The following is a 52,106-nucleotide window of genomic DNA, read 5'->3' on the forward strand; positions in this document are numbered from 1 at the left end:
TTATTAGTAACACTTTAATAACACTTTCAAGAGAACACTTTTCTTTGTGATTTAATTAAAAGATAATTGGAAGACATATCACATATTATCTGTTGTTCTACATTATACTGGTTTATAAACAATAGTAACTTACCATTTCTTATAGTGTTCCTTCAATTAAGATACTTTTTAAAATTATAATGCTCTTTTCTGCATTTTTTATGAGCAGTGCCAATCCCCTCTGGGTCCTACTTTCCCCGTAAGAAACATTAATTGGAATTTTCCCACAAACTACACTAACACAACACATTAATATAATTATACTACAAGAATACAACGTTTGTATACTATTACGTGTGACACACACTTCGTGACTTCGGCGTTCTGGATGATAAGTTATATTTACTAACCAATCAAATCTTACCTGTCACTAATTCTTCTAAATACGACATCTAGCGGATGGTAAGCCATTAACTGCGAGTGTGTTTCATCAAGGACAGGAATTTTTATTACGAAAATTAACTTACGCAGTTAAACAAAAACATGGTTGCTAGTGTTATTTGTGGCTTGATGGGTAAGATTTTGTTTATATTGTTTCCCCTGTTGCATTAAAACACAATATACAATAGGTAAAATGTTATGTCATATTTCTCAATATTAGCCACATAATGACACGGTAAAACTAGACTAGTCTGAATGACACGTCTTTGAAACTCGAAAGGTCATTTTATCAATGAATTCAAATTTGTAGTGCAAGCAGAACAGAAGTTTATACTCTCTCTTTTTTCTTTTTTTTTTTTAATGCTTTATGAAGGCTAAAATAAGCAATTGGCACTTGGGCTTAATAATTACGTTAAAATTTAAATATCTGTGCCTTTTGTTATCACAGGAATTAATTTTGGAACCTGAAATAAAGACGTGTGTGTATAATATATATATACTCACACACGAAAAGAGGGCATAACGTCATAAGTAACAAATAATTAACCAAAAATTAAAATTTGTTTTCACACAAGCGGTCAAATAATTCTTATAATTTAGCATTTTTAGGATAGGTAAAGGTTTTACTGATTAGATGATTAACATATTTTGTATTGTAACTGTAAAGTGTAAGAAACACAAAAATAATAAAGTGGTGCATTAAGTTATTTAATGACATCAAAGTGCATTTTTAAAATACCATGTCTTTTCTGTTCCATCAATAAAGTACAAACAGATAGGATAATTTAATGTAAAAATTAAGAATGCTTAACCCAGAGTTTCAAGCTTTAGATAGTTTTTCTTCAAGATAATTTACCAGAGATGAAACAAACTGTTAAAGCAGTGACAGAAAGTTTGTTCTATCCAACAGCAAACATAAAACCTGACTAAAACATATTTATTACAAGTAATATACAAGTTCAATTTCTTAAGTTTTGTATCATACTGTATAATTTTTAAATTAAATTTTAATTTGAGTCTTGAAATATTTCCCTATACCAACATTTTCTCTTGCAAATGTTTCTTTTAATTTGTATAGTTAACGAACTTGGGAGACTTCTGATATGCGTAATAGATTTACTCTGGTAGATCTTCTACTATTTGATGTTATATATATATATTATACATTTTTGGTTAGTTATAGAGAAATGTTTCTTTTTCTTTCTACCCAAAGAAATATATATATATTTGTTTTCCATAATTGGATAAATGATGTACTATAATACAGTTCCATGTTCTAGGTTAAATATTGATATCTTAAATTTTGAAAGTAGTGACCTGTGGTTATAATAGTGTGGTAATATTACTAATATACTCAAAATTATTAGGAACATTGTAGCTTTGTAAAATGTACCTGTCAAAAAGTTAGTGAATAAATTTAGGTAAAATATTCATCAGTGAAGTAGAGCTTATGGAATACTTTTTACAGATGCAAAAAAAAAATCCATAGATTTTAAATATTTCAAATTTAGGTGTAAGAAAATTATTTTTACTATAATGAATTCCATTTTCTTGTATATTCAGATTGTGAATAAGCCTTTGTGAACAAGTGGTGTAATATCAAATTTAATACTTTTCTAAACTTACTATAAAACTACCATAAATTATCCACTGACAGAATTATGCATATTACAAGTACCAATTTAAAAAGCATCATTATGTTTTGGAATGCACCTGTTTACCTGATTGTACTTTGCATGAACATGCTTGTTCTTTGTACTATATAGGTGTTACATAGTGACATTCAATCCCACTACTTGATTAAATTTGTATAAGAGTTGGCTGTGAGTGGTGTTTACTAGCTGCCTTCCTTCTTGTCAGTCATTTTCAGATCAGGAACAGTTATGGCAGGTAGCCTACAAATAGATTTTTGCAAGATGAAATAAACTATTACTATATTTGAAATGTTCTTCTGTGATCTTCTTGTACTTATTTCTAGAAAACATGTTTCAGTTTATCATGTTCCACCATTTAGTATAATTTTGTGTAATATTTATTTTGTTTCTTTGAAATTTTGCTGTTAAGTATTCTTAGGTTTTATTGTGTTATGTTTAGAAGAATACTAGTAAAGGAAACTTTTGTTATATAGAACCATAAGTATTATGTTAATTTTGAAGACATATTGAAAATTCTAACAGTGTGAATATGTGGATTACTTTCTGACTTTATTATTCAAAAAGTAAACAGCATGTTAAAACAATACATCTAAATGTATAAGGACAAAAACAAATTCGACCAAATACAATTAGAACCAAAATTTATCAAAAATGAATCATTTGTGGAAGATGTAGAGCAAAGCAATTGCATTTGGAAGGAGAAAAAATTGCACCTAACTTAGCAAGGAACTTGTGTATTATTTATATCTAAACTGGTATTATTCCAAGTGACTGACATCTTTCACTAAGTTAAATGTTATTGCACTCTTATGCTATAGTAATATTTACCATACCTTTGCACCATTACCATAAGCTTGCATTATCAGAATAACATAATGAAGGTTGTCAAGTTCACATGCAGTTTTTTCTCTATTTTGATCCACTAGCAGCACAGAAAAGTAAGTCATCAGACTGCATCAGTTACTTCTAGTTATTCATTGTGTGCAGATCATGCTCAAAACATCATCAAAACTTGTTTATTTGTATTAGAAATAAATGGCTTTTCAGACTGGTTATTAGTTGCCATATGGTACAGCTGGAGATAAATAAGTCTTGGTCATTGTTGAAGGAAAGAGGTAGTTGTGACTGTCTGTTTTCTATTATATTTAGTAACCTATCTTATAATACTTTCCTCTGGTCTGCCATGGATCTTTGCATATCACTACTAAAGTGGTGAGTATCTTGATCATACTCGCATGTTCAAAGCAACATTGTTCCAGCTGTAAAAGCTTACCCTCATGTTATTGTATGAGTAGAAGTATAGAAAGAAGGTACAGTGTCTTCTTTTCTTCTGTGAAATTCATACCCATCCACTTTCATATAACAATAGAAGGTTTTGTCTTTTACATCTCCATTGACAATACAATAGCAATTTCTCTTTATCTTTTACTTGTGGAAAGCTATTAAGGCAGAGCTTAATGATATAACAAATCAGATGCCATTTCCATTTATCGTTGTTAGAAATTTAAGCTGCTTTGGGGATATCTTAATACAAATGGGAGGGATAGGTCCATGGATCTTGTACCTTTGGATCATAATTTCTGTCTTGAATTCTTATGCCCTGGTTTTACTAAAACTTATATATCCATCTTTTACCTAATATTTTTTTATAATTTTGAGCCTTTAACTTGGGATACCATATTGGAAACTGGAGAAGGTTGATTCATCATCATTCTTTCAAAATATAATCTTCTCCATTGTTGGAGGATGTTTTGTTGATGAGTTGTGATTTTGAAGCTATGCATAACCAGAGTGTCTTTGCAGCACTTCTTGCTGCATCTAAAACTTCAACACCTCTCCATTTTGATCTTTTAGCTATAGTGTACTCCTGCTGCCACCAAGCTTGTTAAGTTAAAAATACAGCTTGGAGCATCTTCTATAGATACTTTACTCAATTTAACCTCTTTGTATAAATATAAAACCCAATACATAAGGTAGTAAAGTCAAAGGAATGTGTGGACTAGAAGAAAAAGATGAATGGAAAGTATGCAAAGTCTTGCACCCTGATGGATAGATAACTGCTGACTTGCCTGGGATTGCCAACATTACTGTGGTATATTTTTTGGTACTCTGGTTCCTCTGACTCTTTCCAGAGTTATTGACTATTAAGAAAAAATCCAAAGGCATTTTTCTTCAATTTTGTCTGATGGCCAGTAGGAATGCAATAGGCCCTTGTACTGGTGGAATTACCTTTGGAGCCACACATGTCTGGCAGTCCTTCATTTATTTCAAGTTGGTTTGCTTTCTTTCTCTCTCCTACTTCTCTTTTTCTTCAACATTTCTTTTTTTAAAACTTATCTAGTAGGAGAGGACTTCTTGATTTAAGGTATTGGGTTACTGTCATCTTTTTTCCAAAGCCTAGGTAGGATCCCAAGAGACCCTATGTTCCTAGGTCTATTTCTTTGGCTAACTGCCTTTTTGTAGTGTTAAGGGTTAGTGATTAAGAGACCTTCATTCCTATTGGGTCTAGAAAAAAAAAAGCCTTTGTTTCAGTTACTCAACCAACTTCATGTAAATATGCCCAACCCCAAAGTTGTTTCAGTGCTCCCTTCTCCAATTCATCTCCAGACCATCCATAATGAAAAATGTCCATCAATTAATTTTTTTTCTCTTTAACTAGCACATTTTGCATGGTAAAGGTCATAAGAAATCACATCTATAATTCATTAGTTGGTGAGGCATGTCAGTGCTCTCAGCCATTTATAGCTAAGTTTCCATTCAAGCACAATGTCAGTGGTGGCCAAAATATTGACTGTTGTCTTTAACAAATGCCTACATGTTTGAGTCATACCATCCTAAATTAGGTTTAAATTATTATGAACAGACGTCAACATGGGTTGATCTGGCAAAGTTTCAATGACCATTAGGCAAGACCAGTTAGTAGACTTGTTCAATGTCAAATAAGTTGAATTTCAATGTAGACCTAAACCACAATGCCCTATGGAAGTTGAATGTACCAGTGGAACAAAGGATACTGTGAAAAGTCCAATTAGATCAATACACTGCTTACCTACCCTATTTTTGAGGATGTAAAAAAATGCCTACCTACCTACCCTAATTATTTCTGCATTTAATAGGAAACAAAGCTTTTTTTTTTCTATGCCTTGCTTATTTAGTCATTCACTAATTTCTGTTAGTAATGTTTTATTGAATAAAGTCATTTGAGGTTCATGCTGATTTGATATTTTCAATAAATTCACACTCTAGAACCTGGGTGTTTCACCAAGGTTAATGCTATTATGAACAGTTTCTCTGTCTGTTGTAAACAGCCTCTGTGTTGATGACTTACACATTTCCTGTCAGTTGTCAGGTATGGGGCTTATTAAAAGGCAGCTGTAAACTGCTCTTTCTTAAATGTGTGAGTGGCCTACCTTTTTATTACCAAAAATGGGTTTTGGTTTTCCACATTCAGACCTTTTGTTTCCTTCTTGGAAATTCTTCTATTCTTATGTTGGCAAAAACAAAGTTTTCAGGACTGCATCTTAGCAATAGTTTTGTTTTACTCATTACATAAATTAGTTGAAAGTTAAATTCCAAATGATATTAAATATTCTGTTAGTTTTCTTTGTGATATTTGCTTTGGACTTGTTTTACATCAATTCACCAATTACCCTACAACGAACCTTTGATCATGTGAATCATCAGTCTTAGTCTGTCTGTGTACAGGAATCTTATATATTTTTCCAACCCAGAGCTTGTTTACTCTGTCCTTTGCACCCTCATTGCTTATTGATGTTCATAGCTATCCTTTATTGCAAAGCTACAATCCTTCCTCTTACATTGTAATTGACATCCTTAGTTCTATGGTTATCATATCCACCATAGTAAATATGATTAAATGTTATACTGAAGACTTAAGGATATTTTCACTGAGAACCTGTAGTTATTCCTTGTCATTATCCAAGAAATTTAGATGTTTGTTATATGGTGACAGTAATAATTATAAAAGTGTAATGATAACAAATGCCAACTTTATTCCAAAGAAATATATAAACCAAGAAACTTAACAATGGTTTTATATTTCAAGCAAATAAAAACTTTAATTGTAGATCTACAAATTATATTTATTTGTTATCTTGTACTGCTTGGAGTGTGTCCTATATAGGTAACTAAACAAAATTATATTTTTTTGTGAAGCAGTATAAAAGTTTCTTAATAAATACATAAAACAATGTTTTGTTAGTTTTAGGCATATCAATAAATGAACCTATGTTTTATAGTCATTATATTATATGTTTCTGCTTACACTTTTGTAAATATTTTTTAGAAAGGATTGAAATATGAAAAACTTTACAAGGAAATTAAAATGTAAATTTGTTTTAATTTTATATTAAATTATGACTTAGTAGTTTTTAATTCTTTTTTTTATAGATTTTAAATTGAAGATTTATTTTGTTGTTAATTAGCCATCCTAAAACTTGTTTCTTAATTTTATGATTTTGACAATATTTATTTTATTTGATTGGTTTTGTTAAAGTTAAAGAACAGTTTGAACAATAAACTAAGAAGATTTTTATCTGTAGGACGTTTAGCAGTCAGAAAAACTCCAGTACTTCGGATTGAATCATTAGCTGGAGCAGTGTCTAATAGGATGTTTTCTGAGAAAGCAACATATACTATGTCATATGAAACTCTGGATATCACTTCTCCACACAAACATATTCTCCATGTTCAACTTAATCGACCTGAGAAGTTGAATGCTATGAACAAAGTGTTTTGGAGGTATGAGATTATTAGAGGAATATGAGAATATGTGAAACATTAGAAATAAAGTTTTCTGAACAAAGCCATTTCCATAAACAAATAACTAAATGAGCATAAACTGCTCCTTGAAAGTACATTCAAATATTTTTAAAACTTTCAAATGTGTAGTTTTTAATTTCTGATTCAAACGTTTAAATGTTAAACATAATTGAATGGATCACTCACTGTAATATCACTGATTGTAGAATAGTAACTTTCTTAACTTCGGTTCTTTTGCAATGTGATTTCAAGGTGGACATTTTTACAAATGTTATTATTTAGCTTTTATTAAATCCTTATGTTCTCAACATAGTTTTGTTTGGGAAGACAGGTTGAGTTTATACATCAGCAATTGATTGTTAGCTCTTGTATGGGTAAATATGTTCATACTATATTAAAGTTAGATGTGGGTGTAATTATTCAGGACACCTTTAACCCTTTTCATGCAAGTAGGCTAAATTATGTTGCACCTTTATACTGAGTTACATTCAAAATTTAAAGTACTTTAATACCAATGTTAGCCATTAAACTTGTCATCAAAATGTAGTTAATAAATCAAATTTTGATACAGTGTAAGTTTTTAATTTCTTAATTTCAAAAGGAAATATTTAAATAAATTATCAATCTCCTTTGTCTGTATAACATGACAGTTATTTGCTCTGACTTGCTTGTTGCCTGTTTTTTTTTCCATTACTCTTCTGTGGCATCTTGGGTTTAACATAAAGGACTCATTATAGTATGCATATATATATATATATATATAAAATATTACTTATGCATAGTCTAATTTTTTGCCTTCAATTTTAATTGTTTATGGAGTTACAAACCAGAAAGTAATATCTACTTGCCATGACCTGTTTTGGGGATTATGCTTTAACACCTAAATCATTTTCACAATTTTTTGAGGGTCCATCTTAACACTTACTAATATTTTGTGTTACCTCTCCTCTGTAAACCTTTTGTCTAAGGCCTTTCATCATTCTCCAGATGATTTTTTGAAGGACTTCAGATTCCTTCTTTGATCCTTTATAGGCCCTTTTCTTGCTTTCCTGGCTGTCTTGTTTTTGGGACTTGATGGGGAGAGATGAGTTGCTTGTAGAGGTTTGTTTCCCCCCATCTTCCCTCAGGGATTTAAATATTGTTTCATCTTTGCATGACAGTATTTTGAGGGGTCTTGTGTTGATCTTACAATTATGCATACTTTTCTGTTTTCTGTTGCTAATTATTTACCACAACCTTCCTTGTCCACAGCTTTTGATCCTTTTCCTGTTCTCCCAGTTCTGTACATTATCCTTTCCCAACATCTTGATTTTATCTTCCATATCCTCAATTTTTTCAATGCCCAAAAACATTTACAGTGGTGTAGGTGACTACACAGTTGGTCAGGTTCTGTAGGGGCCAGGTTCTGTTGTCTTGTCAACATTTTGTAGACCTTCACTATTGACCTGTAGATTCTGCAAATTTTGTCAGAGTGTCCCTCTCTTCAATTCCAATCCCCATCTCATTTTCCTGTCTCCAGTTTTTTCACCACTCTAAGGGATTCTTTTTTTATATGCAAAAACGGCTCATTTGGGCTGAAAACACTTTTACATAGAAGAACAGCGTTTGACCTTCTTCTGTCATCGTCAGGTTCACAAAGAAAGAGGTAACTGACTGGAAGCTGACCACATGTTTGAAAGGGTTGTGTAACTGTGTGTAAATGTAGAGGCGGTATTAGATGTTTGAATATATAATTTTATTTATTTTATTTTATTAATATAGGTATAAAGTTTCCTTTATATTGGTTTATTTTGGGTTTAAGTTGTTGTATAAGTAAGGCTTCTTTAATTTTTGCGTTTGTTTATGTTTGTTTCTTTATTTATATTTGAGTGTTTTCTATGGTTATGTTGTGTTTATTTGACTTGCAGTGTTGAAAACGTGTGAAGGTGACTTTTTCAACACTGCAAGTCAAATAAACACAACATAACCATAGAAAACACTCAAATACTAAATAAAGAAACAAACACCTTACTTATACAACAACTTAAACCCAAAATAAACCAATATAAAGGAACGCCTTTATACCTATATTAATAAAATAAAATAAATAAAATTATATATTCAAACATCTAATACCGCCTCTACATTTCGACACACAGTTACACAACCCCTTTCAAACATGTGGTCAGCTTCGTCAGTTACCTCTTTGTGAACCTGACGATGACCAAAGAAGGTCGAACGTTGTTCGCTTTCTATGTAAAGTGTTTTCAGCCCAACGAGCGCTTTTGCATATAAATTTTCTCAACAAGTGGGTTTCTCGTCATCACTGATTATCTAAGGATTCTGTCTTAAGCAGTCATCAAGGAAGATATCAAGCCAGTGTTTCCATCTCAGCCAGGTTTTTTACTCTCAGTTTGTCATTTTTTCTAAGAAAACCAGTGATTTAAGACTTGTCATCATCATTTCCTATCTAAATGAGTTTCTGGATCCTCCTTGTTCTTTCATGGAGTAATTTCTCTCCTTTTCTTTGGTTTTCACTTCAAGTGTTTGGATGACCAAGTTGAATGTAGAGGATTAATAACTTCCTGTTCCCATCTCTCCATCCTCGTGTTATTTTCTTATGTTCTACTGCAAGAGGCATAATTTCAGCTCAAGGATCTTTTGTTTGGGCTTGCCTCGGTTCCTTAATTATTTTATCAGGTAGTCAAGACCTTTGTTTGACATCTACATTCATTTGGACTTTGGTCTCATCACTATATGTACTACAGGGTAGGCTATTTAAAGTGAAGAAGTCTATCCTTTTCTCAACACAGCATATAGCTCACCTAATGGCTTTCTTTAATTTTTATCTCAGTTGGGCCCTGTCTTCTCCACAATGCTTTTGGGGTGTGGAGCAACTGGCCACTAAGACCCTATCGTCTAATTCTCTTTCCAGTTCAAGGGGTTCTATCTCTTTTGTTCTAATCCAATCTTGTTAATATTTAGGTTTATAAGCATTTTGTTGAATTTCTCTTTGACCCTTGCTTGGTAGTTGAAATTCATATCTTGATTAAAACTTATGAGACTTGCCTATGATTTTTGTGATTTTGAATTTTCTTGCATGGGTTGTCATATAAAACAAGAGGAAAGGCAGAGAAGAAGACATGAAAATGCTGTTTTCCTTTTGTTGAACTTGTTGAAAAAGATTTTGCTTTTGCTTACATGAGATCAAAGGCTCACAAGCATAGAAACCACAAGGTAAACTCTTCCACCTGTGGGCCATCACACCTTGTCTCATGAAGAACACAAGACCAAAATCATAGTTTACTGACATTTACAAAGAACATACAACATTTATGTGTAATAATAACTTAGGTAGATAATAATGCAAACAAAGTTGACAATATAAGAGAAATTACACTTTTTTATGTATTATGTGGAACATTGACATATTTGCAAGATATATAAACAAATAAAATATGAAGTCCATTGTCACTTTCTTGTTGATAATCTGAAGAATAAAAGGGAGTTAGATGGATCAAGCATAATGCTCAAGGTGGTTGTTTATGTGTATTTTGTTTGTTTTGTGAAGTAATATAGTTGTATGGAGAGATGTATGTTCCAGAAAACTGGTGTTTCTGCAAGTTTAGTTTTTATATATGTTATTCTGGTTCTTTGACTTTTCATAATATTTTGTGGCATGAGTTGTGAAGCATGTTTGAATTGTTGTTGATTCACTTATTTTTTAAAGATAAGTACTTGGAGTGGAAACTGAAAAGGTAGGCTAAATGATTTGCTTTTAGTTGCATTGATTATAATTTTTTATGGAGATATTTCAGCATGTTGTATGTAACAGGGTTTCTATACTCATAAATTGGTCTGATATGTAGGTTATGTATACTTACATGATTGTGATGGCACTGCAACCTTTGTTATAACCACTAATCTTTTTAAGATTGTTGATTTTCTGTTTTGCGTTGATCATGGTTTCAGCAAAATGTATTTCAGGTTAAATTTTTATTGAAGGTTAATATAAGGAATTTGATGTTATTCATAAATTTGACTTGAGTGTTATATACTTTTAGTTTACTTGCTTTAACATTTTGTTTGTTTTTTCTTAGCTTATGGTAATAGCTAATAACTTGTGTTTTCAGTGAATTTATTAAAATGTGCCGTACATTATACCATGGAACTAAGTGGTTGAATGTGGCTTCTGTTTGCTGCTAGGAGTAGGTCACACGACATGCTCCATATGGTGACTTGTGTTTGAGGGAGTGCCAGGAAGTTTATATCATGTACAAATAATATGTAAGGGGCTTAAAACAGAGCCCTGTGGAATGTCTGCTTTAGCAGTTCTGTTAGTTAGGAAGCTTGTTATTCATCTTATAGGTGGAGTATTTATATTGTATTTGCATAATTTATATCTAAGGTCATTGTGCCTTACAGCATCAAAACTTTAACATCTAAGTATTTACACACAATTGTTTCTTAGTTACAGTTAAAGCCTTACTAAATGATTGTTTGATGTTGTTTTCATAATACATTTTGTTTGTTAGAAAGAAACTTGTTAGATTCAAGATGAAAGAGCAATCTTGTCAGAATTATTGTTTTCAGTTGCTTATGATTTTCAATTTTCAAATTATTGGAAGATAACCTGACTGTTATGGTGAATTAAAAAAATGCAGTGATATGCATAATGTAAAGATCAGACATTTTTCAGGATGATATTTCTGATGCCATCCCTACCCAGCAGAGTGTTTTTATATTATGTTGATTTGGCTTTGGTAGTGGGTCTTGTAATGTTGGTACACGTTAGCATGTTGTCTGAATTGAGATGAACTAATCTGAGAATGGACATGAAGTTATTTTCCTGTACAGGATTGTTTTTCTTGATGTTATTTGTGGTGAAAACTGTTGCATAGATCAATTGGTTGTCTTTCCTTCTTCCATTTGGAAGAACATTACAGAGCTCTTAGCTATTCATCAGGTTATGCCCTTTTCTTTCATCTTCTCAGGGGTAGGTGGTTATGGTTCATTCTGACAATTCTACAGTGGTTTCATATGTCACCAAGCATAGGAACACTAAATCCAGTTCCCATTCTGATCAAGACTCTGGAGCTTCATTTCTGGGCCTATATGCACCAGATAGAGATCTTGACTAGACAACATCCTGTTGTTTTGAATGTTGTAGTAAATTGGTTATCATGTGTGCATGAGGTCACTCCCATAGAGTGGTCTCTAGATCCTCAAGTTTTCTGATAGTTATCCTTTAATCTGGAAACTGTGCACATAGATGCATTTGGTATCCATTTGAACAAAACACTGTTGTCTTTATGATCTGTAGTTTTTTGTCCTCAGGCCTTCAGGGTAGGTGCCTTCAATCAGGAATGGGGAGACCTTCACATTTATTCCTTTCCAATTATGTGTCACCTCATCCAAACCACTTGATGTTGAATTCTTTTGGCAGCTTTAGTTTGGTTGGCACAGCCTTGGTTTTCTCTCCTCAGGCTTTAACAGTTGTTATCACTTTTGCCTCTCCCATTGTCTCCTTCTGTTATTCATTAAACTTATTTAGGCATTTTACATCTTGCCATTCATATCCTTTTCCTCCAGTTTCAACCCTTTCATGTCCTTTGTCCTTGCTGTATCTTTCCTATGCCTGACTTGGATTTAAATGTGTCCTTTTTCCTCCTTCCCAATCTCCCTCTGAACATTTGGTTTCATGTTCCCAGTATCATCTTTCCCTTAATATCCATTTCCATCTCCTCCATGCTTGCAGTTTTTACAGTTCTGACATTTTTTGCAATCAGTGTTTCCTGTACCCTTCACCATGGTACATATATTGTGCTATACTGGACCATTTCTTCTTACCTTTAGAGGCTTCTGCTGTCCATGAAGGCAGTTATGCCTTTGCTCCCATTTCCATACCTTCCATTTTTTTATTTTTTTTTATTCTAGGTCTGATCCAGATTGCCCTTTTGTCCTGTGCAGGCTCCTCAATGCTAAATGGTTTGTAAGGGTTCCATTCTTGTTATTTATTCACTAGAACCCTTTGGTGTCACATGATCTCTCCACCATCACCCTTATGAGTTAGGTTTATCAGCTTATTAGGTTGACTTTTCCTGTTTTTGGAAGGACGTCATCTTTATTGTGTCTCATCCCATCATATTTGACATATCACCGTGTCTCTAGAGGCTATTTTTATCATTCTTTGGAGAAAATAGTACAGACTGGAATGTGGACTACTTCTCATACCTTTAACTTGTATTAACTATATTATCTGGTATGTTCTTGTCTGTTGGATATCAGCTATCTCCCATGGTGATCCTACATGTACCAGTTTGAACCTAACTTGGGTTAATGTATTTTTTCCTTTTCCTGGCATATTCCTTTCATAAGCATTCTTTTTCTTTGATATATATTTGGATCCCTCTCAGTGGTAAGTGCTGCCTATTGAGGAATAATTTTCTATAAAATTGCACCAAATACCTTTAAAATTCTAATGCATACTGTTGATATTGTAAGTCCCACAAGATCAGTAGCAGCTTACCTAGAGGTGCGTGTGTCTATGTATATATAACTATCATAAGTGAATCAGAAAGGATTTCTGCCCATCCCCACTGTTTTTTTTTATTGAATTAATTTATTTTATGGTCACCTATTACACCTTCAGTGTGATATTCTTCCAGACTTCTTGGTGCCTTTTACCCCTTTTTTCATCATGTGGAGTTGGGAGTCCTTGCCACTTCCCAGTTCCTTGTCACTAAGGTGGTGAACCATGGAAATTGATTTTCAGTGTAACAAAATTATATTGTATGGATACTTTGAAGGTCACCTGATGATTGCAGGGTTGGTCAAAATTACCAAGTCCATGTTGACAGTATTAACCTGATTATCAGGTTCAATGGAGGTGTTAGACATTGTAAATTATTCCTCTGTTGTATCTTTAAATTATTCATTTATGTACATCTTTCCATGGGCAGATTGAAATATCACCAAAAAATCTATTTTAGCAATGTCACTTTCTGTGAATTGAACTTATTACATTGAGAATTAGTGAAACAGTAGTTTTTCTCTCAAGATAGGATTACAAAATGTCTTTATTTTTTTTATTAGTTTTTAAGCCATTTTTTCAGGTTTTTAATTTTTTCTTATATCTGACTTATTAATTAATAATCTTCAGATAAATGAAGCTCAAATTCAGTGCCTTGAATATCACTAATATTTGTACTTTCTAGGCCAAAAATCTAGGCTAAGTAGGATATGCATAGAAATTTACATCATAATCATAACTTTATAGTTTGAATTCTGACATGCTTCTTTCTATAAGCTATATCATAAAGAAGTTATATGAGCCCAGTCTTTTTATATAGGTGCTTAAAAGTGTAGGATATTATCAATTTAAACTGAGTTTAAAAGCCTTTAAAGTTAAAATCTTTTAAATAGCCAGTTATTTTAAAAGCATTAACCTGATAAAACAGTTTGTTAGATTTGTGAGTTTCTTTTCTGATTATAATATTTCTGAAATTCAGTAGAACTGACTATCAAGAAAGATATGCCATAGTGTGAACTAGTGTTACTTTGAGAAAAGAACAACTTAAGAAATCATTCACTGTTTAAGATATTTAATTTCCTTTCACACTGAGGAACATTTTTTCATATTACCAGAAAGAATAGCTTATATAAACTTTTATTGCAAAATTAATTTGCTTATCAAACAACTACTGATCTACTGTTTTATTGTGAAACAGGAGAGATAGACCTTGTATCTTCTTTTGTCTGTTTGCTTGCTTTGGTTTTCCACGTCCTGGTGGAAGTGTGTTTTTTTGGCTGCTGACATGTTGATGTCATAAGTTGGAGTTGTTGGCATACTTGTAGAATGTTCTCTCTCCCCTTAAGTTCTACTATATCCTCATAGATCATATCTTTTTAAGTGTGGCAGCTATGGAAGGGGTACATCTTCTTTGCAATTCTTTTGTCATTTTATATCTCACTGCTGCAGTCAGTTGCAATTTGATAATTTGTTATGGTCTATCAGTCCTGAAAAGTGTTATGCGAGCCACTTTACCTCCTTTTGTGGCGATCGTCTCAATTGTGTATTCATTGGAATCCTTCAGTTTCCCTTGATTTTACCTCATTTTTTTAGAGGTGAACTCTCAAATATTTATTTTACATATTTTGGTCTTTATCAGTGAGGTGTCTTCTGAATTACATCTCATCACATTCAGCACATTTGCCTTTTGCTACCCATTTTATTTATCTAGTGGGGGACTTTTAACAGGCTGGTATTCAAACTTCTCCCAGTGCTTTTCTCTCACATTCTTTATATGCTCAGGCAGTTTTCTTCTGGGAGTTTTCTCTTACCCCATGGACATTTTAACAATATCTGCTGGATTATTAGAAGTAGGAGGTACTTTTGTCACAATATTGTTTCTTTTCTTTTCCAGGGTCACTTACATCTTAGATCAGCATGATACTTCTTTTGTAATATTAAAGCTGATGTTCTGTTACTTCATAAGTCTCCTAGGTTATAATTAACACTTACCCACCTGATAAACATAAAATGGGAAAATAGGTTAGCTTCCCAAGCCCCTATTGAAAAAACATGTGCCATATTTACTAATCTAATTGGCAAAAGTAATTTATGTTCTATTAACATTGATGTGTACTGTGGCTTTAGTGCCCTCCAGTAAATTTTCTTTTAGGCTTTGGTGCCCTTGAAAATGAAAGTCCAAGGCAAAATGGCCTTACCCTCAAAGTTATGAGTTCCCTGGCCTGTGGGATGTTTCATAGGACTGCTTGTAGTTCTCTCTAGCATTCTTTTGTTTCATAAATGTTTGCCCCAGACTGAACACCGATGGACATAAATGAATAAACAAGACCAAAATTGCTACTCATCTGTGATGCTCCACGACATTGATAGTCTTCATACCACAGACAGGAGGTACAATTCCAGATGCTGCCAGGTATTGGTTGATTGACTCTGTTGATGTGGTAGCTCTGCTTATCAAAATAGAGAATTGTAGTCACTTGTTGTACTGCTTGCAGTAGTGTGATCTTCTGGATGCTCAAACACATTTTTGTCTCCTTTCTTCTAGTAGAGTATGGGAATCCTTGCCACTTACCAGTTCCCAGCCACTGAGATGGTAAACCATGGAGATTACCCTTCTGAGTGGAGCATCATACCACTCTGTTGAAAAGTAGGGCAGTGGTATTTTTACCAAGTGTTGGTTGAAGGTGGTCCAGCCTAGTAAGTCCCCACATCATCTTGCTGATACACCTCTTACTGCAGACTGGATGAAAAATGCCCAGTGCCACCAGGTTTTGGATTAGAGGTGCACTCCAGGTTTGTGACCCTATTTCCTACAATCTGCTGGGTGTCATTTCCTGAAATGTTTGGTGTTAATTGTAGCTGGGCACAGCACATGTATTCCCACTTGTGTACAGTCACTTATCCTTATGGAAGAAGCATACCCAGTGCAGCCAGGTTTTGGACAGTAAGTGTCATTTCACTATGGATTTCTTCTTTTGTACTATGTACTGGATGTTGGTTTATGGTGGATCAGTTGTTGATTTGGTTGAAAATATGTACATGTGTGGACAGATTTTTCACTACAGAAGCTCCTCTTCTCTATCAATTCACATTCTTTCCTTCATTCTACCCAGTACCTCATTCATTTGAGTGTTTTCTTGAACACCCATCTCATTTGGACCCAACATTCTCCTCTCAGGGTTTGCTTTATGGTACAGGCCATTCAGAACACCCTGTCTGCTCCCTCAGTTTCTACTCATGAGGTTCCATCACTCTTAGGGATGTGGTCTTTGATGTCTCCTCTCATACCTCTTGGTCGAGCTCATACGAGGTCCCTTCAACAGGGTTTTCACAATCAATGAGACCTTGCTTGGGATCCTTTGGATTCTCCAATCTTCCTTTATTCATTAGGTAGGAATGGTGGGACATATTTCATTCTTTAGCAGGTTTCCCACTTCCTTCTCCACAGTCAGATTTAGATCAAGCAACCATGAGGCTTTGGGTCATTGGTTTGTGGTGGAACATTTTCTTGCTGTTTGTTGGTCTTTGGGTAATTTTTTGCTATTTCCAAGGATCAGTCAGTCACAATCCATTTTGGAGATGCAATAGAGGTGGCTCATATCTATCACCAAGGGTGCACTCAGTTAAGATCCCTGTGTTTTCTGTCCTTGGATCTTCTCATTTAAGCCTTTGATCATCACATTTGTTTGATGGGTTGTCATGTACATTTATCCTTGTGGCAGACCATCTTTTCCAACTATACCAGTTTTATCCAATGGAGTAGTCCCTTCATCCTTCTTTTTTAGGTGGCATTGTGATTAGTGGGATACTCCTCATATCGTTGCATTTACCATCTTCTTCAGTTTAGTAGATCCCTTTCTTTTGGTCCTCCGTTCTCCATCCTTAAGATTTAGTTACATTTGCCTTCACCCAGGATTAGTTGAACAAGTTCCTGATGTTTGTCTTCCTACCCAATTACTTCAATTACTTCTTTCTCATTCATGACCAAATGGTTAAGGCACTCGACTCGTAATCCGATGGTCACAGGTTCGAATCCCCTTCATACCAAACATACTCACCCTTTCAGCCATGGGGGCATTATAAGGTGATGATCAATCCAACTATTTATTGGTAAAAGAATAGCCTAAGAGTTGGCAATGGATGGTGTTGATTAGCTTCCTTCCTTCTAGTCTTACACTGCTAAATTAGGGACAGCTAGCATAGATAGCCCTCGAGTAGCTTTGCGTGAAATTAAAAAAAAAAACAATGCTCATACCTACAACTCCTTGCAAAGTCTTTCTGATTGCTCCTTTTTGGCCCACTCAACTGTGGTTTCTTTGCTTACCCCAGTTACTGTTGTTTTTCCCTTCCTTCTTCCCTTATTCCCCAATTTTCTTTGTCAACCACAGTTGCAGTTTCTGCCTCCTGTACATCCTCCATCTTCACAGCTGGCTTTTATACAGTGTTTTGTGAAGAGATCCAGTTTCTTAATTTGGTGCCACATCATTTAGCTTATTCTCTTTGTCCTTCAGCTATGGCTGTGAACCAGCAGATATAGAATGTTTTTCACACCTGAATTCTGGCTCAGGGTATTCCTGTTTTTCATCTGTTGGTTGGTGATATCTTCAAGTTTCTTTCCTGGCTTTTGAGAGAGTCTTTATTCTCTTTGATATCTATGGTTCAGCTAGCCCTATGCCATACCTTTATGTTTTTGTTTTTTCTCATTACCACAAGGTCTTCCCTTCCCCTGCCCTTACCCTTTTTATCCATTTTTTTTCTGGATTGGAGCATTAATATTGTGTTCCATTTCATTACTTTACCTCCATTTGAGCCCATTGATTCATATTTCTTTGTTTTGCCTATCCCTTAAAGCATATTTCCTATTGGCCTTCAGGCATCATTTGTCAAATATATTTGCTATAGCCATCTGTGACACATTTTCCACCCAACATGTCTTCTCCCTTATGTGGATCATCCCTTCCTTCACGTAATCTTACAGGTTATTGAGGGTATTCCTCCTTTTTGCTCATTTCTCTTCCTGCTATTTCTCATTCTACCCTCATCCTGATCTATATAGATGTCTATGCCTAATGCATACACTTCGTTGTACCATTGCCTGCATGGCTTCCTTCAAGGGTTCCCATTCCTTGACAACCTTCTTCCTCTTGGGATCATTCTCCTCCCTTTACCTTTACCATTTGGGGTCATCATTTCTTTCAATTGTCTTTTATTACTTTTGTCCCCTTCTGTTCTTCTTTGTTATCTCATATTAACTCTTCAACTTCATCTTTTCCCTTGCTTTTCATCTAGATCAGCCTTTGAAAGAGGTTCTGTGATGAGGCATGTTGACTTCCATGTTGAAATTCATCTCCTATTATCTCCATCATATCATGGTTTCTGCATCTTTTGGGTATTGCTTACTGCTTGTGACTGTGGTGCAGGCTTTGATGTAGCTATGACACTGGATAACTCTTTACTAATGCTTTATTTTCTTGCAAGTGTCCTTGTTTTGACTTTGTTCTGATTGGTGATAAGTAATGCCTAGCTAGGTATTTTTTAACCACTAAATCTGCATTGTACCACATGTTGACTTTGCTCTCTCCTCCATGACTCCACGTGGTCATAAAAGGAATGGACTGCTCTACAAGATCATTAGAAGGTTATGTACCATGTGATAATTGCTTCACATTCAAGCCTGTTTTGGACTTGTACTAACCATGGACTGCATGAGTAAAGCAGAAGAGGATAGTTGCCCATCCCTGCCATCTCTTAAGAGTCCTCTGGACTCTCCAGTGCCTTTTCACTTCCCCTCCTTTTTTTTTGAGTGGAGTATGGGAGTTCTCACTACTTATCAGTTCCAAGATGCTGAGGTGGTGGACCACGGTTTCCACTAAACAGTTTGATATAACCATTCACTGAAGAGTAGGGCAGTGGTGTTCTGTCGGAGTAGATTCAACATGGCCTCCACTGGAGTTGATCTGTCCCATTTTTAGTGGACGTAGCTTCTTCATACTATTGACACTATTACACAAGTTGATTGATCTCTTTCCCAGGTGACATGGCTTCCTGACACTACTTATACATTCACGGAAGTTGATCCATCTCCTTCCTGGATCATGCTGCTTCCTGATACTATTGACACTATCACAGGAGGTAATACATCACCTTTCTGGATGGTATGGCCTCCTTACATTATTTACATGTTTAACAATACCCACAACCACTGGAGTTGATCCATCACCTTACAATCTGATGTGGCCTCCTATTATTCATTAACTCATACAGTGAGTTAATCCATCACAAATGCAGTTCACTGCTTTTGACTGGTGTTACGCATTATAATTTTTCTCGGATGAGTCTAATTTTTTATATTATGTACTTTACATATTATATTATGATTTCAAATATCTGGAAATTTTAATTTTAATTTAGAAGTTAATTTAAATTTGACATGAATCAAATTTATTATAAATTGTACTTTTCATAGTATATTAAAATATATTTATGTTAAGAAAGAAAATTGTGTATCAATCTTGTTGGCAAATATAATTGGTTTATATACAGAAGTTTTACAAACTACACTGAATTTTCTATCTGGTCTAGAACTGAATATTTTATTGGTGATCCAGATCCATGATAAGCAAATTAATTTTGAGTTGATATTGTTATACCTTGCTTAAGCTGGCTAGCTTGGTTGCCCTCACACTGTTTATAAGCTGCATTTTTACTGATGCAGATACTTAATATCCTCATAGAAATACTAACATCTGAAGTTGAACAGTTTGTAATGTTCAAAATCTATAGACGTTCATGGTCAAATTCTGTAGTTTTCCGACTAGTAAAAGTTAATCACAATTATAGCTTCTGATGCTTATAGTATACTGACTGTAGCAACCAAACAATATTCTGTTATTGTCTCTTGGCTAGCTTTTATACCAATTAGGTAAGATTCTCTAACATTCCACAATATTTGAAGATATGGTAGTGTTTTCATAAAATGCATTATTGATTCTTGCTCTCAAGAATCTACAAATTTAGAGTACAGGAGGGACTTTTGCAATACACATCCAACAATATATATCACATGTATTGAACTAAAACAAACACATATATGCAAAAACGGCTCGTTTGGGTTGAGAAAATATTTTACATAGAAGAGCGAACAATGTTTCGACCTTCTTCGGTCATCGTCAGGTTCACAAAGAAAGAGGTAACTGACCGGAAGCTGACCACATGTTTGAAAGAGGTTGTGTAACTGAGTGTCGGAATGTAGAGGGCGGTGTTAGATGTCTGAATATATAAATTTATTTATTTTATTATATTAATATAGGTATAAAGGCGTTTCTTTATATTGGTTTATTTTGGGTTTAAGTTGTTGTATAAGTAAGGCTTCTTTAATTTTGCATTTGCTTATGTTTGTTTCTTTATTTAGTATTTGAGTGTTTTCTATGGTTATGTTGTGTTTATTTGACTTGCAGTGTTCGAAAACGTGTGAAGGTGACTTTTTATGTTCTTTGAATCTGGTTTCCATTTTTCTACTTGTTTCTCCAATATAGAAGTCGTGGCAGTTATCACATTGTATTTTATAAATAATGTTGGTGTGGTGTTTGTCAGTGTAGTTTTTACATAGTATAGACCTCAGTTTTGTGCCTGGTTTTTGAATAAATTTGGTATTAACTGGAATGTCATATTTTGTTATTAGTTTTTGCCAAATGTGGGTTATTTGTCTGCTGATGTCAGGAATATATGGTATACAGCAGTATATGGTTTCGTGATGTTTTGATTCGTGAGATATATTTACTTTTGTTGGTTGATTTTGCTTTCTTCTAGGTGTGTGCGTATGATGTTTTCTACGGTTTGTGGAGGAAACATTGATGTTGATGAAGTATTGTTTTATTTTGTCTAATTCATCGTTAATTTTATCTGGTGAGCATAGTTTTATGGCTGTGTTTATTTGGTTTCTTAGTATGTTGAGGTTTTGTTTTGTTTCATGTGCTGAGTCCCAAGGAATGTATAGTCCAGTATGGGTGATTTTTCGGTGGATTTTTGTTTTGAATTGTGTGTCGGTTCATGTAATTTTGAGGTTAAGGAATGATATTTGATTGCTTTCTTCCTGTTCACATGTGAAGTTAATGTTGGGATGTATAGAGTTAATGTGATTGAAAAAATTAAAATATTAAATGTATAACAGTAAATTCATTAAGCTAGGAACCCTCATCCTATCTTCTCGTGGATGTTGATTCCCAGCATTTAGATGTTGGATCTGAGTGAACCAATCAATATAAACCCTTGCAGAAGTTGAATCTATCCTATTGATGCTAGATGGCAGTCCCTGATTGCTGTAGGTTGTTGACCTTTGTATCATACCCAGGAATTGGTGTATTTCTTATTCTCCAATTCTTGGGTTGGGACTAAGGATGGTAGTATAATCCTCATCTTACCCTCATGTATGTATTGGTACCCCAGTTTCTGCCCTTGTTTTTTACAAATTTTTACACACAGGCAAAGAGTATACCTGGCTCAAAAGTGGTGCAGTTTTTCTACCCTGATATCTGGATCTCTTTCTGTCATGGTCACGGGGTATCCTTTGGACTCTTCTGGGGGTTTTTCTGTTGTTTCCTCTCACCAGTCCCTCCTTCTTTTCAATGCTGGATTCTAGCTAATCTGGTGGCAGGAGGTAAGAACCATATTGGAAGTTATGATTTTCTTATATTAAAAATATATTTACAATGGGTACTTTCCTCCACACTTTTCAAGTGCTCATTTTTCTGGCAAACTTTTAAGTAAAGATTTAATAGAGGGAGTCATGTGAGAATATCATTCTCATATTGATTAAAAAGTGATGCATAATTATTTACATGAGACACTTGTTGGAATTGAACATCATCTAATTTTAACAGGGGAGTGGAAGGCTTGTGGCATGTGTAAAGAAAATGTTCACACATAAAGGGCAGCACTAAATGAAAATAGCTAATCTTGTGAAAGGAGGCAAGTATTATCAGAAATACATTTTCAGCATAGAAAAATTATAGCTTTTCACTTATTTTTTTACATAATTGTCATGTTTTATATTGTATGAGTTTTATTTTATGGTGGTATAGTAGAATTTGAATCTTGTTGAATTTGCAGGGAGATCTTGGACTGCTTTAGAGAAATCTCGGATGATACAGACATCAGAGCTGTGATCCTGACAGGAGCAGGACGAATGTTTTCAGCGGGTTAGTTTAACATGTTATTAGTACATTTAATTTTTTATGTCTTTCAACTTTATATAGTGTTCAGATATAGCAAAAAAAATATTTTGTTTTTTAAACATTGTAGAATTATGAAAAAAATAACTTTTGTTTTATTAAAAAATGTGTGTTGTAAAAGGAAGTCTTTTTTTCCCCATCAGTGCTGTAGTGTTTAAATAATATGCAAATATATTTTATCTACTATAACAGTAGATAACAGTAGTAAAAGCTTATTATGGCTAAATATTTAGTTACCTCATTGAATGGAATGATCTAAAGACAGATGGCTAGAAATTATTTTTATGTTTGAGAATACAGGTGAAATTTTGAATCCAGCTACCAACATGCATATGAACGTAAAGTAAATTCAGTAGCTTGTTACTGAATCTGAAGCATAGTTTTTGAAAGTTACATTTAGAAATAATGTAGTTATGATTTGAATAAACACTCATTTGAACTGAAAGTCCTTTATAAACCATATATTTCCCAGGTGAACTTATTTAATCACATCATTCAATATGTAGTGCACTGAAAGTTACAGAATTTGAAACTATTTTCTTTGTAGTATCAAAGCTAGTTTCAATAGGAATATGATAAAATTCAGATCCTTTAATGCATATATATATTCAACAATCATGAAATATCCACCAGATAAACAGTATTGGCTTTTTGCTAGTTGAAGGCCAACTGTAAAAGTAAAATGTTTTTTCTGTACTTCCTCTGTTTTTGATATATTTTCAATCTTACGACTTCAAACAGTACCTCTCATCAATGGTAGTGAATCAGAAGTGAATATATGTCTTCAAATGAGATAGTATATATTTGGTTAGAGGTTTTTTTTGTACTGAAAATAAAAGTGCTTGAATATGACCATCTTTCAGATTAAATGTTTTACTATATAGGTATGTAAATTGACGTACAAGATTAAGCTTAACATTTGATGCAGTTATGATCAGCTAGTGTTTGCTAAAACTTATTAATTGAAATCATTTAGCCAGAATTTATTGTATAACCAAATAACAAACTGTTCCAAAACTTTACCTTATATGTACATGTTGTTGAACATGTAGCCATTCTTTCACAGTAAACAAATAACAGTTTTGAGTTCTATGAATGCTTTTACAGAAACAATAGTATTTACCTAATTATTCCAAATACTAATTGAAGTTAAACTAATGTAGTCATCTAGGTAAGTACTCTGAGGTAGTGAATTTTACTTTTATTATGGCTTTACTTACAATTTATTTATTGTTATTTCTATTATTGAACTTGGTATGAATTTTTAGTTACATTAAAGCACTAACTCACCTTTTAGCTGATCACATTGAGTTTAGTTGAGTAGTTATGTGTTGCAAAACTGATGCCAGCTTTCACTAACAGTGATGTATGGGTACTATTAATGTTGTTAAAGGTTATATAAATATATGATGCTAATTATCTAGTCACATGATATGTAATATTGTGATCTAAGTACTAACGACTAAATAAAATTTCTGTTGCTAGTTTCATGAATTAGTTCCTGAGATGCAGCTAAAGTATTATTAATGAATATTACATGATTATTGTCAGTGATTTTCTACTTTAAATATGAAATGCTGTATTCCTTTGGGATTAAGTTTTCTCTTCTTCTGTTTTTTTTTTTTTTTTTCTGATCCCTTTATTTATTGAAATTGTTATTAACATCAATATTAATGTTGTATTGCTCATTAATGTCAGTATCAAGTCCTAGCCAGGCATGTATTTATTAATTGTGTTTTTGGTAAGTTATAGGCTTTATATTACAGTTGTTTGGTAATTTTATTTTGAATTTCTTTTGCTTTTTCAACCATGGTTGTAGCAGCTGTTTGTTTATTTTAGACCATTACAGTTCTATTCAATGTAAGATCCTGAGCTATGCTAAGAGCTACTTGGTGAACTACATTTCAAAAAAAACATTTGGTAAATATTATGTCTTGAACTCCAGTTTGTTAAGATACAGAGAATTTCCATGTGGAAGTCACTTGAAAAATATGTAATGAATATTTTGCCTGTTGCATTTCAGTAGACCTCTCCAAAATGATGATGTAACATCACATAATCTTCTTCTGTTTATTTTTAGTGTCTTTCATATCAGACAGCAGAGCTTGTATATTTTAGGCAGTGGAAAGAACTAGAAAATGCATTTCCACTGTTGCATATTTTAATGCAACAGCAGACAGGGTAAATGTTTTTATAGATTTCCAGCTGAACCAGAAAGAAATCCTGTGCGGGATTCTAGAGTTACAAGAAAATATTGGCTCCCTTCATATTATTCCATTATCTGTGTAAATTTAAACTTTCTCATTAAATGTGTACATTAGTATCATATTATTTAAACCATTAATATTTGGTAAGAGTCCTTTATCATTTTTATGAGAAGCAACAAGTAACACGTAATTACAATGACACAAACATTGTCATTAGACTAGGCCAAAGTCAGTCAAACACCTCTGTATTGTGGACTGAGAGTCATATGGGAATTTTAATAATAGTATTTCAACCATACTAAATTCACTATATCTGTTGACAACTCCTCTTATTCTTGAACATTCCTAAGGGATGAGATAAAGAATTTTTTGTTTAGAAATATAATAGGCCTAATTCAATTGTTTTGTGACAAGTATAATTAATTATAATCATGCTTTTCTGGCTTGAAAAAGTCACTTGCATCATAACATTATGAAGTTTTGGTGTAGTGGAATGTACCAAAACTACATTTTGACATTGGTATTTTGTATGTTGTGCAATGCTACCAAAAAAACTGATCACTTTTGGGAAGTGTGTTTAACAGCTCTTTTTGAAACAAAATATTCATATGTTCCTATCATAAAAAGCGTGCTAAGAATGGAGAATTAAAATTTCAAAAGTATTGATATCTATTACATGACACTGGAAAAGTGTCACTGGAATATGGATAAATATAGGGAACTAGGAATACTTAGAGATACAAGTTGAGTATGATGTATTTAGCCACTTATAGCTTATAAAATATTTAATGGAAGTTTAAGCTTAATAGATATGTTTTATCTTCTAGGATTGGACATACAAGATATGAATGATTTGCTGACATCACAGGTTACCAAAAAGTCTGATGTGGCAAGAAGAGCCAAGTACTTACAGTCTTTGATAGGACTTTACCAAGAATCCTTCAACGCTGTGGAAAAGGTTTTTAAAAACTGATTTGTTTTTTAGTTTATAGTTAAAGTAACACTGTTGTTGAACATGCATTATGTCACTATAATTTCAATGTTATTTCAAGGCTAAAGAATCAGTGACGACCATTGTCCTCATTCTGACATCTACATCACCATGTCCACCTGCCACCATCAAGGCAGGTTATCTTAATTGTAGGATGCGACCATAGATTTCAAACCTTCTCAGATGTTTCCACTGTCAGTGGTTAGGTCACTTTAAGACATCACGTCGTGGTTCCTTGATTTGTGCTTGATGCGGTGGCAAGGACCACAATACCTATGAGTGTGAAACAGACCTTCATTGCATCAATTGCAATGGCTCTCACCCATCCTACTTTCGTTCTTGCACTAAATGGTTGGAAGAAAAAGAGATTCAGCATTGGAAATTTATTCAAAACATTAATTACCCTGAGCTCGAAAGATGCTGTCCACCACTTCATCTCACGTGTATGCTGCTTCACTTCATTCCACTAGTACAGTGGGAGTGCAGATAAATCTCTCTGTCTCTCCAAAAGAATAGTTCTGAAACCATATGAAAAGTTTTTTGACTTCCGTGATTAAAAAAGTTGATGAATCAACTTCAACACCTATCTCTGTCCCTAACATACATTCCAGCAAATACCAAGATCCACTTCCTTTGGTTCTAGGTATGAGCATTTCCTCATGTACATCTTCTCCCACCTGAAGATGCAAAATGATCATTCGTTCACATCCTCAGTTGCTGGAATCCCCTTCCAACAGCAAAGACCTGCCCAGTCAACCCAGGGCAGGATCCAAGGAGGTCAATAGACCTCCCTTGAATAAAGGTAGTAAAGAAAAAAGATGTGATCATAAACAGAAGAGTTTTCCAACCAATTTACCTACACATAAGTAAAAATGGCCACCTTGATACAATGGAACTGTTGAGGTTTGCGTTCTAATCTGGATGATGTTAAAACATCTTGTATGTCTTTCCTTCCAGTAAACATTTCTGAAACCTGCCAGTACAGTCACCTTTTGGCAGTTTTTTGTACAGAAATGACAGGCTGTGTGATGAATGAGTGCATGGAGGGATAGCACTGTTGGTTGATTAGCATGTGCCCACCCTGTGTTTGCTACTCAACACACCCTTGGAAAAATTAGCCATCAATATTTCCTTGGGTCATACAGTCACTCTCTACCTGTCATCTGGAGAGACCTATGATCAATCAGACCTTGATGCTCTCATTGAGCAATTGCCATCTCCCTTTTTAATTCCTGGGGGACTTTAATGGACATCATCCCCTCTGGGGAAGTGTTGATATTGATGTGAGGGGTTGCTCTGTAGAGCATATGCTCTCTGATTACAACCTTTCTCTTTTCAATACTGGTACTTCTACTTATTTCCATGCACCTAGTCAGTCCTTTACTGCTATTGACCTCTCAATTTGCTCCCCTTCACTATTCTCCCACTTTTCATGGAGGGTTGACAATAATCCACAAGGCAGTGATCATTTTCCTGTAATTTTGAGAGAGACTGGCTGTGGTCAGTGCCACCCCACCTGCATGCCCCAGTGGAAGCTGGATCAAACAAACTGACCCTCTTTCACTGCTCTCACAGAACTTGATCCTGCCATTGTCTGTAAGCCTTCAATAGGTGACTTTGTGGCAGCAGTAACTGACTGTATTATACAAGCAGCTGCTCAATGTATTCCTAAAACCTCGACATGTTTTCCACGATATCCTCATGCATGGAAGGCTCAAAATCAGGCCTAGGATACTATCCATAGCTATCCCACACTCTCAAACCACATCACTTTTCAGTAGGCCTGTGCACATACTCAGTGGGTAAGATGTCAAAGCCAGAAGGAATCTTGGATTAAGTTCACAACTAGCATATCTTCTACCACCAGTTCCAAAGTCATATGGGACACGGTTTGAAAGGTCAGTGGGCACAACAATTCTGTCCCTCTCTCGATCTTACTTTCTGATGGCCAAGAAGTAGATGATATCTAGAGCATCGCCGATACTCTAGGTGAAAGCTTTTGCCAGGTATCTAGCACTTCTGCTTTTTTCTTCCACCTTCTTAGCCATCAAGACTAGCAGGGCGATCACCTCTTTCCTTTTGAGCTGATTGTCTCTATGACTATAATCGTCCCTTTACACTGGTGGAACTCAAACTGGCCCTTCATCGGTCTGGCAGTACATCAGTTAGACCTGATGATATACGCTGTGAAATGCTGTGCCATCTATCTCCTGCTTCTCTTGCTATTCTTCTTATTGTTTTTAACCAGATCTGACAGGAGAATGTTTTTCCTGATGCCTGGCACCAGGCAATTGTTCTACCTTTCTCTAAGTCTGTGAAGGGTTCCAAGATTCCTTCAAACTACCATCCAATTACTTTCACCCTGATCCTGGACTCTGTATCAGTGAGGTTGTGCTGCCTGTGGTCCCTGAGACAAAGTTCTTGGGAATTATCTTTGACCGTAAGTTGACCTTTATACCACACATTAAGCAGTTACGAGTCAAATGTACAAGAGCAATGAACATCCTCTGTGTTCTCTCTTCCACCACTTAGGAAGTGGATAGATTTTCTATGCTTAAGATATTTTGTGCTCTTATTCAATAAAAACTTGACTATGGATCACTGGTTTGTGACTTTGCTTGGATCTCAGCCTTAAAATTGCTGAATCCCATTCATCATCAGGGACTTCAGCTCTGCACTGGGGCTTTCTGCACTTTCCCAGTTCAGAGCTTATACACATAGTCTCATGAACCTCCTCTACACCTCCACCGTTTGCAGCTGTCTTTACTGTATGCTTCAGAAAATTGTTCCTGAGCAAAGCATCCCACCTGGGGTTGTGCTTTCCTTTCTCAGTGTGCCATACCTTTTCAGAACAAATGATCTACCATTGCTCCTTTTGTCCTGCATATCCAGGTGCAGTTGGATGAATTGGGTCTGTCCTTGAATAACATTTCTGTATTTACTGGTCAGCCCATCCCACCATGGCTTCTTACAGTTCCCAAATGTGACCTGTCTTTAAATCATCTGAGAAAAGCAGACACTCGAATTGAAAATACTATCTGTTATTTGCTGAACATCTTTCAAACCATCCTTCCATTCCTCTTCATACAGATGGTTCAAAATCAGGTGGCTGTGTGGGCTCTGCCATGGTTTGTTGTGGTTCAGTGGTTGCATGCAGAATCCTCTCTGTAGCCTCTGTGTTCATTGCTGAACTGTATGCCATTTGTCTTGCCCTGGATCACATAGAAGCTAAGCAGTACTCAAATTGCACTATTTATTCTGACTTAGTTCTCTACTGGCCCTGGAATTGCTTCATGTTAGTCACACTCTATTCTTTCTGATATTCAAAACCATCTGGCCCATTTCTTTATAATACCTACTTCTATCCAGTTTTCCTGGATACCGGGGCCACGTTGGTATTCATGGGAAAGAACTCGCCAACACCATAGGTAAATCTATTGGCTCTGGCACTGTCACTGCTGTGCTTTTTCCATACATGGACTATGGTCCCGTATTCAAGGCTTGTCTCCATACCAGATGGCAGTCAACTTGGAGTGAGCAACGTGAAAACAAGCTTTTCCAAATAAAACCCTCTATTGGACTTTGGCATTCTTGCTACCATAAGGATCGGAAAGAGGAAGTTGTTCTAACTAGACTATGCATTGGTCACAGTTTTTTAACTCATTGTTTTCTTTTATCTGGGACTGATGCACCAATATGTTGTCTGTGTAACACTCAGATCACAATAAGCGACATTTCACTGTGTTGCCGTCGTGACAATTCTCAATGACGGCACCATTTTAAACATGTTTTGTCCCAAAGTTCATCCATAACATTAGACAGTGTTATTGGAGATGGTGACACTTGCCATTTTAGAAATGTTTTTAGTTTTTATATAGACCATTAATATTTTTAATGCTTTTTAAGTTTTTTTAATTTATTCATTAGACTTTTTTGATGTGATTCCCTTTCAAGAACCAAAGTACATCTAGTTCAATTTGAAATTGTAAAATGGCCGTAATGTCAAATAACTTGAAAGCAGGACTGGAAAGGTCAACTTCAGATGACTAATGCTGCTGTTTGAACTACCCATTTGTCATATTTGGCAAGTTATAATTAAAATCTTGCTGCATGTCTTTTAAAACTTTTATTACTTTACTTTCTGAAAATGGCCATAACATTAACTAACTCAACACCTGAACTGGAAAGTCTAACTTCAGGTGATTAACGGTGGTTATTGAACTTATCTGTTAGACATCCTGGTGAGTTATGATAATTACAGTTATGCTACAGAAAGTTCATTACAACCCTTGTATTACTGTAGTTTTTCTCTTACCACTGTGAACTAGATGTAAAGATGTAAAAATTGGTGTTAATGCTGTTTATGTTTTGTTTTTTTAAACTTTGTTTTGTTTTACCTTAATTTCCTTTTATGAATTTTACTAATTTTACTTTAATTTTAACTTTTTATCAGATGTTTGGCACAGATAGCCTAGTTTCTTTGTGCCATAAAACACCAAACCAACCAACCATTTTGTGGAATGTTAACTTTTGCAAAATGAAACTAAACCTTAGCCTCTAACTTTATTATACTTGTAGAAGCTTGTCTAGACTGCCATAGAGTTACTGAGAGAAAACCAAACAGAACCATAAGCAATTAAATCCCATATATTTCAACTGCACATGGCATCATATTGGTAGAAAATGGAAGTTTTGACTGTTTAGGTTTCTTTTAAGTTAAACTTGGATAATATAAAACTTTGAATTATAATATTTGATAATGTTAGTTTGAATAAAATAAATTTAGAGTAAATTGGTGTAATTAACTTTTTAATGAACTTGGTAACACTGACATGTGTAAAAAGGTATTTAAAAAATGTAATGGTTATTAAAGGATTAACATAATACTGATTTTGGTAACACATAACCATTAGCACTAGATTATTCTGATATATTTTGTTGTACAATCTTGTTACAAAAAACATATGTTGAGTAAAAAGAACAATGCAATCTCTCTTTGGGTGCTGCTCCACTTAGCACTGAGCAACCCCTAATATCATAGAAGTTGCACTTTATGGGCTCTCCCTTTTTCATTATTTCAGAAAACCCCTTCACCATCTTCAGTGTGAGATTCTGGCTCTTATTGGGTAAAGATTTGAGTAACATTTCTGAAGTTAACATTTTTCTCACCTGAAACTGTATTTCAGATGTACACTTGCACCAGCTCTCTCCCTTCCTTCCCAATTCCATTGCATTTTTGTTGAATATATGATCATGCATGTGGATTAGTCTGCATGAAGGTTGAGTCTGGAGTACATTTTCAGGGAAGGAAAGTGTAAATTTTTATAATATGGTTGTTGTGAAGATGTATTTCTAAATTAAAGTTAAATGGTAAAATCTGTGAAAGGTTATCATTAGGTAATATAAGAATAATATATGATTGGATTCTTTTAATGTGACACAGACATAGAAACAGGAAATGTATCCTACTTCTAGCATAAACAACTTTTTTTTTGACAAGACAATTTTAGGGTCTTTTAACCAGTGTATTTTTTGTTTTTTTCATTATTGAGTTTGAGAATGTTCATCATGTTGGAGCCTACTGAGAAAAAATACTGTTTTTTATTGTTGAGAACAACATATATATGTACATTTGGTTTGTAATTTTGCATGTTCAGTGATCTCAAAAGTATTGCTTTTTGTTAACTTAAGTAGAATCACGTCTCAATTTCATGGAAGTTATTTTTCATAAATACCAAGATATTACAAGAGAGAATGATTGAAAGACTAAACCAGTTAGTAAACATGTAAATGTTAAGAAGATATTTTCATTAGTTTTGAACAAACTTATTGAAAATATTCCTTTTGAAAATATCAACAAACTTTTATTCCTAAATAAAATAGGGAAATTTAATTATCAATAAAGGATACATATCAAGTTTTTATAACTTTGAAACTAACTGGTAAAATTAGAGACTGAATTTGAGAAGAATGAACAAAATGGTAAAATAGTTTATTAAGACCATGTACCTTTTTAGCTTGACCTAACGTGGCTTGTTGGTTAGGATATTTGACTTTGCAGGTTCAGTTAAATTCTTGTTTACTTTGTAGTAAAAGATAAGAAGTTAGTGGTGATTGTGGTGTTGTAAAGAAAAGTAAAAAGTTTAATGGGGGTTATTGTATGGCAGAGAAAGATAAGGAATTTGTGGTATCTGTGGTTTTGGGGATAAAGATAAAGAATCGATGATGACTGGTGTTATGTAGAAAGATAAAAAGTGAATGGAGACTATGTTGTTATGAAGAAACATAAAGAGTTAGTAATGGTTATGATGTTGTGGATAAGAAGGATAAAGAATTGGTGGTGACTCGTGTTCTGAATAAAGACAAAGATTAGTTGTGGCTGTGGTGTTGTGTAAAAAAAATAAAAAGACTCATTGTGATTGGCATTATGAAGAAAGATAAGAAGTGAATAGTGACTATGGTGTTATGAGGAAAGATAAGGAATCAATGGTGCCTATGGTGTGGAGAAAGATATGTCAGTGTTGACTATAGGGTTGTGGAAAAAGATAAGGAATTTATTGTGTTGTGGAGAAAGATAGGGAATTAATTGTGACTATGGTGGGGAGAAAAATAAAGTATTTGGTAGTGATTATTATGTTGTGGAGAAAGATAAGGTGTTCGGAATACGTAATAATAAAAACTTAGATCTTTAGCTGTTATGAAATAAGCTAACAGAGTTATGGGATTTATCAATAGAGAGATTTAGTCTAATAATAAGGTATTCTTTTGTGTGAGACAGTTGTGAGTTTCTGAAATGGTGTCTTCAGTTTTGGTCATTTTAATAATGGAAGAATGATGACAATTGAAAAGAATGCAGAGAACTACTTGACATGGTTTAAGGTATCTTGAGTTTAAAAGAAGCCAATTGGATTGAAGTTTTTTTGTTTTTTTTTCTCGTGGCACGTAGAACTAAAGGGCGTTTCATACAAGTTATGGAATAACTGATTGGAACTTAAATATTAGAAGATAATAGGAAAAGTCTTTGGAAATCCTTATTTAGACATATTTTAAGTAAAATTATTTATATTGGTTATAGAGTTGTAAAATGCTTTACAATACAATGCAACGTGTTCTTAGTGCTAACTTATTCAAACTTTTATTTAACAAGAGTGAACTATATTTAACTTAGATTGATTTGTTGAGTGAAGGACTGAACCTTGCAACATTTTCAGCTGAAATATTTTTCTTCTAGAACAGCAATCTTTGTTTACAGTATAATTCAGTTATTTACAATTCATAGTATTGGTCATGAAATTGTTTTGAAATAACCACAGGAATGTTCATCATCATAGCATACAGTATAAAATTTGTAAAGACTAAAATTATGCTCATCAAGTTTGCATAACTTGTATCTAATTTGCTAAAACACTTGGCTTTCTAAATCATATAAAAAATTAATAACTTAAATATATTTACCTTCCATTAATAATTGTAAACATTTTTAATATATGCTATGTTTCATGTAGTCCATCTGTCTATATGGTTTATTATCTCAAGACATACAAAATATAAACCAATCTCATAAGCATTTGCCATCTAATAAGATTGATAAGTTTTTTTTCCCTAATATAATTTAGACACTCTTGTCTTTACACACCTTTATATCTGAGCTTATTCAAGAGATATTTAATGAAAGAGTGTTTAGTTTTATCATACATTAGCATTGAATATGATTTCAAAGCAAAAAATGCAAGCAATTTCAGCTCATCAACAGAGATTGGTAATCAACATTGAAATTTTGTGGTGGGATTTGTAAATCTAATTCCACTTGAAAGTAAACTGTTTTATGTATCACAAACTTCTAAGCATTTTATGCTAATGATACTTTCTTTGTATTTACAAAACAAAAAAAAACATTTACTTTCATTATATTCATTAAACAAAAAAATTTTATTTCATGGTGTTATAGCATTATAAATCTGGAGATAAAAATAATAATAATTAAAAGATGAAAAAAAATACTAGCAAGACAAATATAAACATTTAATGAAAAGTTAAAGCATGATATAATGAAAGTAAATGTTTATATTTGTCTTGCTAGTATTTTTTTTATCTTTTAATTATTATTATTTTTATCTCCAGATTTATAATGCTATAACACCATGAAACAAAATTTTTACTTGTTCCTGGGCAGAAAGTGTTATTTCCCAGTTGCTTATGCCAAAAGTAAATGGAAAAGACCTATTTTTCTCTTCAAACTTTGCTTTTGTGACACGGGAGCATATAACGAAAACATGATGAGAGAGACTGTATTTGGGGGCTGATATGTGAAAGTGATTTACATTACAGTTGCAAATCTCAAGAAACTACTCACTTCTAAATATTTTTGAATAACTTTAGTATAAATACATGTAAATATTGATTAATATGTTGTTTTATTGAGACCTTGTATAAATGAAAATGTGCAAATTTGCCCATTTTTACATAGAAAATAGGTTAATTTCTAAATTTCATTATCCAGGTCACAAAAGCAAAGTTTAAAGGGAATAATGACCATTTTCTGTACTTTTACAACTTAAGCAATTAAGAAATAACACATACTATCCAGGAACAGAATTTGTGTTTTGTAGTGTAGTTATGCATGAACTTTTTGATTTATTTGTATTGAGTCTGCTTAATTTTTTAAAATTTCATCATCTTGTTATTTATTGTTCATCTTCTAGTTTTATACTTTCTTTCTCTCAAAAATTTCTACATTTTTCAATGCTGTAGAAGTATCTTATATATTAGTGTTGTGATATGTCACTTTCAGATTATAATGTCTATTTTTTCTTCCTCAGCAGAGAAAACATAGAGTTTAGTATATTTTTATCATTTATTTCTATATTGCAATTTCAAACATGGTATCCACATTAAACCATTCTGATAGTGTATCTGTCCTGATTAAATTAGATCTGCCTGTTGTCAAGTGTGATAACACATTATCATTGAGTGGTATATTATACATATTTGACCAATACAGCTGTGTATTTTAAAACAGATCATGCATATTGCATTTAGGCCATAACTGAAATACTAAACATAATATCAATGAATCATTAATTTATTTGCTATTCTCTCCGAAAAGAGCTTTTCCACTGAAATTAATCATCAATTGCGAAATAGAAATGATGTTGCTGAAAGCTTTCCTTCTTTTGTTTCCTTTCTTAAAGAAAATAATTCAGATTTCCATTTTATTTTATGTTTTGCTTTGTACATGTGATAAAGTTTCAGATATTTAGGTTTAAAAACATTTTTGAATGTGCACATGCATGGTCAACTGTGACACCCTGCAGGTTGCATTCAGCCCCACATAAGAGCTTATCTACCCATGCATTTATTATTAAATTTCATGTTTTATCATCAAGAAGATATACAAATAAACTTTAATAAGAAACTTGTGTCAATAAGTTGCATAACTAATAAGATATTAGCTTCCAATATTGTAGTCATCTGCAATCTGGCTATCTGTTAGTGAAACATTTTAACTGTTCTGATCAAGAGCAGTATCACTGACAATATGCACCTTGAAGAACTACATGTATTTTCTTCAACAACCATTAGAATGTTAAAAACTAACAAAGTACAATACTGTAGTAATAATGAACATCTAACTGAAAACATGTTTATCTTATAGTTCCATTGTGAATAATATGTTAACATGTACCATTAACTTATTAACTATGACTAGATTCTCAAGTGCCCAAAATCTCACATTTTACCTACAGACATTTCTAGTGAAGGGAATGTACGACTTATGAGGACAACATATGATATTGAAAACTGCAGGATTATTTTTTATTGGTTCTGCAACTCTTTCACCACACGTCTTTGAATTATGATGTATCCACACTGGTACCCAGTAATTTGGAGAGTTACCATATTTCTTCCGTGGCTTATATCCTGCAATTTATGCCACCGATATGTCTACAAAGTCATTTCTGTTGTTACTTACCCAGATATGTTTTTCTTGCATTAGAATTGCACATGGAAACATATTCAAGCTTTATTAAGAAATTGCTAAATTGTCTTTGATACACACCAATGATGTCATGTGGTGATTCTTAACCATCTTATTTATGCATACAGTGCCCAATGATAATGTTTGGGCAGTTTGTACACAGTGCCTACATCATGAAATTGCTACAAAAAGTGATGGTTGGATGTAAAGTCTTGAACTTTTTTACTGTCACAGTAATCTGATTCAATAAACCTCTCTATAGTTTTAGTTTTTTTTTGGAAAATGTTCAACCTGTTGTCAGTTCATCTTGTACATTTTCATGCATCATATGAAGTTAGAAAATATAACAAAAAAAAACATTTTACTCTTTAAGTGGTAACAGTTTGATTTTTTTGTCTTTAATAGTTTTGGACTTAAAGTTTTTGAAATCATGGCATTGCATCTTAAACAACCTGTATCACCTATATAAAAGAAGAAATAAAGTATACCTTCAGAGACCCCTCGGTGTGGATTCCTGTACGTGGTGAGGGGACCTCCCAGGGAAGGTTCTGTTCTATCTGGTTACCTTCTCTGGGATCTAAACATCCACCCACGTGTTTGCCGTGCGTGGCAACCCGTGAAGGGGAGGAGAGGATCCTGGTGGTTGAGGAGTCCAACCCTAACACACCACTTTGGCCTCGAATTCCTGTAGACGGGCGGCCTTTGGGTGGCCCCCCTTGGGTCAATCCGCTGGTCCACTTGGGCTAGAGTCAACCAAGTACCAGTGTTGGAAGTTCTCAATGGGTGTTGTGGACATTGTGCCTGATGCTGGTGTTTGGGTATAGTCCTCATGAAACCCTGGCGTTGCTGCATTGTCCTTGCATGACTTTGTAGTGCGTCCCCTTGTAGGGCTCCATGGTGGGTGGGGTCAGTGGGTACCGAAATTTTTCCTTTTTCCTATGGATCCTCCAAAAAATTTAAATAAAATTGTAAAAAAACAGTCAATGGGTAAGCGACCACGTCTTCAATACTCAGAACAGCAATCTTCAACATCAGTAACACATGTACCTCATTTTCTTATATTACATTCTCTTTCGGAAAAACCTTTAGGGCAAATGTCCCCTTTTTTTATTCAAAAGGGACTAGAGGGACTTGCTGGCTCTCCAAAGTCAGTAAAGAAACTTCGATCTGGTGACATATTGGTTGAAACATCCACATCCCAACACAGTGAACTTCTCTTGAATTCAAAGGCAATTGGGGATATACCTATTGAGGTTACACCCCATGCTACCTTGAGTTCTTCACGAGGAGTTATTGTTCAAAGGGATTTGAAGAACGTTCCCGAGTCAGAGATTCTCACTGGTCTCTTCACTCAAGGAGTTTCTGCAGTGAGGCGCATCTCCACTCGCAAAGATGGAGTTACACTGCCAACAAATACCCTTGTTTTAACATTTACTTCACCACGTGCACCTGCCACCATCAAGGCAGGTTATCTCATTTTCAGGGTTCGGCCATACATACCAAACCCTCTTCGATGTTTCCAATGTCAGAGATTCGGCCACTCAAAGACATCTAGTCGTGGTTCCCTGACATGTGCTCGTTGTGGAGGCAAGGACCACGATGCCTATGACTGTGACATGAACCCACATTGCGTAAACTGCAATGGTTCTCACCCTTCTTACTTTCATTCTTGCCCAAAATGGTTGGAGGAAAAAGAGGTGCAGCGTTTGAAAACGACACATAACATTAGTTATCCTGAGGCTCGGAAATTGCTGTCCACAACCCCATCTCGGACATATGCTGCTGCACTTCATTCCACAACTACAGTGGGAGTGCAGACAGATCTCTCTGTGCCTCCAAGAGAATCGTTTTCAAAACAAATGAAAAGCCTTTTGACCTCCGTGGTTAAAAAGGTTGATGAATCGACTTCTACACCCATCTCTGTTCCTCCCATACCTTCCAACAAACCTCAAGATCCACATCCTTCAGTTTCAAATATAGGCATTTCTTCTGATACATCTTTTTCTCCCACCACAAGAGACAAAACAATTATTCGTTTGCGTCCTCAGTCACTGGATTCCCCTTCCAATAACAAAAACCTGCCCACCCGACCCAGAGCAGGATCCGTGCAGGTTGATAGACCTCCTCCGACTAAAGACAGTAAAGAAAAAGACGTGGTCGTAAACCGAAGGGTTCTCCAGTCACTTCACCTACCCGTTCTTAAAAATGGCCACCTTGATACAATGGAACTGTCGAGGTTTACTTTCTAATCTGGATGATATCAAAACGCTGATTGCTTCCTACCATTCTATTTGTCTTTCTTTACACAAAACATTTCTCAAAACTGCTGATACTGTTTCCATTCGGCAGTTTTCTCTGTACAGAAATGACAGGTTGTGTGATGGTCGAGTACATGGAGGGGTGGCACTGTTGGTTGATCAACACGTGCCCACCCTGTCTTTGTCACTCAACACACCCTTGGAGGCTGTAGCTATCCGTGTTTCCTTGGGTCATACCATCACTGTTTGTTCTCTGTACCTGTCCCCTGGAGAGACATATGATCAATCAGATCTTGATGCTCTTGTTGAACAATTGCCATCTCCATTTCTAATCCTAGGGGATTTTAATGGACATCATCCCCTCTGGGGAAGTGCTCTTATTGATGGGAGGGGCCAATCTGTAGAGCGGATACTCTCTGATCACAATCTTTCTCTTTTCAATGCTAGTTCTTCCACTTACTTTCATGCACCTAGTCAGTCCTTTACCGCGATTGATCTCTCAGTTTGTCCCCTTCATTATTCTCCCATTTTTCATGGAGGGTTGACAGTAATCCACTAGGCAGTGATCATTTTCGATCCTTTTGAGAGAGACTGGCGTGGTCGATGCCACCCTACCCGCGTGCCCGGTGGAAGCTGGATCAGGCAGACTGGTCCACTTTCACTGCTCTCGCAGAACTTGATCCTGCCATCGTAAATCAGCCATCAATAGACGATTGTGTAGCAGCGGTAACTGACTGTATTACACATGCAGCTGCTCAGTGTATTCCTAAAACCTCGACACGTTTTCCACGTTATCCTTGTCCGTGGTGGAATCCTGCTTGCCACTTAGCACGGAAGGCTCAAAAGCGGGCCTGGGATACTTTTCGTAGATATCCCACACTTTCAAACTGGGTTGCTTTCCAATGGGCCCGTGCACATGCTAGGTGGGTAAGACGTCAAAGCCAGAAGGAATCTTGGATTAAGTTCACAACCAGCATATCTTCTACCACCAGTTCCAAGATCATATGGGACAGGATTCAAAGGTTAATGGGCACTACAATTCTGTCCCCTCTCGATCTTACTCTCTGATGGTCAGGAGGTGACTGATGTTTGGAACATCGCTAACACTCTAGGTGAAAGCTTTTGCCGGGTATCTAGCACTTCTGCTTGTTCCTCCACCTTCCTGGCCATCAAGACTCTGGCAGAGCGATCACCTCTTTCCTTTCGAACTGACTGTTTCTTTGACTATAATTGTCCCTTTACCCTGGTGGAACTAAAAATGGCCCTTCATCGGTCTGCCAGTACGTCTGTTGGACCTGATGATATTCATTATGACATGCTGCACCATCTATCTCCTGCTTCTCTTGATGTCCTTCTGATTGTTTTCAACCGGATCTGGCAGGAGAATGTTTTTCCTGATGCCTGGCGCCAGGCTATTATTTTACCTTTCTCTAAGCCAGGGAAAGATCCCAAGATTCCTTCAAACTACCGTTCAATTGCTTTGACGAGCTGTCTCTGTAAGACATTAGAAAGGATGGTTAATGCTCGCCTTGTTTGGTTCCTTGAATCAAACAACCTCCTCTCGCCCACCCAGTGTGGGTTTTATCGACAGCACTCCACCACAGACCACGTAATTCGTCTTGAAACATCTATCAGAGAAGCCTTTTCTCAAACGACAACATCTTGTATCAATATTCTTTGACATAGAAAAGGCTTACGACACAACATGGAGGTATGGCGTTTTGCGAGACCTCCATACATATGGGTTACATAGCCATCTACCCATGTTTATTAAAAAATTTTTAATGGACAGGAGATTCCAAGTTCGTGTGGGTTCGACACTTTCCCGTTCTTTTGTACAGGAACTTGGAGTCCCTCAAGGCTGTGTATTGAGTGTTACACTCTTCAGTATAAAGATAAATGCCCTCACTGAACAACTCCCTCTCACTGTTGCGAATGGGCTGTATGTCGACAACTTTCACATCTCATGTCAGTCGTCAAACATGAGATATATTGAGCGGCAATTACAAACCGCCCTCAATTGTGTACGGAAGTGGACTCTGGCAAACGGCTTTAATTTCTCTCTCTCCAAAACTGTATGCATGCACTTTTGCCGTCGACGGGGTATTCACCCTGATCCTGAACTTCATATCGGTGAAGTTTTGCTGCCAGTGGTCCTGGAGACCAAGTTCTTGGGGCTTATCTTTGATCGTAAACTGACCTTTATACCACACTTAAAGCAGCTTCGGGTCAAATGCACAAGAGCACTGAACATCCTCCTTCTACCAGTTGGGGGGCAGATCGCTGTTCAATGTTAAATGTATATCGTGCTCTTATTAGATCGAAACTCGATTATGGATCAATGGTCTATGGCTCTGCCAGACCCTCGGCCTTAAAGATGCTGGACCCCATTCATCGCCAAGGACTTCGACTCTGCACTGGGGCTTTCTGTACCTCTCCAGTTCAAAGTATATACATTGAATCTCATGAATCTTCTCTACACCTTTGCCGTTTGTAACTATCTTTACAATATACTTCGAAACTTCATTCCTTACCAAAGCATCCCACCTGGAAATGTGTTTTCCTTCCTCGGTGGGCAGTACGTTTTCAGAACAGACGATCTGTCATTGCTTCATTTGGCCTTCGCATCCGGGTGCAATTGGATGAATTGGGTCTGTCCTTGGATAACATTGCAGATTCCACAGGTCAGCCCATCCCACCATGGCTTATTACAGCCCCCAAATGTGACCTTTCTTTCAGTCACCTAAAAAAGGCAGATACTCCAGATTGGAAGTACCATCTTTTATTCAATGAATATCTTTCAAACAATCATTCAGTTCCTATTTATACAGATGGTTCCAAATCAGGTAATTCAGTGGGCTCTGCTATGGGACAGTAGTTGCGTGCAGAATCCCTTCTACAGCTTCTGTGTTCACTGCTGAACTGTATGCCATATCTCTTGCCCTGGATCATATTGCAGCTGAGCAGTACTCCAACTGCACTATTTATACTGATTCGCTTAGTTCTATACTTGCCTTGGAGTCGCTACACATTAGCTCACATCCTATTCTCGCTGATATTCGAAACCGACTGGCCCATTTCTCATTAGCAGCTACTTCAATCCAGTTTTTCTGGATACCAGGCCATGTTGGTATTCGTGGGAACAAGCTTGCAGACATGGCAGCTAAATATGTCTGCTTCAGCACCATCACTCCTATGCCTATTCCGTACATGGACTATGGTGTTGTCTTCAAGGCTTGGCTCCGTGCCAGCTGGCAGTCCACTTGGAGTGAGCAACGCGACAACAAACTTTTTCAACTCAAACCCAAAATTGGACTTTGGCCATCTAGCTTCCGTAAAGTTCGGAAGGAGGAAGTTGTTCTTACTAGGCTACGCATTGGTCACAGTTTTTTAACTCATCATTTTCTTTTATCTGGAACTGATGCACCAATGTGTAGTTTGTGTAACACTCAAATCACTATCAGCCACGTTTTACTTTCTTGCCATCATTACAATTCTCAACGACGGCAATATTTTAAACATATTTTTTCCCAGGGTCAGTCTGTAACATTGGACAGAGTTATTGGTGATGGTGACTCTGTCCACCTTGATAATGTTTTTAATTTTTTTAAAATTCATTTAAGTGTTGCATATTTATTCATTACACCTTTTTAATTGTGGTTCCTTTTTTACAGTTTTAATCTCTCTCATTCAATTTGACATTGGACAATGGCCAGAACATTAAATAACTCGACACCAGGACTGGAAAGGCCAAATTCAGGTGACTAACACTACTGTTTGAACTATCCATTTGAACTACTCGTTAGTCGTCCTGGCAAGTTGTTATTATACTTTTGCTGCATATCATTTCACACTCTTACTACTTTACTTTTTAGTACTGGCTATATTGACTCATAACCCGGAACCAGGACTGGAAAGACCAATTTCAGGTGATTGACGGTGGTTCTTGAACTTACCTGTTAGTCTTCCTGGCGGGTTATGATCATTACCATTTTGCTAGAGTAAATATTTTACAACTTTGAAGACTGGATGTCATCATTGGTTTTTACACCATTTTCTGTTTTAATCGCTGTTTTGTTTTTACCTTCATTTACTTTTACAAATTTTACTCCATTTACTTGACTTTATCTTTTTACTGGACATTTGGCTTCTCATTGTTACAATTTTGCTATATATCTTTTAAAACTTCTATTCTTTTACATTTTGATACTGGTTGCTATGACACATAACCCGGAACCAGGACTGGAAAGACCAACTTCAGGTGACTGACGGTGGTTCTTGAACTTACCTGTTAGTCTTCCTGGTGGGTTATGATCATTACCTTTTTGCTAGAGTAAATACCTTACAACTTCTTATACTCTGCCTTCTATCTTAACATTGTAGACTAGGTGTCAACATTGGTTTTATACTTTTTTGTTTTACCTTCCTTTCCATTTATGTCTATTACTATATTTATTTATTTATTTTTTTTTATTTTTTTTTTACATTTTTACCGAATGTCTGGCACAGATAGCCTTGCTGCTTTGTGCCATAAAACACTAAATCAATCAATCAACCTTCAGAGAACTGAAAAAAATAGATTTAAATTTATGTAACATCAGTAACGTGAAAAAACGTTTAGTGTGTATAATTATTTACAAAAACTTGTGCTAATCTTTATACATTATCAATCAATTTTGATGTTTTGTTTTGTGAAATAATATTTATTTAATAACCTTTTTCTTGCATGTTAAACAAAACTTTAGCTTATTTGATTACATGATGTGAAATTTCTTCATATATATACATATGCAGGTTGTGTATCATTTAAATACCTAGTATTATGGAATTTGTTATGAATGCATAAAAGCTCTACAATCAAAATATATTAAAAAACATTTCCCATTTCCAACGTATTCTTACAATTATGAGCTATAATATAATATTTAATTGTTTACTTTCTTGCAGTGCCAAAAACCTGTGATTTCAGCCATTCATGGAGGATGTATTGGAAGTGGTGTTGACCTAATTGCAGCATGTGATATCCGGTATTGTACTCAAGATGCTTGGTTTCAAGTGAAGGTAGTGAGATATTTATGTATCATCAGAAATATATAGAAAGTGCAACTGAGGCATCATATAGTCTGAAAACACAAGAATGGTTAAAACAGACAAAGTTATCTGAATGTCTTTGATCAAAACATGAACAAGTTTTTCATTTTTTCAGTTTCCTTTCACAGCACTTTAAACCACATTTGCATTTTCAACTTACAAGCTTTATAATGCTGATAAAGTTATACACAAAAAAATAGCAACTAATGATATATGGTAGGATTCATAATGAATGTTTTTTTAATTTCAACTGAGTTAAAATAGTATAATATAATAAGTCAGTTTTAGTAGGAAAAATCTCTTACTTTACTGCACTATGTATAATAAAATATGTTTCAAAGGTTAAAAGTACCTAACTTCACAAACTAAGCAATAACAGTATTTGTAAATGTCATGTTATGTTGTATTGAATGATAATTTTCTTTCTTTTTTTTTATGTTTGGACAAGATTGTATGACCATATTTATTTTAACCCTTTAGGTACATCCATTGCCACATAATGAAGTTTGAATTCTCAGTAGAAATGCACACAAAATCAATAAGCAAAAACCTAGTCTGCAGAGAGAATAACCTCAGCTGTTGATTTATATTTAATGTGATGTATGTTGCTATTCTAAAATTAGTAGTATATGCCATTAGAAATTATTTATTTTTTTGAGAAAATGCACCCAAAATGGCATTAAATTGCTCCAGTGTTTTCACACTTGAATAAGCAATTGAACATTTAAAAGGTGACAATGATTCTGGCTCTAAACTTGAATTATTGGTTCACATTTCTAAAAGGGCCAAATTTTGGGGTGAAATTCAAAGGAGATCTCATGAACATAGTGCAAACCATAATAACAATATATTTGTTGTCATTGCTAATACAGGTGGGGGGTACAACTACATGTATACATTCTCCCAGATCTAGGCCTGGTAAGGCACAACTATCTACACATGAGCATGGTTGACTTATTCATGGCATCCAAGCTGTGTATGAACTTGATTACACAAATAATAATGGGTGGTAGTAGGTGATAAATATTTTTATCTTTGGATTTCCAGTTTTTATGTTTGAAATACAGAGTGCATGGGCAACCAGGAACTAATAATGCAGGTCCTATCAATTTCTTGCAGTTATTCTTGGACGATGATGTGTTTGGTCACATTGTAACAGAAACAAGCTGCTGTGGTTATCGGTTTTTAAAAAAGAAAAGTAGCGATTTAAAACCACATTCATGACTTTGTAAATGAGTATTTGTGAACTGTCAACAGATGAAAGCATTCTTTGCTTTGCATGTTGCAATGGACTTGGTTGATAACCTCTGGATAGAGGACAACTGAGACATGTTTTGGATAACTAACACTCATGATTTTTGCTGTATCCTTACGAGAGATTGATCTCAAGTTATCTCGAGCTTTCTGCGCATTGTAAACAATAGCAGTCGAATTGACGTAAATGCTTTGTGTAATATCAGGTTATTCAAGGTATGTCCATTGATTGATATGATAATTTCCAAATTTGCACAACCAGTTGGTTCAGACAATAAATTTTCATATGATGAAATGACAATTCCATTAAAGAATAAAATATTTTGAAACATTGGAATCCTAAGAAACCAGATAAATAGAGATTCAAGGCTTTTGTATTATATTATGTGAGTCAAACGGTAGATAAGTTTGTGAATGGTCAAATCAGAAGGAAAAGGAATAAAGTAAAAAATTGTCCAATATAGTGACAATATTTGATGTGTGACATCATCAGATATACAAATTAGTTCAAATTGCTTTAAAAATTTGAATTGTTAGGTTGTACTGAACAATTGTTTTCCTTTGTTTCTTGGGCTGTTTCAAATAGTTTTAGAAGTATAATTGATATGATTAGATGTGTATAAACCTGATTGTACTAAAAGAATTTTTTGTGCATAAAGGGTTAACTTTGTAAGAAACACAACCTTTAGAATTCGCATATGAAAATAAGTGTGTATATTACATTAAATATTTGCTAAGTTAGGTAATTATGTTTGATATATTTTCTTATATGTTTTAAGACATTTAACAGTACAGCTGTTTCTTTATATATTTTATATTTTTCAACTGACTTATTTATGATTGACCTTTTGATATATAAAACTTGTTTTATTGAAGAAAATCAAATAATTGAATTGTAACAACTCATAAAGGCTGTATCTCTAACCAAATAATTTTCTTAAAGCCATTAGAGCAACCTTACTTAAATTACTTAATTTAAGGCTTTTTTTTAATACTCCCCTTTTTTACCATCTGATGCTTACCTACATGCTGATGAATGTCCCCCTCCCCAAAAATAGAAACAATTATAATTCCAGCTATATTTAACTTCATAATACAATACATAATAAGTACAATAATCCAGTCATTACCTAGTTTGAATTTTAATTCTTTAAAACACTCACTAATACTGCTGAAATTTTTTCAAATATCTATAACATTTTTTATTAGTTTTATTCATCTGTTTCAGTAAGCTCCTCAACAATAAAAGTTGTTAGATTGATTTAGTCATAAGATTATTGTATATATTTTTACAAAATCACAATTACTTTTACAGTGTTTCAGAATAAATTACCTGTTCTTATGTCTAGTATATTCATAATCACATGCCCTTCTTTAATTATGTTATCAAAACTCCAGGAAGTTGATTTGGGATTTGCTCCAGATTTAGGAACACTCCAAAAAGTTCCAAAAGGTGTTGGAAACAACAGTATGGTGCGGGAGATGATTTATACAGCAAGAAAGGTGGAAGCTGGTGAAGCTAAAGGAGTAAGTTCATGTATAATCTGAAAACAATCAAGTTTATATTTAAGGTTAAAAACACTCATTTTTTCTTCAAAAGGAAATTAGAGAATTTTCTTTCAGTCTTCTAAAGAAGATACTAAAAAACATGAGAACTGAATGAAATGGTATGTTATTTTGAAGAGTAAGTTTTGTATGTTAGAAGATTTTAATAACATCTCAAAATTGTAATTGTATTTAGACCAATTTACTATTAGTTATTAATATGATGATTATTACTTTCAATGATAAATACACATTATTACTTTGGTTGAAGAACCTATTTGAATGATAGTAACTTTGTACTTCTAGATGATTTCTAATATTATTGTGATTTTGTTTCCATGAAAGTGTCTTTGTAATTTCAGGCATCACTTAGACATGTTAACAACAAAGTTCTGTATTATGTATCTTGTTTGTTTTCTTAATTATAGGTCTTTTGGTAAACATGTTTGTACATAAATAATCAAACAACTTGGGCTTTTGCAAAATATTGTTTGTAATTGTTATTATTATTATACTAAGCTTATTACCAAATTGAAGCTAAGGCTTTTTCTAGGTATTAACATACTTTGGCGTATGTCTCATGTAGAGGACATAATTTTCTTTTTTTCAGCTGGATATACTTTTGATCATGGTTTTTAGTTGTCTAATCATAAAACTTTACTTAAGGATTAATTAAGACTTGATAGGGTATATGACAAAGATTTGTACATTATCAATTGTATTACCAAGGTTGATTAGATCTTAACTAATCTCTCTGAAGATGGGACTTGTAAGTCGAGTTTTCCCCAACAAAGAAGCTATGATGTCTGAGGTGGAAAGACTAGCAGAATCTATTGCTTCTAAGAGTCCAGTAGCTGTTCAAGGCTGTAAATTTGCCTTAAACTATTCACGAGACCATACTGTCAGTGAAGGACTGAAGTTTATGGTAAACTTTGTAGTTTTGTTGTATCTCAAATATGAATTTTTCATACTTTCTTTAACAATAGAAAGCATGGTCTGATGAGTATATAAGATTTATATGTGTGATGATATTAAATTGGAATGTTTGGAAGCTTGCTAAAAACTAGACAAATCCAACATGATGTAATTTCTAAGTGTGATGAAAAAATATTTTCAAATTTTTCATTACCAGATCAGCTTAATAAAACTCAGTTTTCCATGAACTAATCTTTTTTTATATGTATGTAATTACTACTATCTGATAAATCATCTAAGCAATTTGGAACTGTATCATTTAAGTTTCAGGTGTATAGACTTATAAATAAATTAAACTTTTGATTTTTCTCATATTTCAGAATATCAAACCTAATTTGGGCACTTTAGATTTTCAAAATTTGTAAAAAGTTAAATATTAACTTAATTTTTTTCACTTAACACTGCATATCACTACATTTTATCAGTCAATTTCTACTACGAAATATCTGTAAATTCAGTGAGGTTGTCTAATCTATAACAAGTGACTGGCAAGTTATTTTGAAAAAATGCTGAAACTTGTATTATAATACTTTTTCTTTTAAAAGAAATTTGTATAAACATTACATTTTTTTTCTGAAATTATTTACATATAAACTACAAAAATATTAATAGTTTCAGATATTAAAGATGAAACTTTGTAATATTAAAAATAGAACAGATTTTCATTTTTTTTGTGTACCTAAATTTTATAATAATTCAACATAAATTTTTCAGTACTAACATCTTTCTTCTTTTCTATGATAAAGCAATGTTGGAATATGACCATGCTTCAAAGCGAGGACGTCATCAAGGGCTCAGAAGCTGTTGCCAAAAGAGAAGAGAAACCACCACATTTCTCTAAGCTGTGATACAGTGAAAAGAGAAACATTAATTTTTTAATTGAGACATCAGTTTTCTATGACAACATTTTAAGTAATTCATGTTATTACTATTATAGAGTAACTACTATTTTTCTAATTATAAAAAGTATCTCAAGTTGAACTACCAGATTTGCTACAAGTGTGTAAAATCTGAATAAACACACTGTTAAATAATTATTGGTGCAATAAGCACCATATTTGGGCCCTGCTTTAACATACCAAAATGTAGTTTTACATAATTTTATGTGAATTTTCAAATACCTGTTAGTTTTGGTAACTTTATATAAATGATTTAGGAGAAGCAATTCTTATTGTGAAATAAGTGTTAAGCAACAATAAATAAAGTTCAATTTTGTTTTTTAATTGTTTAAAAAGCCATCTCAGTATATTTTTATGTTGGAATCACTGACATATCTTAAATGTTTGGTGTAAATCTTCAGAGAGAACTGTGATTAATACATACACCAAAATATTTACAGTCCTTGGAAACAAATTAAGTCATATTTCTGAATGAATTGAGGAAACAAAAGCAACAAACATTGATTGTTGAAGTGGACTGGCCTTTTACTTCATAAAAAGACAATTATGTTTTAAGATCATTAGGTAATGTGCATCACAATATTTCATATGTTGACTACAGTTTCTTTTGCTAAAAACTGTTAATTCCTTTGTGTAGCATGTACCTACTCATTTAACCTTTTTTTTTTTTTTTTTTTTGAAACAGCAGAATATTAATAAAGACTTATTCTGATGCCTTTAATGAACACTTTGTTGTACGTATACTGTATAACTGTATATGAATAACTGATCTGTAATGGTTAAATTAACTATATGTTTAAAGAGCCGAGTTTGTGACCAGCATACTGATTTGCCCCAAATTTAGCTTTTGTCAGAATTTATAATCTCACAGTTACTTGTTTACTTAAAGCTTTCATTTGTCTGACATTTATTAGTGGAATAAGAATTCATTTAAATAAATTCATCTTAAAATAAATGTGCAGTATTTAAGGGCTTGGAATGTGTTTTGTATTTAAAGATTTTTAATTAAAATGAGTTGCAGTTACTAAATTATCCAGAATGATCAAAAGAGTTTAATGTATTGTCAAATGTTGCACGTTTTTACTTTACTTTTTATGACATCATTAAATCATACTTTTATGATCAGGAAGTTTTCTGTGATCTCACAGTTTCAGTACCTTTCATACAAAGATGTATAGTTATAGCCTGTAATTTTTTTAGCTTCTTTATTGTTATAATAATCAAATTTAAAACCTTTGGGTGTTACTGTAATCTTCAGGATAGATTGTAATTCCTATCATTGTACTGAAAGAAAGTGATTTACAAATTGTTTATTTCTTATTTTTATGTCCTTATTTGGTAACAATTGCTATGAACATTGCTGCAATAAAATCACCCATCGAGGTGGATTCCTATATGTGGTGAGGGGACATCCCAGAGAAGGTACTTTTAGTTTACCTCCTCTGGAGGATAAATATTTACCCACGTGTTTGCTGTGCATGGTAACCTATGAAAGGAAGGAGAGGATGCTGGTGGTTGAGAAATCTAACCCTAATATATCACTTTGACATCGAATTCTTGTAGATGGGCAGCATTGGGGTGCCCCCTTCCCCCTCCCAGGGTCAGTTGGCTGGTCTACTTGGCCGATTACCAATGTTGAACGTTTTCAGCAGGTGTTGTGGATATTGTGTCTGATCCTGGTGTTTGGTTATAGTGCTCACGAAACTGTGGCACTGCTGCAACATCCTTTGTAATGTGTACTTTCATAGGGCTCCATGGTGGGTGAGGTGCATGCACTGAAATTTTCTTCTTTATCATGGATCTCCAAATGAAAATAAAATAATAATAAAAAACTGACTGTAAGTAAACGACCATGTCTTGAAGATTCTGAACAGCAACCTTTAATTACTCCAACACTTGTATCTCATTTACTGATATTGCATCCTTTATCAGACAAATCTTTAAGGCAAATGTCTTCCTTTTTTATTCAGAATAGAGTAGAGGAGCTTGCTGGCTCTCATAAGTCAGTCAAAAAGCTATGTTCTGGAGACATCTCATTGGAAACATCTACTCCAAAATACAGTGAACTCCTCTTGCATTCAAAGGCCATTGGGAATATGCCCACTTAAGTTACTCCTCATGTTACTTTGAATTCATTAAAAGGAGTGAGAGAAATTTGAAGAACATTCCCAGGTAAAAGATCCTCACTGGTTTTTCCACCCAAGGAGTTTCTGCAGTGAGGTGTATTTCCACTTGCAAAGATGGAACTATGCTGTTGACCAGTGTCCTAATTTTGACATTTACATCACTATGTCCAAATGCCACCATCAAGGCAAGTTATCTAAATTGCAAGGTATGGCCATATATTCCAAACCCTCTCAGGTGTTTCCAATATCAGCAGTTCGGTCACTTGAAAACATCATGTCAGGGTTCCTTGATGTGCTCTGTGCAGTGACAAAAACCAAGATGCTGATGAGTGCAAAATGGACCTTCATTGTGGTCATTGAAGTATCTCTCACCCCTCTTACGTTTGTTCTTGCCCAAGATGGATGGAGAAAAAACGGGTACAGCATTTGAAAATGGTTCACAACATTTCTTATCTTGAGGCTCAAAAGTTACTGTCAACCTCTCCATCTCAAACATATGTTACTGCACTCCATTACACTGCTACAGTGGGAGTGCAGACAGATCTATCCATGCCTCCAAAAGAGTTGTTTTCAAACCACAAGAATGAATCTTTTGCTCTCTGTGGGTAAGATAGTTGACAAGCCAACGTCAAGACCTATTTCTGTCCCTACCATTCCTTCCAGTGAGTCCCCAGATCCACTGTCTTTGGCTCCAACTTCTGGCATTTCCTTGGGTCCATCTTCTGTTTTGGCTCTGAGAAGCAGAAAGATTATTCGTTCATGCCTTCGGTCAATGGAATCTTCACCTACTGACAGAGACCTGTCCACTTGACCCAGGACAGGATCCACGGTGGCTGATAGGCCTTTTAGTAATGGTCGAAAACAGTGGAACTGTCAAGGTTTGCATTCTAATTTGGATGATATCAAAGGGCTGGTTGATTCTTACCATCCTGTATGTATTTCTTTACAGAAAACATTTCTGAAAATTGCCTATGCAATCACCTTTCAGCAACTTTCTTTATACAGAAATAACAGGTTGTGTGATGGATGAGAGCATGGAGGGGTGACACTGCTGGGCAATCAGCATGTGCTCATTCTGTCTACGATACTAAATACACCCTTGGAGGCCATAGTCATCCGTGTTTCCTTGGTCGTACCATCACTGTTTGTTCTCTCTACCTGTCTCCTGGATAGACCTATGATCAAGCAGACCTTGCTGCTCTCATTGAACAATTTTCAATTTTACATTTTCTCTCTCTAAAACCGTTTTCATACACTTTTTCTGCCAATGGGGTATATACTCCAATCCCTAACTGTTGGTGAAGGTGTTGTCCCTGAAGCAAAGTTTTTGGTACTTATCTTTGACTATAAGTTGACCTTTATTCCACACATCATGCACTATAAGTCAAGTGTTCAATCCTTCATGTCCTCTCTTCCACCTCTTAGAGTGAATTGATTATGCTAAAGATCTGTCTTGCCTTCATTCAAACAAAATTGTACTGGGCTCTGTTTTATGGTTCTGCCAGCACCTCAGCCTTGAAGATGTTTGACCCCATTCATCATCTGGGGCTTTGGCTCTGCACGAGGGCTTTCTGTGCTTCCCCAGTCCAGAGTTTGTACATTGAGTCTCAGAAACCTACTCTACACATCTTCCATTTGCAACATTTTTTTACTGTACACCTCAAAACTTAAATCCTCACCCCAGCATCCCACCTGGAGTTGTGTTTTCCTTCCTCAGTGGACCATACTTTTTCAGTTCCTTTTGGTCTTCGTATCCAGGCACAGTTGACTGAATTGATTTGTCCTTGGATGACATTGCTCTATCCACTGGTCAGCCCATCCCACCATGGGTTATTATCATCCTCAGATGTGACATTTCTTTGAATAATCTGAAGAAGGCAAATAGTCCTGATTCGAAGTATCGTCTTCTATTTGCTGAACATATTTCAAACCATCCTTCCATTCCCATTTATATAGATAATTTGAAATCAAGTGATCCTGTGGGCTCTTCCATGGTTTGTTTTGATTTGGTGATTTCTCACAGGATCCCCCCTACAATCTCTGTGTTCACTGCCAAATTGTATTCCATTTTTCTCGCCCTGAAACACCTAGAAATTACGCAGTATACAAACTACTATTTATACCGATTTGCTTATCCCGCTTCTGGCACTGGAATCGCTTCACGTTAGTTTTCACCCTGTTAT

At 34.7% G+C, this 52,106-nt stretch overlaps 1 protein-coding gene across 1 annotated transcript; it reads left to right on the plus strand.

Annotated features, from left to right (window-relative positions):
* Positions 1-397: 397 nt before the first annotated feature.
* LOC143222767 (delta(3,5)-Delta(2,4)-dienoyl-CoA isomerase, mitochondrial-like) lies at positions 398-48,132 on the plus strand. Its single transcript, XM_076449723.1, has 8 exons — positions 398-553; positions 6,638-6,836; positions 22,477-22,565; positions 25,633-25,763; positions 42,981-43,094; positions 45,777-45,905; positions 46,684-46,848; positions 47,645-48,132. Exons 1-8 carry the CDS (start codon positions 523-525, stop codon positions 47,744-47,746), a joined length of 960 nt encoding a protein of 319 aa, XP_076305838.1. The 5' UTR covers positions 398-522; the 3' UTR covers positions 47,747-48,132.
* Positions 48,133-52,106: the final 3,974 nt, after the last annotated feature.

The sequence above is a fragment of the Tachypleus tridentatus genome, chromosome 8 (assembly GCF_004210375.1).
Source record: "Tachypleus tridentatus isolate NWPU-2018 chromosome 8, ASM421037v1, whole genome shotgun sequence".
Lineage (NCBI taxonomy): Eukaryota > Metazoa > Arthropoda > Merostomata > Xiphosura > Limulidae > Tachypleus > Tachypleus tridentatus.

What these genes read in the sequence shown, in the direction of transcription:
- LOC143222767 (XM_076449723.1), top strand. Translation starts at nt 523, where the DNA reads ATGGTTGCTAGTGTTATTTGTGGCTTGATGG. An exon ending in CCTTCAACGCTGTGGAAAAG is followed by an intron (nt 25,764 to 42,980) that starts GTTTTTAAAAAC and finishes ACTTTCTTGCAG; the next exon opens with TGCCAAAAACCTGTGATTTC. An exon ending in GTGAAGGACTGAAGTTTATG is followed by an intron (nt 46,849 to 47,644) that starts GTAAACTTTGTA and finishes TCTATGATAAAG; the next exon opens with CAATGTTGGAATATGACCAT.